At 62.3% G+C, this 60,948-nt stretch overlaps 3 protein-coding genes across 8 annotated transcripts; 1 reads left to right on the forward strand and 2 right to left on the reverse strand.

The window, feature by feature from the left end:
* Positions 1-21,820: 21,820 nt before the first annotated feature.
* On the reverse strand, positions 21,821-26,374 carry Ing1 (inhibitor of growth family member 1). 3 transcript variants are annotated; one of them, XM_048341083.1, is made up of 2 exons: positions 26,051-26,374; positions 21,821-22,912 (listed from the first exon to the last, which is right to left on the reverse strand). In XM_048341083.1, exons 1-2 carry the CDS (start codon positions 26,184-26,186, stop codon positions 22,212-22,214), a joined length of 837 nt encoding a protein of 278 aa, XP_048197040.1. In that variant the 5' UTR covers positions 26,187-26,374; the 3' UTR covers positions 21,821-22,211. The 3 variants fall into 3 exon arrangements, with proteins under 3 accessions (XP_048197040.1, XP_048197043.1, XP_048197041.1); XM_048341086.1 differs by lacking the exon at positions 26,051-26,374 and adding an exon at positions 24,620-24,658; XM_048341084.1 differs by lacking the exon at positions 26,051-26,374 and adding an exon at positions 23,085-23,199 and having other exon boundaries at positions 21,821-22,922.
* A 4,982-nt stretch (positions 26,375-31,356) lies between these two features.
* Cars2 (cysteinyl-tRNA synthetase 2, mitochondrial) lies at positions 31,357-49,004 on the forward strand. 2 transcript variants are annotated; one of them, XM_048341087.1, is made up of 15 exons: positions 31,357-31,593; positions 31,873-31,923; positions 34,521-34,638; positions 38,051-38,122; positions 38,251-38,356; positions 40,895-40,978; positions 41,600-41,732; positions 42,094-42,227; positions 43,306-43,373; positions 45,161-45,227; positions 45,515-45,653; positions 46,035-46,158; positions 46,658-46,762; positions 48,199-48,408; positions 48,535-49,004. In XM_048341087.1, the coding sequence occupies exons 1-15, from the start codon at positions 31,394-31,396 to the stop codon at positions 48,604-48,606; spliced, it is 1,683 nt and encodes a 560-aa protein (XP_048197044.1). In that variant the 5' UTR covers positions 31,357-31,393; the 3' UTR covers positions 48,607-49,004. The 2 variants fall into 2 exon arrangements, with proteins under 2 accessions (XP_048197044.1, XP_048197045.1); XM_048341088.1 differs by having other exon boundaries at positions 46,658-46,750; positions 48,193-48,408.
* A 299-nt stretch (positions 49,005-49,303) lies between these two features.
* On the reverse strand, positions 49,304-59,964 carry Naxd (NAD(P)HX dehydratase). Of its 3 annotated transcripts, none has more exons than XM_048341089.1 (10): positions 59,778-59,900; positions 56,948-57,098; positions 55,887-55,932; positions 55,318-55,406; positions 53,500-53,608; positions 52,819-52,869; positions 52,620-52,724; positions 51,959-52,079; positions 51,348-51,468; positions 49,304-50,413 (listed from the first exon to the last, which is right to left on the reverse strand). In XM_048341089.1, the coding sequence occupies exons 1-10, from the start codon at positions 59,872-59,874 to the stop codon at positions 50,263-50,265; spliced, it is 1,041 nt and encodes a 346-aa protein (XP_048197046.1). In that variant the 5' UTR covers positions 59,875-59,900; the 3' UTR covers positions 49,304-50,262. The 3 variants fall into 3 exon arrangements, with proteins under 3 accessions (XP_048197046.1, XP_048197047.1, XP_048197048.1); XM_048341090.1 differs by lacking the exon at positions 59,778-59,900 and adding an exon at positions 59,906-59,964 and having other exon boundaries at positions 49,305-50,413; XM_048341091.1 differs by lacking the exon at positions 59,778-59,900 and adding an exon at positions 58,937-59,135 and having other exon boundaries at positions 49,305-50,413.
* Between the last annotated feature and the right edge of the window lie 984 nt (positions 59,965-60,948).

A 60,948-nucleotide genomic window follows, 5' to 3' on the forward strand; every position in this document is an offset into this window, starting at 1 on the left:
CAGCGAGGGGCGGGAAGGGAGCGCGGCTCCACTTCTGCTCTTTTCCAGGAAGTCTGGGATCGGGTGAAAATCAGAAGCTGAAGAGGCGCGCGCGGACTGGGCCCTGACCGCCGGGCCCGGGCCATCTGAGCCGCGTCCGCGGGCTCTCAGGCGGTGTCTCAGGGTCGTTTTTATTTGCATTTCCTTTACCGCCAGGGATTTTGAGCATTTCCTCATTGGTTTCTTTGCCATTTTTGTCTCTTCTCTTGTGAAGTCTCTCTTTAGCTCCTTTGCCCATTTCCTAATTTGTTTATTGGGCTTGGAGGGGCTTAGTTTTTTGAGTTCTCTGTAGATAACAGATATCAGGCCTTTGTCTGTTGCTGTGCTGGTAAATATCCTTTCCCATATGGTTGGTTGTCTTTCTATTTTGGTGGCTATGTCCTTAGCTGTGCAGAAACTTTTTAATTTGTAGTAGTCCCATTTGTCGAGTCTCTCCCCTATTTGTTGTGCCCCTGGGACTCTATTCAGGAAGTTCCTTCCTGTGCCTATAAGTTCTAGCTTCTTTCCTACTCTGTCCTTCAGTAGTTTCAGGGATTCAGGTCTGATGTTGAGGTCCTTAGTCCATTTTGAATTGATCTTGGTGATCGGCTAGGGTCCACTTTGAGTTTTCTACATGTGGCTGCCCAGTTTTCCCAGCATCAGTAGTTGAAGAGGCTGTGATTTTCCCATTGTATGTCTTTAGCTCCTTTGTCAAATGTCAGCTGACTGTAAGAGTGCAGATTTATTTCCAGGTCTTCTATCCTATTCCATTGATCTTCAGGTCTGTTTTTACGCCAGTACCAGGCCGTTCTTGTAATGATGGCTCTGTAATACAGCTTGAAGTCTGGTATTGTGAGGCTCCCTGCGCTGCATCTTTTGCCTAGAATTGCTTTGGCCATTCTAGGTCTTTTGTTCACAGACTTTCTTGCACAGAGGCGGCTTTGAATTGTGATCTCAGCCTCCTGAGTAGCTAGGATTGCAGGTGTGAGCCGCCAGCACCTGGCTTTGTTATTTCTTTTTTGTTTGTTTTTGTTTTTTGTGGGTTTTTTTTTGGCCAGTCCTGGGTCTTGGACTCAGGGCCTGAGCACTGTCCCTGGCTTCTTTAGCTCAAGGCTAGCACTCTGCCACTTGAGCCACAGCGCCACTTCTGGCCGTTTTCTGTATATGTGGTGCTGGGGAATTGAACCCAGGGCCTCATATATACGAGGCAAGCTCTCCTGCCACTAGGCCATATCCCCAGCCCTGGCTTTGTTATTTCTTAATACTGCAGTAGGTAACCGGTTTGACCTGGTGTGTCTGCCGGTGTGTGATCCCACGGAGAAAAACCACAAGTGCTCAGGATGGGAGGAAGTAAGCCCTGTGCACCATGGTGCTCGACTTCCACTAAAAATGTCTCCTTCCGACAGAGCTCATGTTTTCACGTTATCAGTTAAGCACATTATGTGCCTTTGTGGCTGGGGAGAATTACCTTAACTTTACGTGTGTGTGTGTGTGTGTGTGTGTGTGTGTGTGTGTGCATTATTTGCTTCTTGGCAGGCGGATTTTCACACAATGAAGGGCAGGAAAACACCCAGCAGGGCACATGACGACTGAAACACAGTTGAACAAGTGTGGGAGCGGCAGGGCTTCTCCACATCAATCCAGCTGCGCAATGCACACTCGGGGATTAAAAATGTTTTTCACATTCGTCTCGATTTCTGTAGTCAGTTCTTGACCATGCTTGGTCAAACCGCATGTATCCGAAGTGTGAAAAGGGAGTCTTACGTAACACACTTGCTTACGTGTAAGAGAAAATGTGTGGCGACAGCACAAGGCCGAGGAGAGAGGACTAAGGGGCGAGCAGGAGGGAGACTCGTGTGCCGCACACGAGGTGGCAGGGACTGCAGGAGGAACCTTTGGGCAACGCCCGGTGTACAGAAGTGGAGGTGCGTGCCTGAGGAGCTGGGGTACAACAGCCTAGGGACGAAAAGGCCCGCTTACCGTGACAGGAGCCAAAGAGAAAGTGAGCAGGAGAAAAGTCCACTGAACAACAGCTGACAATGGTCCAAAGCAAATGACTGGTAGCAGGTTTTATGTCCTGGAATCTCAGGACATGATTTGAAACAACGGCGTCCGTCATGAACTAGTTTTCTCTAAGAGGAGTTAGAGGAGAAGTGAGCAGAGCATGCCAGGACTTACAGCAGACTTTTCATCAAACACCATGAAAGCCAGAGGATAATGAAACAACGCTAAGAGATAAAAAAATATAAAGAGCTGGCAGCTCGTGGCTCCTGCCTATAATCCTAGCTACTTAGGAGGCTGAGATCTGAGGATCGTGGTTCAAAGCCGGCCCAGGCAGGAAAGTCTGTGAGATCCTTATCTTCAACAAACCACCAGAAAACTGGAAATGGAGCTGTAGCTCAAAGTGCTAGAGCACTAGACCTGAGCAAAAAGAACTCAGGGACAGCGCCCAGGCCCTAGATAGATAGATAGATAGATAGGTAGATAGATAGATAGATAGATAGATAGATAGATAGATAGATAGATAGATAGATATGAATATAGATATATGAATTTTATACCCAGGAAAAAAATCCTTCAACATGAAAGCAATGAGCAAGAATCCAGAGAACTCATGACCCACAGTGTCCAGCATGGATATGCAGATGGAGTCCTGGAGACGGGCTCTGACGCCTGTGGTTGACACCACTCTCCACCCGAGTCCTAGAACCTGTGAATATGGCATTGTGCATGGCAGGCGCGAGCTTGCAGCTCACCCACGTCTACGAGGTGGGGCAAATCGCAGAGAGCTCGTTTTGGCTGAAGATCAAGGGTCAGAGCCTCAGAAGTCAGAGTTAGGGCGGGCAAGGAACCTGGCCGCCCACGGCTGCACGGGGTGTGGGCGCCCTCGGGAGCCGAGTCCAGCACGTCCTGTGGCTGCGGGAGCCTCAGCCCCATTGCCCACAGAGCCAGCTGAGCCGTGCGTGCTGGTGCATGGCCATGCGTGCTGCCGCGTGGCCGTGCGTGCTGCCGCGTGGCCGTGCGTGCTGCTGCGTGGCCCTGCGTGCTGCCGTTGGAATTAGACATTCGCGCGCAGTGGCCACGTGGTGACCGTCAGGAACGCCGGCTGTTTTCCTTAGCTGCGGTGGCGCTGTGCTATCTTCAGTTCTCTTGTCTTTAGCGGGTAGGGGTAGAAGGTGTGAACTCTGCACATGGTTTAGAACCGCGCACAACCGCCAGAAGGGAGAGGGGAAGGAGACCAGCCGCCGACACCAGCTGTCCGCGGCTGGCGGGGACGCCTGCAGTGGTGGCTGTGTCTCCGCCGACACCAGCTGTCCGCGGTTGGCTGTGTCTCCTCGGTGTTTGCCTGACCTCCTGCAGCTCGCCGCTTGGAGGCAGCGCAGTGAGCGGTTCACGTTCGTACGTCTTGGCCACTGGTGTGATTAAATCTTCAAAAGCAACTTCTAGAAGGGGAAACGGCAGAGCACGTCCATGTCAGTGTGTGTGTGTGTGTGTGCGTGCGTGTGCGTGTGTGTGTGAAATTACCATCCGTAAGTGAACACAAACACCGGGTCCCGCGTGGCGGGCCTGTGGGAAGGGGACTCTGTGTGGCCAAGCCCCGCACGCCGTCGGGGGTGCCATGGTAAATTCAACACCAACGAGACCGAAACGTTTTCCCCCGATGTGAAGAGGAAACCGACTCCCCGTGTCTTCGTTCGGAGCACGTTCTCCGGGGACCGCGTTACTGCAAGTTCTCGGTCAGGGCTGCCTGCGCCTCTCCACCGCGCCGGCCACGCGCCTTTCTGCTGCTCTTCCAGGTGGCGGAGCAGCCGCGTCTTGCGGGAAGATGAGCGCGGCCGGCGGGCGGGGCGCCGCTGCGGTGTGTGTGGGCTCCTGGCCATGACGCTCGGTCTTCCCAGACGCCGCGCTGATCACAGGCCGCCCGGGCGTGGCGGGGCCCCGGGAGCTCGCGGGGGGGGTGGGAGCCGCCCGCAGCGCCCCGCACCAGCCTGGGCCGCACGCCGCCTGCCCCGGCCTCCGCGCGCGTCTCCTCCGCTTGGGACGGGGCTTGTGGACTGGTGTCTGGTTTTTACTGATGGCGCTCTCGCGTGGGGGACGTGGGGACCGTCCGTGTCGCGCTCTCTCGTGGGGACGTGGCTGACGGTCCATGTGGGCGCTCTCATGTGGGGACGTGGCTGACCATCCGTGTTGCGCCTTCACGTGGGGACGTGGCTGACGGTCCGTGTCGCGCTCTTGCGTGGGGACGCAGCTGACCGTCCTGTCTTGCTCTCTCGTGGGGATGTGGCTGACGGTCCGTGTCGCGCTCTCTCGTGGGGACGCGGCTGACCGTCCGTGTCTTGCCCTCGCGTGGGGACGTGGCTGACCTCCGTGTCTTGCCCTCGCGTGGGGACGCGGCTGACCTCCGTGTCTTGCCCTCGCGTGGGGACGTAGCTGACCGTCCGTGTCGCGCTCTTGCGTGGGGACGTGGCTGACCATCCGTGTCGCACCCTTGCGTGGGGACGTGGCTGACGGTCTGTGTCTCGCTCTTGCGTGGGGATGTGGCTGACCATCCGTGTCGCACCCTTGCGTGGGGACGTGGCTGACGGTCCGTGTCGGTGCTCTCTCGTGGGGACGCGGCTGACCGTCCGTGTCTTGCCCTCGCGTGGGGACGTGGCTGACCGTCCGTGTCGCGCTATTGTGTGGGGACGCGGCTGACCGTCCGTGTCTTGCCCTCGCGTGGGGACACGGCTGACCGTCCGTGTCTCGCTCTCGCGTGGGGACGCGGCTGACCGTCTGTGTCTCGCTCTTGCGTGGGGATGTGGCTGACCATCCGTGTCGCACCCTTGCGTGGGGACGTGGCTGACGGTCCGTGTCGGTGCTCTCGCGTGGGGACGTGGCTGACCGTCCGTGTCTTGCCCTCGCGTGGGGACACGGCTGACCGTCCGTGAAGCTGACAAGCGCGTCTGGTCTCGCGTGGCCTCTGTGGTCAAGTCTTACTTCGCAAGGGGCGATTGCTCTTCCTTTCCTGCACTTTTCCTCCGTCTGTTTCGTAACACAATTGCCTTTGTGAGTGACGCGCACGCATAGCAGATTCCAGCAGGACACGCTTGCCATCGAGGGGTCACACACAGGATGTCTGAGGGCAGGAGGGGTCCCAGGAGCACCCCACCCCGGGGGGCCCCGCAGCCTCCCTGCCCCCCAGCGTGTCCGCACGCAAAGCCGTGACCACGTCCTGTGCGCTCACGGTACACGACAGCTGACCGACCCAGGACTCACGTGCCACACGGTTCGTCATCTCGGGTTGACGCGTGACCGTTCCCGCGTGGATTTACGCCTCCCCGCCCCCATCCCAATCCTCCTTCCCGCCCGGGCCCCGGGGGTCAGGGGCGCAGCCGGTCTGGGCGGCTGGCTGAGCACGTTTTCAGCGAGTCTCACCCGTGGCGCGGGGCACACGCGTGCGGGGGGGATCCGGGGTGGACGGCGGGACGGGGCTGCCGGGCCCCCGCTGCTCCCCGGCTCCCCGGCCTCCCGCGTGCCGGCACTGGCGTCTCCCCTAGCGCTTCTCCTCCTCACGACTGTGCACACGGGGCGGGCGGACCCTCCTCCTTCCTGTTGAGAGAGGGGCCGCGTCCCGCCGCGCGTGCAGTGGGAATGCCATTGCCCCCCCTCCGGTGAACGGGGCGCCGCGCATTCTGCGTTGCTTGCTGACCCCAGGCCCGGGACACGGGTCTGGGTAGAGGTGCAGCTGTTTCAAGGCAGAAAACTGCGCGGGCGCTGCGTGTGCAGTTGTGCGGCGGCTGTCGGTGTCTCCTCGGCTTCTCCCTGCTGTAGGGTTGGGCGCGCTGGCACAATCTCTCCAGTGCTGATCCCGAGAGAGCCCCCAGCTGGCCGGTCCCCCCGTCGGGGCAAACGGTGGCCGGGGCACGGGGACCCAACCGCCCGCCGAGATCAGGGTAATTCCGAACCCCCGGTTCCAGGCGTCATTGTGAAGGACGCGTTTTATTTCCTGTGTTCCATCGCACACTGAGGACGGACGGCAGACGAGCACCGTGGGGCCCAGGAGCCAGGAGCCTCCGCTTCCAGAAGTGCCAAGCCGGGCGGCTGGGCCAGCTCTCCTGGGGAGCCCAAGCGGAAAAGCTGGCCCAGGTGGCAAAGCCTGCCCGTGCCCAGGAGAGAGAACACAGCTCACAGAGCAGCCAGGGAGCGGGGAGGCGGGAAGCAAAACCTCAGAATAAATACAAAGAGGCGAGAGCATAGGAAAGACAACAGCAGAACCGATGCAGCTGTCCACACGCAATGAAGACAGGCCATAAAACCCAACTGGGACCTCGGAGAAGTCCGGCAAAATAAGCGTTTGGCAGGAGGTGAAAGGGAGGTGGGGGCAGGGAGGAAGGGAGAGAGAGATTAAATTCCAAAGCAAGGAAAAGGGTAGGGGCTGGGAAGGTGGCCTAGTGGTAGAGTGCTTGCCTGGCACGCACAAAGCCCTGGGTTCGATTCCCCGGTAGCACATAAACAGAAAAGGCCAGAAGTGGCGCTGTGGCTCAAGTGGTAGAGTGCTAGCCTTGAGCAAAAAGAAGCTCAGGGACAGTGCTCAGGCCCCGAGTTCAAGCCTCGGGACGGGTGCTACTCTAAGTCCCGCAGAATTAAAAATGTCAATAAGATGCAGCACTCTTCACCCTAGCTAAAGTATGGAATCAGCGTAGATGCCCACAGCGGATCAAGATAACGTGGTGCCCGTTAGAAAGAATGACATCGCGCCATGTGCACAGAAACGGAGGGAGGAAGGACTGGGACAAAATAGGATGAGTCCAGGCCCAGACAGACAAGAGTTACCTGGTTTTATTTTCTCATACACAGAAGCTGGAATTTGTTTGTAAATCTGTAAGTAAATACTTCGAGAGGCATGCAAATGTACAGAAACGTGTTGACTGATATTTGGTAGCCTCAGGTGAGCATTCCAACAGTGTAATTCTTTTTTTAATTTAATTTATTAATTGAACACAATTTTTTTGACAAGGTGTTGTGCAGAAAGGGTAGAGTTACATAGTAGGGCAGTGTGTACATTTCTTGTGATACCTTACGTCCTGTTTTTCTTTCCCTTCTCTAGGTCAGGTAGACATATATACAATATACAATGTATCAAGAACATAGACAGTAGCCACGTGGCCACGCCCAAGAAAGATCGCCTAGGGCTTTAAATGTAATGTCGATATTAGACCATATGTCGACAGTAGTCTTATATGAATGTACATACCTAGCTTTTGAGCTACTGTATTCCCCTGAGAGGTCGGTTTTTGACCTTTATGTGTTGAGTAGTTGTTTGGTTTTGGTTACATACTGTTGGGTCACTGCCCCAATCCCCAACAGTGTAGTTCTTGAGAAAGGCTAACTCAAAGGTCAGCAAAATAAACACCGGGAAGGGGGTGCGTGAAAGGGATGGGGTGAGCTCAAGAGTTCCCTGCGCCATTCCGAGGCGTGCGGGGAGAGGTGGGTGAGGAGGCGGAGAGGGGCAGCCCTGATCAGGACACGGCGCACGCGTGGTCATGGACTGCCTGAGAAACGGCGTCTCCTCCGCACACCCCCTTAAAGAGGACAGAACCTCGACGCGGCAGTAAGAGGGCGTTAGGAGAAACGCCCAACGATGATTACAGACTTGGACGAAGCCAGTGGGTTTCTAAAGAAACAGAACGTGCTGGTGGCCGGCTCCAGCGCGCGACTGTCCCCAAACGCCTCGCGAACGCGGGGGGCTGGGCCCGCACCCCGCAGCGAGGCCACCGCGCTCGGGCGTGACTGTGTGTGCACCGCGATCACACCCAGCCCCTGCGGTGCCGGTGTTTGAGGAGGAACCTTCTGGAAGAGATTAGTGGAGGATGCAGAGCCCTTGTGACATAATTAATTCCTCTATAAAAGAGGTTCCCAGACAGCTGGCTCACCTCCAACCCCCCCCCACACACACACGCACACACTCGCGGACTTAGGAGGAGACTGCAAGTCCAACAGTGAGCTGCCTCCAGGCCCCACGCGTGGCAGGGCCCGGCCTTGGACCCCCAGCTTCCAGTGCTGTGAGCAGCCCCTTTCTCACCCTGACCTTCGTCTCCGGCCCCTGGTGAGAAGACCCTGAGGCGACTTAGGAAGCCCCAAACAAGTGTGGGCGAGCCAAACTGGCCAGACCCAGGCTCCTGGTCAGCAGCGAGGGGAAGGAAGGTTCTGGCACCATGAGGGAAAGAAGTCACAGACACAGCAAAGACCTAGGGAGAGTAAAGTAAAACGAAAGAAAGAAAGAAAGAAAACCGAGGGCTGGGAACGTGGCCTAGGGGTAGAGCGCTCGCCTCGCATGCATGAAGCCCTGGGTTCGATTCCCCAGCACCCCATATACAGAAAAATCCAGAAGTGGCGCTGTGGCTCAAGTGGCAGAGTGCTAGCCTTGAGCACAAAGAGCCAGGGACAGTGCTCAGGATAGCTCCAGGACTGGCAAACAAAAACAAAAAGAAAACTGAAAGCCGCTCTCGGAGCAGGGGTGGCGGGCCGGCACACTGGCCCAGTGGTTTGGACCAGGTTCTCTGTGGAGCCGGAAACTCTCGCCAAAGCCACAAAGCTCTGCCTGCGGCACGGGAGATAACACGGCTTGCGGAGAACAGGAATCCGGGAGAGCGATGAGGAGGGGACTCCAACACAGATACAAGGAGGCAGGAGTGAACCTAGGAAAGAAATAGCAGCGGAGCGCTGGCGACATGTCTATAAGCCCAGCTTTTCAGAAGGGCGAGGGTGAAGGATGGCGACTTGAAGTCGGCCTGGGCGTGCGAGTCCGCCATACGTCACAGCCACAAGCAGAAAGCTGGGCTAGAGAAGCGGCTCCATGCGGGGTCATCAGTTGTGCAAGCACGATCCTTGAGTTCAAATCCCAGTACTGGTGAAAGAGGGAGGAGGGAGAGCGAAGGAGGAAGGGGGGCAAGGAAGGAGGGAGGAAAAATTACTGAAATAGTTAATACACCTACACACACCAAAGAATCACTAGAACCAAAGCCTGCGTCTCAAAGAGGTCTTGGCAAGATAATGAAATTCTCAAGTGGCCTTGAACAGCACAGCGATCTTAGAACAAGGCAAGAAAAGGCAGAAAGGAGAAATACAAAAGCCGCAAAATACATATGAATGACTCTGTGATTGCCTCTGGGGGCACAAAAAGGCAAATCGATGGGTACTTCACCTCCATAATATCGCAGGGAATATTGGGAAGATGAAGGTCCAGGATCCAAGAGTCGAGGCAGAACCGTGGCCGCTTGTGCCACGAGTCAGGCGTGGGGGAAGCGCCACCGAGGCAGATGGGCCACCGCGGTCAGCGGAGGGACCGGGCCGTTGGGATCCGCCTGGCCGACGGTTGCTCTTCCCGGCCCCCGTGCTCCCTTCAGACCCAGGGGCCACTTGGAGCCTGGGAGGTTGGGGGGGCCCTGGAGGCACCATGCTCCTTGGAGGGGGGGGACACGCGCCTCACCTCTCTTCCAGCCTCCGGTCTCATGGCCCGGGTCTTCCCGCCTCCGCTTGGTCCCCGCCGCTGAAGACACGGACGGCCAGATCAGCAGCTGCTTCTGAAGGGCCTGGGAGTCCCGCACTCGCTTCTGGAGCGTCCCTAAAACTTCTAGGGCCAAATATCTAACAAAGCGGGTCCCCGTGTTATTAGACATTTTGCGTTTACACACTGTCTTGCTGGGTGTTCTCTCGGTGGGGAGCTTTCGCGGGTGTCTGATGTTGGGTACTGGAGTTTGAACTCGCGGCTTTGCGCTTGCTAGGTAGGCGCGCTCCTACTTGAGCCGCGCCCCCCGCCCAGGAGTCAGTTCTCTGGGGTCACTCACGCCAGCGATGATCACGCCACACGGAACGGCAGGGCCGGAAATGAACGACAATCACGCACAGCCGTGCTCTGAGTGTGGGTGCCCCAGAAAGATCCACGCCCGGGGCCTGGGCACCCGTGGCTCGCCCTGGAGTCCTGGCTACTCGGGAGGCCGGGGAGGGCGGATCGCTGTTCCACGCCGGTGAGGGGGGAGGCGGGGGCTAGCCCAGCGCCGGCCCGGCCGGGTAGTGCATAGGGAACGGGCGCCATCTTGTCTTCATGGTGGGGGAAGGCGGAGTTCCGGCTCCCAGAGGACAGGCGTGCCTGAATCCCTAGGGGGAGGGACGGGGACTTGGACCCTAGGTGACTGGACCTGTCAGTCTTGTGCCTTGAACTTGGGAAACCTCTTATATCCTGTGACCCTGACCCCTGACCCCTGACCCTATTTAGACGCCGCGCCTCGTGTGTCTCCGCAGGTCACCGTGGCGCCCCCGTCAGCTCTCCATTGCCCTTGGTCTTGTTGGAGGCGTCTGTCTGCGCTTTGTTCCCACTCCTGCTCTCGCGGCTCAGTTTCCCCACGGTGCTGGCCTATCGGAGGGGCCGCGGGCCTCCGTGACGAGAGTCCCCCTGCAGTCACCGGCCCGCCACGCAAGACTCCATTCCGCCTCTCAAGACGTGGCCTCTGTGTGTCTCCGGGCCGGGCTCCCTTACAGCACGAGCCCAGGCCGACGCGCGTGACACACCAGGCAGACGCGCGTGGCACACCCACCTCCAGTGAGCCAGCAGCAGGCCGCGAGTGGAACCGTAACTCAGTGGTGGAGAATCGATCTCGAGTGGAAAAGCCGAGACACGGCACCCAGGCCCCGAGTTCAAGTCCCAGTACCGGCGCCTACACAACGCTCCGTCCCGTTCTCTCAGGATGCCCGAGGGTGGGGCTGGGGTGCCCTCCACAGGCAGGGGTACGTGGCTCCCACACTCTAACCCTGCAGGGCAGGGGGGGCAGGGGGGATACACTGACTCGCAGCAGAGTAACCACGCCAGGGGACGAGGGAGGGCTGGCGGGGGAGGAGGGAGGGCTGGCGGGGGACGAGGGAGGGCTGGCAGGGGGGACGAGGGCGGGCTGGCGGGGTACTGGGCTCCCAGCGGACGCCTCGTGGGGCCAGGATGGCGGCGTGCCCCCGGGTGGGGGTGGGGACTCCCGGCACCCTTGGTCCTCCCTCCAGAGGAAGCGGGTGAGCGGGAAGTGGGTGGCAGGACTGGGTGGGAGGCAGCGTTCCTCACCCTGCGGGGGGGGGGGGGGGGGGGCGGGGCCCTGGCCCGCGCAGCCCCGCCCAGACGCAGATGGGGGCTGGAGAGGCGTTGGCTCTGCTGCGTCTACCTGCCTGCGGGTTCTAGAGATGGGGGGGCAGAGCCCCGAGGCGGAGCCGCTCCCTGCGCAGGCCCCCCCCCCCCAGTGCAGAGACTCCAGGCGGGCCGCGGTGTCAGGTTGGGGGGGGGAAGGGCACCAGGGGCTCAGGCCGGCCACCCCAGCTCCTCCGAGGCAGGTGCACCCACCCCAGGGCCCTGTCTGCCTTCTCTAGGGCGGGGTAGGGAGGTGTGACCTGGGGGAGGGGGTGGGTACTGGGTGGAGACTCACACAGGTGGGGGCATCTGAATGGAGCCCCTCCCCCTCCCACCTTACACTCCGAAGGCTGAGATCTGAGGATCGCAGTTCAAAGCCAGCCTGGGCAGGAACGTCCGTGATGCCTCCAATTAACCAGGGAAGCGGAAGCGGCGCTGTGGCTCAAGCGCTAGAGCACTGGCCTCCAGCTGAAGAGCTCAGGGACAGCGCCCAGGCCCAGAGTTCAAGCCCCGCAATCAACCAGAAAAAACAAAAAAAAGGAAGAACAAAAATCCAAATCCAGGTGAGCGGGGCACTGGTGGCTCGTGCTGGCCATCCTAGCTACGGAGAAGCGGGGACCCCAGCCTCTCAGGTCAGACAAGCCCTCTCGTTGACCTCCAGTAAAGACTCTTACCTTCCCTGGACATCATAAAGCCAGAAGGGGCGGTGTGGCTCGGGTGCCAAGTTCCAGCCTTGAGCGGACAAAGCCAAGAGAGACTGTGAGTTCAAGTCTGCAGTCTGGAGTTCAAGGCCCAATACGGGCATGTACACGTACACACTCTCACACACGCACAGACACACACGTGTGCAGACACGTGCATACACACATAAAAAAAAAAACCCAAACCCTAAATCCAGGTGAAGCTGGGTGCCGGTGGCCCGCACCTGACGCCCTAGCGGCTCCGCAGTCAGGAGGCTGAGATGGGACGTCCAGCAGGCAAGTCCGCGACACGCTTGCTTCTCCCCAATCACCCACCAGAGAGCTGCGGCTCAAGTGGCACAGCAACAGCTCTGAGTGAAAAGCTTAGGGACAGCACCCAAGCCCTGAATGGAAGCCCCAGAACCAGCATGCACACACACACACACACACACACACACACACACACACACAGACACAGACACACACACACACACACACACACACACACACACGGCCACAGTAGGAGGTGCTGTCTAGGGCCATGTCACTGGTCTTCATATCTGGGACAGGAAGTGAGGACCTGGAGCACCACAGAGACTGGTGGCATCCAGAACTGAATTGCCCCAGGCCTCCATCTTCCTGCCTGCTGGTGAAGCTGAAGAGACCCACTTCACGAGAGACACACTGCACGAGAGACCCACTTCACGAGAGACCCACTTCACGAGAGACACACTTCACGAGAGACCAAGTACACGAGAGACCCACTTCACGAGAGACCCACTTCACGAGAGACACACTGCACAAGAGACCCACTTCATGAGAGACACACTGCACGAGAGACACACTTCATGAGAGACCAAGTACACGAGAGACCCACTACACGAGACCCACTACATGAGAAACACTACATGAGAGAACACTACACGAGAGGCCCACTTCACGATAGACCCTCTACACAAGAGACCCACTTCACGAGAGACCCTCTACACGAGAGACCCACTACACGAGAGACCCTCTACACGAGAGACCACTACACGAGACCCACTACATGAGAGACCACTACACGAGACCCACTACATGAGAGACCACTACACGAGACCCACTACACGAGACCCACTACATGAGACCCACTACACGAGAGACCCACTTCGCGAGAGACCAAGTACACAAGAGACCCACTTCACGAGAGATCCACTACACGAGAGACCCTCTACACGAGAGACCCACTTCATGAGACCCTCTACACGAGAGGCCACTACACGAGAGACCCTCTACACGAGAGGCCACTACACGAGAGACCCACTTCACGAGACCCACTACACGAGACCCTCTACACGAGACCCACTTCACGAGACCCACTACACGAGAGACCCACTTCACGAGAGACCCACTTCACGAGACCCACTACACGAGACCCACTACACGAGAGACCACTACATGAGAGACCCACTTCACGAGACCCTCTACACGAGAGGCCACTGCACGAGAGACCACTACATGAGACCCACTACATGAGAGACCCACTTCACGAGAGACCAAGTACACGAGACCCACTTCACGTGAGGCCCTCCGCGCGGTTCCCCCATGGACCCCCCCCCTCCGCCCACACTCAGGTGCACCGTGCCCTCCCTTCGCCCGCCCTCCCCTCCCCTCCCCCCTCGTCATCCTCCGGTCGTCGGGCGGGGTGGCTGCAGACACCCCCATCCACCAGCGCGCGAGCCCCCGGCTCCCTGCCACCCCCGGGTGCCCGGCTGGGTGCAGCCGCCCCGTCACCGAGCCCCGGCTCCGACGCGGTCCACACCACACCGCCCTACCCGCGGACAGCCGGCGCCCCGCCGTGTGTCCCCTTCCCCCCGCCCCCCGCGGGCCACCCTCGCCATCGGGTGAGGGGGTCACCCCGTCCCCGGCGCCTCGGCCGCCGCCGGGGCCGCGCAGGGCTCACCCAGGATCCGCTGGCCGGGGGAGCCGGGCTGCCGCGTTCAGAGCCCTCGAGCGCCACGCGGTCCAAGTCCACCGTCTCACGAAAACTCCTTCTTCCCGAGGCGTGTCCACGATCGAGGCTCGGCCCGTCTTCTGGAAAGGCTGAGGAGAAGGATCGTTTGCTCCTCGGGGTTTGGCTGGGGCCATGACAGGTCCTCCCCCCGCCCCACGGAGGACCTTCCCGTGCTCAGAGCTGCTCCGCCCCGCGGGCCGGGCCCCCGGCTCCGCTTCATCACCGATGCGCTTACACGAGGCGAGGGAGACCGAACGCAAGGCGCACGGACGCTCTCTCCCTGCTTACCTTTACCTTGCAGGTTCGCTGAAAAAGAAATAGCACCGATCCCCCTCGATGGAAGTGCGGCCGATGCTGCGCGGTAACATCCCGCGAGAAGACGGAACGGGCAGCGGCACACGTCTCGGAAACACACAGGCAGCCGCCCTAAGAACCGCCAGGACACACACAGGTGACAAACAAGAACGAGTGACAACCATTCTGGAGCTCTGAAGGAAATCTTCTCGGAGAACAATCTGACACTGAATTTTTTTTCTTTCTTCCAGTGCTGGGGCTTGAACTCGGGGCCTGAGCACCGTCCCTGGCTTCCTTTTTGCTCAAGGCTAGCACTCTGCCACTTGAGCCACAGCACCACTTCTGGCCTTTTCTGTGTATCGAACCCAGGGCTTCATGTATACGAGGCAAGCGCTCTACGACTAGGTCACCTTCCCAGCCTCCCAGGACCTGAGTTCAAGCCCCAGCGCTGACGTGCACGTTTGGTTTTGAACCTTTCTCTTTGGGAACCAGTGGACATGGTGTGCGCTCCGCCCGCCTCATCTGCCCCCTCGTGTGCTCCTTATTCCGCTGCCCACGCGGCTTCCGGCCGGAGCTCCCCTTGTCCCTCGCACCCCGGAAGCTCCGCCCGCCCGCCCTCCCCCCCAGCCCACAAGCCCCGGACGGACGGGAACGCAGGGGCGCGGCTGCTGGCTGACCGGCTTTCTCACCCCGCACGGCACCCATCCCCCAGACACCAAGACGGGGCCCCGCGCGGGCCTGCCGCCTCCCTGCGCATCTCCGGGCTCTGCGGCCCGCTTCCCGCCCCCCCCCCCCCCGGCCCCCCATCCCCACGCCAGGGCCTGGGTGCTGTCCCCGCACCTTTCTGCTCCGGGCTGGACCTTTTCCACGTGCGCCACAGCTCCGCTTCCAGCCTGAGGCTCAGGGAGGGGAAGTGTCAGGCTCTTCTGACCAGGCTGACTTTGAACCACGATTCTCAGCTCTCGCTCAGCCCCCAGAGTCACTACGACCGCGGGCACGGGGCAGCCCACGCCCAGCTTGTCCTCGATGACCCCGGTAGAGTGGAACCCAGTTGCTCTCGGGGACCCGAAGGCCGCCGGGGCCATCCCTGCCCCCCGGGGAGCCCGGCCCACGGCCCCGCATCGGGGGGGTGGGGCAGGCCCGGGACCCCTCCTCCCAGGACTGGTGACGCTGGCCCGGGCTGTCACGCTCACGCGTGGCACCGCACGCTCGGCGTCTAGGACGTGGTACGTGGAGACGCGGGTGGACGGGCGTTTCTTGGGTGATGGTCGGCCCTCGCGGGCCTCGCGTGTTTGGACGCTCCCGCCCGCGTGGCGGCAGAGCCCTGGGGACGCTGCTGGGTCCCCCGATGCCCTCCTCCCCGTGGTGCGTCCTCGCTCGCGGGCACGGGTGCCGGGCTCGGCCTGTGCTCTCCACACGCAGCCTCGAGCAGCCCTGGTCCCCTTCGGAGGGGAATGGAGGAACCGGGGGGCACCGGGACCCAGGCGCCGCGGGCACTGAGTCACAGAGGCCGTGACAACAGACACCGCTGGGAAAGACACGTGCCTACACTGTTACATACGACATGTTTAGGGCTGGGATGTGGCTCGGTGGCAAAGCGCTTGCTTAGCAAGTGCAATGTCCTGGGTTCGATCCCCAGGACCCAAAAGGAGCACGCGCACACAGACAGACAGACAGACACAGACACAGTAAGAATGACAAGTTTAGCCAGGTGCCGGGGGCTCATGCCTGTAATCCTCGATACTTAGGAGACTGAGGCCAGAAGCAGAGCTTAGGGACCGTGCCCAGGCCCCGAGTTCAAGCCCAGGGTGGCAATAAATACATACATGCATAGTTATTTTAGTGAAATAATAAAACTTCAAAAATAAATGAACACCGAGTGCCAGTGGCTCACGCCTGTAATCCTAGCTACTCAGGAAGCTGAGATCTGAGGATGGCGGTTCGAAGCCAGCTCGGGCAGGAAAGTCCCTGAGACTCTTATCTCCGGTTAACCACCAGAAAAGTGGAAGTGGCGCTGTGGCTCAAGTGGTAGAGGGCTAGCCTTGAGCTGAAGAGTTCAGGCACAGCACCCAAGCTGAGTTCAAGTCCCAGGACCCACAAAAAAAAAAAAAAAAAAAAAAAAAAGAGCACGTCAAGTACTTGCAGTACTTCCGCACTTCCTGAGTGGAAATGCAGCTAGCTGCAAGGAAGCTCCAACAACACCCCACAGAGCACGGCAAACACAAGCCATGGTCATGGAAACTGACAGCGCCCGCCAGTAATCCCAGCTCCTCCGGAGGTCGATGTCCTCAAAAGGGTCAGATTGAGCATCACAGGTTTGAGTCCAGAGACATTCATGAGACTCGCATCTCAAAAAAACTGGGTGTAGGGTACACACCCGCAACCCCAGCCGAATGGGAGGTATTAAGTAGGAAGACTGAACAGTCCGAGGCCAACAGGCAGAAGTTATTAAAGCCGCCAGGGCTGGAAGCAAAGGTTAACTGGTTGAGCACCCGCCCAGCAAGTTCAGAGCCCCGAGTTTAAACCACAGGGCTGGAGAGGAGGGGGGCGGGCAGAACGGAGCCTTTCCAGCGCTGATCAGGGAGCAATAAAACAGCAGCACAGCAGCATCTGTGGGAACTGCATGGGGGGCAAGAACACTTTCTCTCCCTGGTGGCTGTCTGTGTATAGGCATGTGTGTATATGTGTGCGTGCATGCGTGTGCAGGAGTGCTTGTGTGCCCGTGTGTTTGTATGTATAAGTGTATAAGTACCCACACCTGCATGTTCAATTCCTCCCCACACAGGGCTGTCGTTGGGCCCGGGGCCAGTCTTGCACGTGTCAGGCAAGCACTCGACCTGAGCTGCATCCACAGCCCCTAACTGGTAACTCAGCCCACCCTTCCACCCTGGCCCTCCCCTCGGCCTTGGCGCTTCAACTGCTTTACAAGTCTGTCCTATCCGGTCTGCACCCTTCACTCCTCATGATAAGCAATTAATAACCATGCGAGGGAGGAAGGAGAAAAGGGAAGCAAAAAAACAAGGAGGTTATAGGAGCCATGGTGGTGGTGGTGCATGCCTGTAATTCCAGCATTCGGTGCGCACAAGGAGAAGGATCTTCAAGGTTAGCCTGGGCAACAGGGTGACCCCCTCAGAAATTCAAAGGAGCGGGGGACTGGCAGTTCACGACTGTAGTCCCAACTCCTCAAGAGGCTGGGATCTGAGGATCACCGTTTGAAGCCAGCTCAGGCTAAATAAATAAATAAATAAATAGGCTATTATCTTCAATTAACCCCCCCCCCCCGCAAAGCCAGAAGTGGAGGTGTGGCTCAAGAGGTAGCACACCAGCTAAGGGATAGGGCCAGGTCTTGAGTTCAAGCCCAATAAATGAAGAGAAACTAAATATCAGAAGTCAACTCTCAACTGCCCCGAGCTACTTCCTGCCACAAAGGCAGGGAGAACCACAAGCTTGGAGGGGTGCCGGCTTCCACCGGTAGCCCTCACCGCCCCTGCATGGGGGGGGGGGGAGGGAGAGGAACACCCCTTGGCTGTCCAGCACCATCTGGCTAAACATTCCCCCCACCAGCCTGAGCGTGAACACGCACACTCCATGATCCGCTTCACGAGTGAGAACAGTTCCGTCATCTTCACAAGGATGCTTCACCTTTTACTGCGTTCTACCTGGTGTCCAGCACAAGGATGTGAGATATCAAAGGTGATTTTAAATAACGCTCGGCCAGACGCAGGCGGTGCACGCCTGTCATCCCAGCTACCGAGGAGGCTGAGGTCTGAGGATCGCGGTTCAAAGCCAGCCTGGGCAGGAAAGTCCATGAGACTCTCATCTCCAATGAACCACCAGGAAACCGGAAGTGGTGCTGTGGCTCAAAGTGGTACAGCGCTAGTCTTTTTTTTTTGGGCCAGTCCTGGGCCTTGGACTCAGGGCCTGAGCACTGTCCCTGGCTTCTTCCCGCTCAAGGCTAGCACTCGGCCACTTGAGCCACAGCGCCGCTTCTGGCCGTTTTCTATATATGGGGTGCTAGGGAATCGAACCCAGGGCCTCATGTATACGAGGCAAGCACTCTTGCCACTAGGCCATAGTCCCAGCCCCGGTACAGCGCTAGTCTTGAGCACAAAAGCTCAGGGACAGCGCCCAGGCCCCGAGTTCAAGCCCCACAAACAGAAGACGATGCTAAAACTCTGCATCAACCAGAAATGACCTTTTCCTTCCTTATGGCCGAATTCGATCCCCACGGATTGAATGTCACGGGCATCAAGAGGCCCTGCACGAAGGCCCGGCCGAGGCTCCGGTGCGGGGCCGGCAGCTGCTCCTCCCACGCTCGACTCGCTGGACGGAACACGCCCAAGACTCCCCTGTCCAGTCCAACGCAGAGGGTTAGGTCACCCTTCCGTCGGCATTCACTTCCTCACTTGGATGTTAGGCAACAGACACTGGTCTCTCGGAAGAACTGCGCAGAGAGCTCGGCCCCCCTCCCGCGCCTCCCTCGAACTCAGCCCCCCTCCCACGGCTCCCTCAAACTCAGCCCCCCTCCCGCGCATCCCTCCCCGACGTCTGTACTGCTGCCATCTCACCCTGCCCGTTGGGGGGACTCCCCTGCCATTTTCTTGCTGTCCACTGGAACTGACAGATGGTTTGAGATGAACAGATCCCACCTTTGACTTTGTCATGTGCCACATTAAAAAAGAAAAAACAGAACTGCAGCCGTGCGTGGTACTCACTGGACAGTTTTGAAGATGAACTACGCAACTTCTGGTGGGGAGGGGAGGGAAAAACCGGGAAAGCGGGGGAGGGGAGGGAAATCCGGGAAGGTGGGGGAGGGGTGACATTGTTTAAAAAGAAATGTCCTCTTTACCCGACTCAGATAACTGTAATCCCTCTGTACATCACCTGTAGAGTAACAATAAAAAATAACTTCAAAAGAACACAATGACTGGGGCTGGGACTGTGGCCTTGCGATAGAGAGCTCGCCTCGTATGTATGAAGCCCTGGGTTTCAATTCCCCAGCACCGCATACACAGAAAAAGCCAGATATGGCGCTGTGGCTCAAGTGGCAGAGTGCTAGCCTTGAGCAAAAAGAAGCCAGGGACAGTGCTCAGGCCCTGGGTCCAAGGCCCAGGACTGGCAAAAAAAAAAAAAAAAAATACAATGACTAGCCATTTGGCCTTAATAGGAACGTCACTACAGCTAAGAACACAACTTGACACGCAGCCTCCTAAACACAAAACAGGTGCCAAAGTGAAGACACATGGACTAAGAATGAAGTTGCGTTTCACTAGCAAGCCCCACGGACAAAGACAATCACACGAGACTTCTGGCCCTGGCAGCCCCTCCCTACAGCCCCGTTGACATTAAAGCCAAGAAAGGAGAAGTCCACTATTAGCAATGGTGTTCCACTACTTATTCTCATAACTATTGGCTCCTATAGAAAGTGAGAAGTGATTACAGTAATATTACACCCGCAGATGCCTCATCTTTATTGATATTAGGTCTTTACCAAATATTCCAACTCCCCTATTTTCACCTAACAAATGCTTTCTGGTTCATTATCTGTCTATGCAGAGGTCATCAAATTGAACACCAGACACTGTCAAGGTTCCGGAGCGTCACTAGAGAGTAAACATCTAAGCAGGTGTGGCCACTGAGGGAGAGTTCAGATACCAACATGCGGGGCTGAGATTTCAAGGGCCACTGCCACTGCTCAGTTAATAGACATTCAGCAGCAAACGGGACTTAGGTCTGTAACGATCAAAATAAGTGGTCAACCGGGCACCAGGGACGCACACCTGTGATCTCGCTACTCAGGAGGCTGAGATCTGAGGACCAAGCCTCGAAGCCGGCCCAGGCAGGAAAGTCTGCGAGACTCTTATCTACAATTAACTTCTCAGAAAAAGCCAGAAGTGGGGCTGTGGCTCAAGTGGTAGAGCACTAGCCTTGAGCACAAAGGGGCTGGAGGGAGGGGCAGTACCTAGGCCCTAAGTTCAAGCCCCAGGATTGGAAAAGAAAAAAAAAAATGTGTCTATGTGTGTGTGTGTGTGTGTGTATGTATAGTGATCATGCTGGCTGGTTTCTGTAATCCTAGCTGCTCGGGCAGGTGAGATCTGGGGATCGTGGTTCAAAGCCAGCCCGGGCAGGAAAGTCCATGAGATTCCTATCTGCAATTAACCACCAGAAAACCGTTAAGTGGTGCTGTGGCCCAAAGTGGTAGAGTGCTCCCCTTGAGCAAAAGCAGCTTAGGAACAGCGCTCAGACCCTGAGTTCAAGCCCTACCACCACCACCACCACCACCTCCACCACCAAGAAAGTGACTGATGCCTTTAATTCCGGCTACTCTTGAGGACGAGATTTGAGAACTACAGTTCAAAGCCAGCCTCTTCAGAGACTCACCTAGCTAACCACCAAAAAGCCAGAAGCGCAGCTATGGTCCAAGTGGTAGAGCACCAGCCTTGAACAAAGAAGTTCAGGGACAGCACCCAGCCCCAGAGTTGAAGCCCCAGTGTCGGCACGCGCACGCTCACACGCACAAGCGCACGCACGCACACACAGTTGCCAGCCAACAGCTCATTTTTCCAAAACAGCCTTCTACAGCACAGCCTCCACACGGACCCCGGAGGAGCGTGTTCCGCCGTCAGGCACATCCACGCACGCACGCACACCTGCCGGCACCACGTCTCGAGGCAAAGAAGACCACGCGTCACTCGGGAATGAAAACTCGACTTTAATGTGTGAGCGGGGAAGGAGCCTGGGCTGGCGCAGGGGTCAGGGGTCAGCAAGCGTCCTGCAGAGGGGCCGGGAGAGGAGCGTTTCGGCGCTTAGCTGCCGTACAGTTTGGGTCGTAACCTCTCAACTGTTTCACAAAAGTAGCCACAGACCATCCATGGGGGCCGTGTTCCAGAGAAACTTTATTGTCACACTGAAGCCGGCGTTTCCAATGGCGTTCCTGTCTCACGAAGCGTGACTTTTAAGACCCTATTCACCTTAAGGAACACGCTTGGCACACAGGGCGCGCGCTGGGATGCTGGGCGGCCGGCCGTTCACGGCCTGGCCTCTGGTCCAAACACCTGCTCATCTGCTGGCAATTAGGTAACGCCTACTCGTTAGCGTGAGCACGATACACAATCTGCTTAAGGCTTTGTCTAAGATGCTGGTGTATAAATTTTTTTAAGACAAGACTTTTGAGCGTCGTTGTTGAAATTAAATACACGGCTGGAGAGACAGACCGGCTACCTTTCTTTATTTCCTGCTGTCACGTGTGCAGCGTTTTTTTTCCCTCTCTCTCTCTCACACACATATACAGTGCAACACACCTTAGGCTCCAAACAGCCGCAGGGCTGAGCTTCCAGCAGTTTGGCAAGGGCTCCGGACACGCACATTTACACACTTTCTAGTTAAAGTCAGAGATGGCTACACTCGGAAAGAGCAAACGCATGATCTGAATTCCATGACTAGAACACCTATGTGTGAATTAATAAAAAGGTACCCAATTATTTAAAAATGGCCCTAGGGGGACAGGCCAGTATATAAAATAGCTGTCATGTAAAATTTACCCAGATGCCTTTGTAAAAAATAATTTTCGAACTTTAAACCTTTGTTATTTAAGAGTCGGTTTTGTCGGCATACATTACGGTAGCAAGAAACAAATCACTTATGCTGTACTTTGAGCAACCTGGCTAATTAAAAAGCACAAAACTGTACATAAAGTATAACATTATTTTATAAAATAAAACAGCCGAGTGACATCTTTGCTTTCCACATTTAATTCGTTAGGTTGCCTCCGAGTCCCTCCCCACCCCCGGCGTCCGGCTGAGACTCGATCAAGTCTTTCATTCAAACCTCCGCTTTCAGTTCTACAATGTGGACCCCAGACCGGTCTCCCCGCGGAGACGCGGACTGAGAACCACTCACGCACTGCCGCGCCCGGGAGAGGGGCAGCTCGCCCGTGAGCGCCGCCCACGCCCTCACCTGGCGGCGGCGGCGGCCGGGGCCTGGGCGGGCAGCGGGGCCGGGGACCGCGGGTCCCCCTCCCCTCCCCTCCGCTCCCCTCCTCTCCTGGGGCGCGGCGTGCACGGCTCGGCGGGGCCGCGAGCTACCTGTTGTAGGCCCGCTCCCTCTTGGACTTCTCCAGCGCCTTGTCCATGGTCTTCTCGCTCTCGCCCCGGCACTTGGGGCAGTACCACTTGCCCTTGGGTTTGTGATGCAGGCCCACGCAGGAGAAGTGGAACCACTCGATGGGGCACTCGTCGTTGTCGCAGCCGATCATCTCCCCGTAGGAGACCTGGTTGCACAGGCAGTACGTGGGCTCGTTGGGGTCGATGGGGAGGTCCGCCGGCGAGGCTTCCCGCTCCGCCTTGGCCTTGGAGCGCTTCTTCTTCTTCGAGGTCTTGGCTCTCTTCTCCTTGGGCGTGCCCGTGGACAGGTCCTCGTGGTCGTGGTTGTTGGAGGCGTTCTCCCGGTTCTCGTGGTTGCGCTGCCGCCGGGACCGCTTATTGTTCGGTTTGTCCGTCTGCATGATTGTCTCGCTCTTTGACTTGTCCTGCCCGGCCTTGCCGCTGTTGGTGCTGTCGCCCATCTCCTGGTGGGCCTCGAAGAGCTCCGCGTGGCTGTCCACTTGCCGCGTGCGGTTCTCCACCAGCTCCACCATCTGGCTCACGATCTGGATCTTCTCGTCGCCCAGCTCCTGGCTGCGGATCAGGGCTCTCTGGATGCAGTGCAGCACTCGCCTCTTCTGGGCGCCGTCCGCCTCCCGCTTGAACTTCTCGTAGTAGTCATCCAGCTCCTTCAGGATCTCTGCAAGCGAAAGTAACGCTGTTCGTTACTCATCTGGGCTGCACACACTGCCGAGGAGGACACCCCCCCCCCCCCCGCCCCCTCCACCGGCGTTGACTTCATTTGCTAAAGTAACTGCAAGGGGCAGGAACGACCCAGGGGAACTTGCCCAGTGTAAGCACCGTACTGGCTGTGAAGCTTTACTACAGACGATCATTCCTGAACAAATGTTGAAATGGCTCCCATCAAAAGACTGTCTCCAGGGCACCACGCACAGCCCCCAAACAAGGGGAGGAAAGTCAGAAGAGCTCGATACTAAACCTTGTTCCTCATGAAAACAACCAGGCCTATCTTTCCTGCATATGTAGTGATTAGAAAGAAGGCTTTTGCTCTCTTTAACAATATCAAAATCCAGCTAACCTATGGGAGACTCTGAACAAAAGTAGCCAAGAGCCCCATATGAGTTAAACCAGGGTGAGCAGGCAGAGGCCCAGACCTGGTGACCACCCCAACGTGGGTTTCTCTCCTGTGGGGCTAAAAAATGATGGTATGGTTGCAAGCCAGGCTGCCATGGCCACACCTGTAATAACAGAACCTGGGAGGATAAGGTGCGAGGACCTCCCTTTCAAGGCCAACTCAGACGACACCAGAAACCTGGTCACAAACAACAACACAGAAAAGATGGCCTGGCCATAATAAACCGGATGACAACATAGCCTTGCACTGAAACACAAGTGAGGGCTTGTGGGTATGGCTCAAGCAACAGTGCCTACCTAGCAAACACACAGCCCTGAGTTCAAACCCCAGTACTGCCAAAAAAAAAAAGTGGCAATTTATATTTGTCTCTCCTGTTTATAATTCGTTTCAGAGCTGTAAGTCTGCAGATTAAAACCCTCAACGCTAAACTTAAGCCTTCTTGGGCTAGAGACAGTGTATGTGATTTTAAAACGTAATCTGGCAACAGCCCTTAGACAATTTTTCAAACAACCTAACGTAAATATGCAGAAAACCCCCAAACACCAAACAGTACTCGTCTTTATTCTGAAACCTTTCAGTTCGTTTTACACACTGCAAGCAGATCAGGCTCTCCGGGGGCAACGTCCAGATGTCACCCCGGGTCTCAACTCCAGAAACGAACTTACGCGTCTGTCACACACAGCTTCTTTGACACCACAGGCCAGCCTCCCCCGTGGGGGAAGTTCACACCCCACGGCAACTCCGAGCCAGACACGGGTGGCTCACACCCACCCGTGGCAATTCTAGCTACCGAGGAGGCGGAGATGCCGGGATCCCAGGTGGAAGCCAACCTGGGCCAAACAAAAAAGCCTCCTCTCATCTCCCGTTACCCGGGAAGGAGCTGGGCGCTGAGCTGCGGCTACCGGGAGCCTTGGGCGGGAGAGAGGGGACGGGATCAGCGGAGTGTGCACGCGCACACATAACCCGCAGGGACACGCACAGGCTGCCCACCGGCAGGTCCCCCCACACACCCCGGGCCCAGGCCCAGGCGCAGCCCCGGCAACTCCGGGGGCCCAAGTCTGAGGACAGCGGTTCAAAGCCAGCCAGGGCCAGAAGCTGCGCGAGACTCCCCTCCGGGGAACCAGCAGGGCCTCGAGGCCGAGCTCGGGTTCTGCGCAGGCAGTCCGAGCAGCCGTCCAGGGTGGGAATGACCCGGGGTCCCCCCCCAACTCCCCACCGGCCCCCAAGGGGTCCGCACCCCGGGTCACTCACGTCTTCCGGCCCAGTGCGGCCACACCCTCGGGACGGCAAGAGCGCGGGTGCGCCCCCCCCCCCCCCCCCGCCCGCCCGCCCGCCCCGAGGGCCCCCGCGGCCGGCCGACAGCAGCGGGTTCGAGTCCCTGCGGCCGCCATGGCTGCGGCGGCCAGGGGGCCGGGCGGGGTGCAGATCCTGGCAGGGCGGAGGTGGGACCCGTCGGGGCGGGCCCAGCCAATAGGAAGAGGACAGTCCACCCTCCAGGCGCGGCCTATGGGGGGGTCGAGGAGCCGGAGGGCGGAGGCAGGGAGGGCGCCAATCAGCGCGCAGCACTCGAGAGCGCCGGGAGCCAATGCCGGGGCGGGGGCCGAAGACATTCAAATCAGCTCGACCTCCCTCCGGGCCCCGAGGCGGCGGAAACACTGACGCGCGTCAGTCACCGGGCGAGGCCCGCCCTCATCCGGCCCGGTGACCAGTAGGCGGGCGGCGTCCTGGAAAGGACATTCCGCGGGGACGTCACGGCCAATCAGGAGCGGGCCGGGGCGGAACGTTCCGCGGTATGCTAATGAGCTGCTATAAAAGGCGCTGCGGAGCGGCGTCTCGGACAGAGCGCGCAGGGGCGCTTTCCCGAGCGGGGCTCCGCTGGGCGGGCGGGAGACCCTTCGCCACTCTCCCTCCGACCCGGCCGCCCCGCCGCCCCGCCGCGCAGTCATGTAAACATCAGTAAACTCCGCCGCACCTCGGCACCCGAGCCCGAGCCTCCGTGCCCGGCCCGACCTCGCGGCAAAGTTTCCCAAGCAGTCAACAATCCTCGCCGGGTACGGAGGCCCCACCTCTGGCGGGGCGGGCGGGGGGGGGCATGTCTGCAGGGAGGGGGACCACTGGTTCCCGTGCCCGCTGCGTCGCTCCCTCCCCGAGCCGGGGGGTCCGCCGGCACCCCGCGAGCACCGCGCCCTGACACCCGCCAGCGGCCCTCGCCCCGGGCAGCCCCCACCCCGCCCCCCGGGGGTCGGGCCCCGCGCCCGAGCAGGGCCGGGGCGGGGGGGAGGGCCGGGCAGGGGCGCCGGGCGACCCCGGCCGGACTTTTATGTAACAGACCCGCGGGCGGGGAGCGGCGGCGGCGGCGGCGGTGGGCCGGAGCCGCCCCTCCGGGGCGCCGCGCCCGCGCCCGGCCGCCCCCCGCGCCCCGCGGCCGAGCCCCCGGCCCCCTCCCCCGCGGCCCCCGCCTCGCCGCTCCACTACAAAGAGCGCTTTGGCCGCGCAGCCTTCCCCGCGCGAGCCCGGCCGCCCGCGGCTCCGTCCTCCTCCGGGGGGCCCGGCGCACGCGACCGACCGCGGGCCATCGCGGGCCGCCGGGACCTTTTGTTCCCGCCCCGGCGGGGCCGCCCCGGGTCCGGCGGCACCGGCGCGCGGCCGCGGCCGCCCCCGCCCCGCCGTCGCCCGCCGCACCTTGGTATTTGGCGTCGATCTCCCGCATCAGCGAGACGTTCCGCTGCAGGTCGAACGGCAGCGACTCGATCGAGTCCAGGTAGTCCTCCACGTAGCTCACCAGGCGGATCTGCTCCCCGGTGGCAGGACTCAACATGGCTCAGCCCCGGGGTCCCCGGCGACTCGGCGCGGCTTTCCGTTTCCTCCCCCCGCCACCCCGCCCGCCCCCCTCAACACGGCCCTGCAAAATGCAAAGCGCCGGGCCTCCCGAGCCCCCCCGCCGCGCCGGCCCGGCCGGCCGCCGGCCGCCGCATCGGGCTCCGCCGCACCGCCTCCGGGGCCGCGGCGGCGGCGGAGGCTCGGCCGCGCTGGCCCCCCTTCCCCGGCGGCGAGCGGCGCGGGGGGCCCCCCGCGGGGACGAGCGCGCACACGCCCGCCCGGCAGGCCCGGGCGCCTCGGCCCCCGCCGCCCGCCGGCCCGTGGGGAGGAGGGAGCGGGGAGGACCGCGGGAAGGGCGCGCTCCGCCGCCCGCCCGCCCGCCGCGCCGCACTTGTCCAACGTGGAAAACCCAAATACCAGTTTCAAACACTTGGGAAACATTCAGCTCGCGGCGCACCGCGCATGCGCGCCCCCGCCCCCTCCCCCCCGTTCCGGGAGGCGGCCCCGCCCCCGCCGCGCTCACGCCCCTCACCGTCCCGGGCCGGGGGGCGGCGGGCCGCGGGGCCGCCTCCGAGGGGGCGTGGCCTCGGCTGTCATGTCGCTGGGGGGCGAGGGTCGCGGAGGGGACAGCGGGGCCTCCGGGGGCAGGAGGTGCCGCGAGACACTGGATTACGAGTTGGGCTAGGCTGCTGGGCGGCCGGCCGGGAGCTCCGCCGAGGACCGGCTCCGGGCTCCGAGACGCCGCGAGCCGCAGCCGTCCACGCCTAGACGCCCGGCGGCAGAGCCCCGGCTCGCGCCGCCTTCCGCGGCCTTCCGCCTCCCTCGGCCGCCGCCGCCTCGCGGCGCGGTATAAGTAAGACCTGGCACCGAACTGACAACCCCCGCGTCCAATCCCGTGCGCGCCCTTACCTCGGTGTCCAATCAGAGCGGAGAGGGGGCGTGGCATCCGCGGAGGGAACGTCCTCCAGGCTGCTAGTACTACAGCTGGGGGCGGGGCGAAGGGCGTGGCCGGGCGAGGCGGAAGTGAGGGCGCGTGCGCACTGGGCCGGCAGCGACCGCACACCCGCGCGGGAGGGACCCCGGAGCGCGGCGTCGGGAACCACCGTTCCCGGCAGCCAAGGCGGCTTTCGCGCCTGCGTCGTCCGCCACCCACCCTCCCTTTGTGTCGCCTCCCGAAGCCGGGCTTGGGGACGGGCTGGAGACAAAGGGGCCCGGCGGCGAGCCCTCCCGAGCGAGGGCGGGCCGTCGGGGACGACGCCGCCCCGCGCCCCGCTGCCTTCCCGCCGAGCGCGCCACCCCGCGGCCCGCCCCTCCCTCGCGGGCGGCCCAGCCGGGGCTTCCGGGAGAGCCGGCGCGGAGCCCGCCGTTGCCGTGACGACCGCCCCGCCTCCCTCAGGCCCCGCCCCTTCCGGCTCAGGCCCCGCCCCTCAGGGCGGGCCTCCGCGCCAGCCTTTGTCCCGCGCGGGCGGCGGGCCAGCTCGGCCGGGCGGCCTCGGAGGGCTGCGGGGCTCGTGGCCGCGGGTCCCCGGCTCCCTGCGGCCTGCCAGTGCGTCTCCTCCGCCGGGCGCGACGCGGGGACCGCAGGAGGGCAGCGCGGGAAGCCGTGGACCCCCACCCCGGTCCCCCTCCCCGGGCGCGTGGGACTTGTCCCCGGCCTTCCACCCAGGGCGCAGCGGACCCGAGCCCTGCGGCCGGGCGTCCCGCGCTGGCCGGGCGCCCCTCGGTGGGGATCGCGCCCCCGCCCGAAGCGGCCCGCTTCCCCTTGCGGTGGAAGGCCTCCGATGGGTTGTCTCTCACTCCTGATGGACTTCACAGGGTGGTTTGCCAGACGCGCCTGGAGGACCAGTGGCTGGAACCAGAGCCGTGCGTCTCGGGAAGAGGCGCTTAACTTTGAAGATACCCCGGGGAATCTCATCTCATCGGTGTCACATTTGCTTTCGTGTTTTGCAAAAATAGGAGTTAATTTTTTTTCTTTTTTTGGCCAGTCCTGGGCCTTGGACTCCGTCCCTGGCCTCTTTTTGCTCAAGGCTAGCTAGCACTCTGCCACTTGAGCCACAGCACCACTTCTGGCTTTTTCTATGTATGTGGTGCTGAGGAATCGAACCCAGGGCTTCATGCATGCTAGGCAAGCTCTCTACCACTAGGCCACATTCCCAGCCCCCTAAAACTTTACTTTCTTTCTTTTTTTTTTTTTTTTTTTTGGCCAGTCTTGGGGCTTGGACTCAGGGCCTGAGCACCGTCCCTGGCTTCCTTTTTGCTCAAGGCTAGCACTCTGCCACTTGAGCCACAGCGCCACTTCTGGCCGTTTTCTATATATGTGGTGCTGGAGAATCGAACCCAGGGCTTCATGTATTGGAGGCGAGCTCTCTTGCCACTAGGCCATATTCCCAGCCCCCTAAAACTTTATTTTCAAGAATGGTTTCAGGGCTGGGGATATAGCCTAGGGGCAAGAGTGCCTGCCTCGGATACACGAGGCCCTAGGTTCGATTCCCCAGCACCACATATACAGAAAACGGCCAGAAGCGGCGCTGTGGCTCAAGTGGCAGAGTGCTAGCCTTGAGCAGGAAGAAGCCAGGGACAGTGCTCAGGCCCTGAGTCCAAGGCCCAGGACTGGCCAAAAAAAAAAAAAAAAAAAATGGTTTCAGGCTGGGGGTGTTGCTGAGTGATAGAGCACCTGCCTCTCATGCACAAATACATCTATGCTTGCTTTCCAAACACTGCAGAAAACAAGTCGAAATAATGTCCTAACGGTTGGAGATGTCCCAGCCTATTGAAGATGGACAGGAATGTCTCCCATTTGAACCCAAATGACGGTGGCTCCTACCTGTCATCCTAGTTAACTCAGGGGTCTGAGAGCTGAGGGTCAGTTTGAAGTCAACTTGAGTAGGAAAGCCCCTGAGATTCTTATCTCCAATTACCAGCCAGGAAAACCCGCAGTGGAGCTCTGGGTCAAGTGTACAGCTCTAGTCTAGAGCAAAAAACAAAACAACCCAGGGGCAGTGCCCACTCCTAAACTCAAGTCCCAGGACAGGCACATACAACAAAAACGTAAGATCCTGGAACCACATTCTGTTTTCACTCATGCCTAAGAAATTATATTCATGGTATTCTAGAATATTTTTAATGCACTTTCTTGTTCTGACTTAAATTGGGGAGGGAGGTGATCCAAATGTACAGAATTCTCTCTCTCTCTCTCTCATCTATAGCTACAGAGACCCCTCACCTCTCCTGGGAGTTATGGTCCAGAGACCCCAGTGATAAGTGAAAAAGTTCGAAGTATCAGCGTTCTATTCTTGTTCGTCACTCACTCACTGCTACCTCACGGATTTTCACCCATGGTGTGGGGGTGGGGTGGGGGGGACACAGCTCCCAGGACAGTGAGGTGTCACTATAGGAAGTGACCTGTGATTTAGTGAGGGATGACTATATAGATATAGATGGGTAGATGCAAATTTTTCCAGTCACGTTACCTTAGTTTTCATTATGCAATAATTCAACGTTGCATTTTTATTATATCACACGTGATTATAGTTTTATTATTAAATGTTGGGTTATGGTTATTCTTCTGATGATTTCCAGAAGCCTGAAGAGCGGATTTGCCACCTGTCAAGTGTGGAACACCTTACAAAGCTAGTTTTCTGAACACAGTAGCCCCCCTCTGTTAACTTAGGACAGGATCTTGGGCCTGTCCAAATATGCCTTCTCTCTAGATTCATGTGGGGATTTGGTTTCAGTGTTATTAAATCTCGGTTTAGAAAGTCTACCTTCCTTGAATTCTGAGTGTCCCACTTTCTTTGGGTATTTTACAGCCCAAACTGTCTCCTTGTGCAAGAGAAACATTTCGGCAGTGTTGGACAAGCCATTTTCCAAATGGAATGCAAGGTAGCTTCAGAAATTCAAAATAATTTACTGAGGGAAGGAAATACGCTGCAGCCGTCATAAAAGACAATTGCAAACGCTGGAAGTGGAGCTGTGGCTCAAAGCGGCTGAGCACAGTCGGTGAGCAAAAAACAAAGCAAAAACCTCAGTCACAGTGCCCAGGCTCTGAATTCAGACCCCAGGACTGCCCCACGTGCCTGCCAGGAGCACACAATTAGAACCCGCCATCAAGAGGAGGAGTACTGTATTGGAGTGAAAAGGGGATCTATCGTTCCTGGGGACTTGAGGCGGGATAGGAAGCCTGGGCGGTACCAGACCAGAGGGTCGTCCGTGAGGAAGAAGAGGTTCGGGCACCGTGGCCTTGTCCATTAGAACATCACCGACAGACCACAGCCTGGCGTGAAGCCGAGCTGCAGGAAAAAGCACTCTAGGAACATACCTGTCCGTCTTCCTTAGTCATTTGCCTCTCGAGAGAACAAACTAAAGGAGGAACCTCAGCCCCCCAGTGCTGTTTCGAGGACTGCAGAGGCGACTTTGTTTTGGAGGCACCGGTAGGGGCGCCCGGGTCCAGATAAAGCGAGGGGTGACTGTTTCAATTTCCTGCCACCCGCACCCGATGACTGGCCCATTGTCGTCCCGTTGGCCTTCCATCCGGAGACACCCCCGCCCCGGGGAGTGGCGGGGTGCTCAGCGCCGAGCAGGCGGGCAGGCCGGCTGCGCGCTCCGCTCGTGCGGTGTGGGGACGCAGGCGCGCCGCGCGTCTGGGCACGCACACACTGGGTCGCCGTGCGGACACGCACCGCGGTGCACGGTGGGGCGCGGGCCCGCGGCACTGGGGTGGGGCGCGGGCATCCCGGGCGCGCTCGGGGTGCCGGGGTGCAGCGCGCGTCCCGGTGCGGCGCACACTGGATGCGGCCCGCGTGGCCCTGCAGACACGCTGGGCCGCAGCTGCACCCGCGAGCAAGCCGGCGCCGGTGGCGGGGTGCCGATAGGAGGCGGTCGGCAGGGGGGCCCGGGCCCCGCCCCGTCCTGCCCGTCGCGGGCCCCCCGCCCTTCCGCCCGGGCGGAGAGCCGGGCCCCGCCGCGGAGCCTCCTCCCGCCCGCCGCCGCCTCTTCCGGGAGCCCGCGGCGCTCGGGGGCGCGGCCGGGGCCGGGCTGACCGGACGGAGGCGGGGCCGGGCGGGGCGGGGGCGGGGCCGGAGGGTGGGCGTGGCCACGGCGGGGCGGCCTTCCGGCGGGGCGCGCCGGACGTCGCTCGGGAGGGCGGGGCCTCCGGGGGGCGTGGCCCCGGGGGGCGGGGCGTCGGGCCTCCCGCGGGCCGCTGCCATGCTGCGGACGCGCCGTCCGCGCGCGGGCGCCCCGCTGCTCCGGGCCGCGCTGGGGCTCGGGCGGGGCCGGCCGTCGAGCTCCGGGCGCGGGGACGCCTGGCTGCGGCCCACGGGCCATGACACCGGCGTGCAGGTGTACAACAGCCTCACCGGCCGGAAGGACCCGCTGATCGTGGCCCGCGCGGACGCCGTCTCCTGGTGCGAGGGCGGCGGGGCGCGGGGCGGGGCGGCCGGGCGCGGGGCGGCGGGGCGGCGGGGCGCGGGGCGGGGCGCGGTTGTGGGTCCAGGGTCCTCCAGCCGCGGCCTGGGAGCGGTGTTCCGGGTCCGCGTGCCGGGGTCTCGGGCGCGGGAGGGAGGCGTCAGCCCGGGGCGCACACGCACCTCCCCGGGAGGTGCGGAGGCTCGGGTGTGCGCGGCGGCCGTGCCCGGGCATCGCGGGTCCCGGCATCCTCACGCGCCGCGCCTCCGCTGTTGCAGGTACAGCTGCGGGCCGACCGTGTACGACCACGCGCACCTGGGCCACGCGTGGTGAGTCTCACCTGTGGAGGGGCCGTGACCCGAGCCAGGGTGCGCCTCCCGCAGGCAGATCCGCCCCCCCTCCCCACTGGCCGGGAATCCCGGGAGCCCGAGTGGAGGGAGGCGGGGGAGGGGGGCTCCCCGGAGGGGGGGGGCTCCCACCCAACCCAGCTGATGGGAGGTCGTTTAACTCCTTGGCTCCTGGCTTCATCTTTGAAACGAGGAGGCCCAACTTCCAGCCCCAAGCCGGTGGCTCATGCTAGCTACTCAGGAGGCTGAGATCTGAGCTTATTCCAAGCCAGCCAGGGCAGGAAAGACCGCGAGAACCCTTTTTCTTTCTCTTTCCTCTCTCTCTCTTTCTCTCTCTCTCTTTTTTTTTTTTTTTTTGCCAGTCCTGGGCCTTGGACTCAGGGCCTGAGCACTGTCCCTGGTTTCTTTGTGCTCAAGGCTAGCACTCTGCCACTTGAGCCCCAGCGCCACTTCCGGCTTTTTCTTTTTTTTTTTTTTGCCAGTCCTGGGCCTTGTACTCAGGGCCTGAGCACTGTCCCTGGCTTCTTCCCGCTCAAGGCTAGCACTCTGCCGCTTGAGCCACAGCGCCGCTTCTGGCCGTTTTCTGTATATGTGGTGCTGGGGAATCGAACCTAGGGCCTCGTGTATCCGAGGCAGGCACTCTTGCCACTAGGCTATATCCCCAGCCCACTTCCGGCTTTTTCTATCTATGTGGTGCTGAGGAATCGAACCCAGGGCTTCATGCATGCGAGGCGAGCCCTCTACCACTATGCCATATTCCAAGCCCAAAGGTATAGCCCAGGCTGGTCTTGAACTCGTGACCCTCTTGTCTCACCCTCCTGGTTGATTACCGGCATAAGCCACCACAACAGGCCCATGAGACTCTCATCTCCGATGAACCACCAGAACTCTGGAAGCGGAGCTGTGGCTCAGGTGGTGGAGCACCAGCCTTGAGTTAAGGAGCTCAGGGACAGCGCCCAGGCCCAGAGTTCCAGCCCCACAACCACTCCCCCCCCCCCCCGCCAAAAAAAAAACCCCACAACAGTACAACTTTCTGGCTCTTCATGGAAACTTTAGGAACTAACACCCACCAAGTACAGCCTCCCCAGCCCACAGGCGGGCCTTGTGTGGTACGGTAGTGAGCGGGGCACTGGGGGGAGTGCTGTGTGGCAGGGAAGCGCCTTGGGGGAGCCCCCGGCAGCACTTAGCCGCCGCCCCAGCGAGCACTTCGTTTGGCTACCTGGGGGAACAAGTCCAGGGTCGGAAACCTGGCTGACGCCCTGTGGGTGGAGGGCGGCCACCGGAAGGTGGCCTAGGTCTTTTGGCTTCTCGGCCCCTGTTTCTGACCGGTGGGCGTGCTCTCCTGTGCACGCCTTTACACCCCGGATGGGGCTTAGGACGCGACCTGGGCCCCTCCGGCCGGGCGCGCCACCTGGCTTGATTTCATTCAGCTTGGGTCTGGGTAGAGCCCCCTTGGACGTTGCTCTCCGCGGTCATCCGCGCTCTAGGCGGGTGCAAGCCCTAGCAGGGAGAATGGTAGGCCTGACCTGTGATGTTGGAACCTGTGCTGTGGCGGGGGGCGGGGGGGGGGGATGAGACCCCTCCACAGCAACCCCGAGGGTACCTGGGAGGTGGCCCAATCTGTCAGGTGGTAGACAGGCTCCCAGAGGTTACATACCTGGGCAGGGAGTGTCTGGAAGAGTTTTGTCACTAAGACGGAGGTCCAGCCTCGGCCGTGTTTGGAGTGTGTGTAGAGTTGGGGAGACGGTAGCTATAGAGCGTATGACAATGTGACAAGAGCTTGTTTCTTCAGCGCTGGGTGTCGAGTCCAGTTCTTGCGTAGGGTAAGCGTGCTTCTTCGTTTATTCTCCGAGGGGAAAGGGTTTTGTGAACTCGTGTTAGAGAAGCCATGTGCGTGGCAAAGGTGGACGCGGAACAACTGAGCTGGGGTTGTGGGGTTGCTCTCAGGAGAGCCCACGTCCCTGAGGTTTTCAGCGGATGGGAGACCTTTCGGTTTTGCAGGCCTGGCCCGCCTCAGCGCAGCACATGAAGACGCTGGAATTGAGTCGCAGGGCGGGGGAGCGGTGCTTGCTTCCCCGCCGTGACCTGATGGCTGTCTTTGTCCCGGCGTGGGGCTGTTTGCTTCTGTTCTTGGGCTTCAACTGGGGGCCTGGGTGCTGTTTCTGAGCTTTGTCGCTCAAGGGTAGTGCTCCTCCTTGGCCACAGCTCCACTTTGCGCATTTGGGGGGGTAGTTAGGAGTCTCCAGAACCTTCCTGCTCAGGCCGTCCTGAAGCGCCGGCTCTCGGCCTCCCGGCGAGCTCGGATGTGAGCCGCCGGCCGCCGGCACGCGTGGATGTCGCAGGTGTCGTAGGCGTGAACCCATTCACCGGCTCTAAAGTGAAGAATGCTCATTTTCTGCCTCGCGATCGGTCGCCGTCCCTTTCGCACCCAAGTGGAGCAGCCCAGTCCGCGGAAGCCTGGCCTGGCGAGCTCCCTGAACCTCCCGTCATCGCGCCGGGCCGGCGAGCGGCGTGCTGGGGCGCGGGGAGCCCCTCCGAGGGTCGCACCCCAAGGAAGCGCCCCCCCCCCTTTCTTCCAGCTCCTACGTCCGGTTTGACATCGTTCGGAGGATCCTGACGGAGGTGTTTGGGTGCGGCGTGGTCATGGTGATGGGGATCACGGACGTGGACGACAAGATCATCCGGCGAGCCGGCGAGGTGAGCTCGGAGGGGGACGCGGGTCCCTCGCCGATGACGACGAGGGGCGGCCGCACCTCCTCAACGTGGGCGAGGAGCCCCCGTGTTCTGTCACCACACGGGACCCGCTCCGCGGAGTCGTCCTCTGGTCCCAGGAGAGGAAGCTCTCTCTTTGGAGCTGTGGTCCGGGCTAACCTAGTTCCAGCCCCTCTGCAGACAGTAACTCTCCCTCCCTGCGGGCAGTCAGCGTAGGTGTGCACCGTCATGCCTAGCTTTAACGTGTGTGTGTCTGTGTGTGTGTCTGTGTGTGTGTCTGTGTGTCTATCTGTGCCGATGATCCTGGGGCTTGAACTCAGGGCCTGGGCCATGTCTCTGAGCTCTTTTGCTAAAGGCTAGAGCTCTACCACTTGAGCTCCATTTCTGGATTTTTCTTTTTTTTTTCCTTTATTTTTGGCCCAGTCCTGAGGCCTTGAACTCAGAGCCTGAGCACTGTCCCTGGCTTCTTTTTGCTCAAGGCGAGCACTCTGCCACTTGAGCCCCTTCGGGCTTTTTCTGTCTGTGTGGTGCTGAGGAATCGAACCCAGGGCTTCACGCGTGCCGGGAAAGCACTCTACTTTTAGGGCACATTCCTAGTCCATTTCTGGCTTTTTGATGATCAGTTGGAGCTAAAGAGCCTCACAGACTTAGACTTTCCTGCAGGCTGCCTTTGAACCACAGTCCTCAGATCTCAGTAGCTTAAGTAGCTAGGATTATGCAGGTACGAGACACCAGTGCTCAGCTTAAAAGTTTTTATTAAATTTTTTAAATTAATTAAATTTTTAATTAATTGGGTCTGGCGCTGTCCCTAATCCCCTTTTGCTCAAGGCTAGCCCTCTAACACTTGAGCTACAGCACTACTTCTGGCTTTTTCTGTGACTAATTGGCGATAAGAGTATCACAGACTTTCCTGCCCCGGCTGGCTTTGAACTGTGATCCTCAGACCTCAGCCTCCTGAGTAGCTAGGATGACGGGTGTGAGCCAGCAGCACCTGGCTAGAATGTTTTAAAAAAATAAGTCCTGTGCAGAGCAACGGGAAGTAGAGTTCAGAGGAGCCCTGCCTCCCTTTGCCTGGATTCCATAGCCAGGACTTGTGCCTTGCCCTCTGGGCGCAGGCTGCCGCGGAGGTCCCCGGGCCTGGCTAGCGAGAAGCCGTTGGTCTCCATGTGGACACCTGTGAAGACGGCAGTCGGCCTCGCTCGTGTGTGCGCGTCACAGACCCAGGGTCAGCTACAGTCTGAAAATACTACATGGAAAATTCCAGAAAGAAGTAGAGTATGGCTGAGGGCGGTGTGGACTGGTCACCGACGAGCTGTCTGTCCTGCTGCTGGCTGGCTTCCCTGTCGTTCGAGCTTGGCCTTGAACCGACGCGGTGCCGCCCACCACCTCCAGAGGGCGCACGTTCGTTTAGTTTTGAGGTGCTGGCGCTGACCCTCGCAGAGCCCCCAGGGCCCAGCTTTCCCTGCCACGTTCGGTAGCAGAACAGAGCGTGCCGCCTGTCCGTTCTGAGAGGAACTTGGTCTCGCTGGTGAAGGGCCGCCGGGGTCTCCAGAACCTTCTCCTTGCGCAGTTCTGAACCGATCGCGCCAGCTCCCTGCCCCTGCCCGGCGCCCCGCCCGGCTGTGAACGAGCCGCCCGGCACCGTCCTCCCGTGGCCGGCCGCCCCGGGCCTCCGCGCCCCCCCTTGCCGCCGCCGGGGTCCGATTCCTCTCCCCGGCCCCGCGGCGTCCCGTGGCGTGGGGCGTGGAGCACACGGGCGTGCGCGGCCTGCCTCCCACACGGCCTGCCTCCCACACGGCCTTCCGAGCTCTGCTTGATGATCTCCCGTGACGTCTGTCTTTAAGCATTTTCAGCGATATTGTTCCAGTTTTCCGAACTCCCTTGGCTTGAATTTTTGACACAATTTCATCCTTTGTCAGGGGTGAAAGGCACAGCAGGTGTAAACAGGTGCATTTGCACGGCAGCATTTTACGCCAAGTAAAATAACACTAGTGCTTCCTATGGCGTGACTCAGGCCCCGAATCACTCTTCTGGCCAGTGGCCCGTGTTCCCTGGCTTTCTGACAAGAAGGAATGTTCTGGAAAGGCCGGAGGCTGAGTCTGAGTGGGGAGGGCCCAGTCCACCGGGGTTCCCCGGGAAGAAGAGGGGAAGCTAACTTGACATGGCCGCCTGCGAGACCACTAACGCGGTCTGAGTTGTTTCCTGGCAGAGGATGGCATCTCGCGTCGGTGGGGGGGGGGGGATGGTGTGGACGGTTGGGTCGCCGTCTGGAGAAGGACCTGCAGCCCGGGGTGCTGGGAAAGGGGTTTCTGGGTCTGTGTCCAAGTCAGGAACCATTTATGGGAAGAGATTCAGAAACATGAGAGACGGCAAACTATAAACAGTATTCTGTGTGCCGTGAAGGACCGTGGTGTTGAAACTCTGAAAAGTGAGTCAAAGTTCACCCCAGAGCTGGATGACTGAGTTCTGTCAGGCGCGGGTGGCACTTGCCTGTGGCCCAACAACCCAGCAGGCTGAGGCAGAAGGATCTCGAGTTCAAAGTCAGCCCGGCAGCGAGACCCCCTTTCGAAAGGAAAAACGCCTGACTTCTCGGATATAGAAATAGCTTCTATTATAATAAGAGCTCTACAACTCAGTAGAAAAAAATGGACATGGGGAATGGTAGCTCATTTGTTAAAAACGGATCCTCGCGAGCTGTTCCAGCTCACTCAAAGTAAGAGAGGAAGTGGGTAGCGGGGCTCGCATGAGCCTGTCATCCTAGTGTTGTCACCGACTGTTGGGCGGCGGGGGAGGAGATCTGAGGATTGAGGTTCAAAGCCAGCCTGGGCGGGAAAGTCCGTGAGACTCTTACCTCCAATGAACCACCGGAAAGCCTGAAGTCAAACTATGGCTGCAAGTGGTAGAGCCCTAGCCTCGATCGCAAAAGCTCAGGGACGGCGCCCCGGCACTGGGTTCAAGCCCCATCACCAACAAAAAGAAAAGCCGTTATTGGGGGTTTGAGCTCAGGACCTTGTGTTCTTGCTTGGCCTTTTCAACTTGAGCCCCACCGCCGTCTTGTTGCTAGTTAATTAGAGCCAAGCAGCCCTCAGATTTGTCTGCCTGGCTTGGCTTTGAACCACGATCCTCAGATCACAGCCTCCTGAGTAGGCGGGATTACAGGCGTGAGCCTTGGACCCTTCTGTTTTCCTCTCGGGGGGCGCGGGGGGGCTCAGCGGTGGGGGCTGGCCTCACAGCTTTGGTTTAGAAACGGGGTGGGGGAGGCTTTGCCCTCCATGGTCACTCGTTCTCACCTCCGACGGGCAGGTGGGCGCCGCCCCAGCCGTGGGGGGTGGGGGGTTCAGTCCGCGGCCCGGGGAGCCCCCCAGCGTGCCCACGTGCTCACCCAACCCCTCTGCAGATGAACGTGTCGCCCGCGGCTCTCGCCAGCGTCTATGAGGAAGGTTTTAAGCAAGACATGGCCGCCCTGAAGGTAAGGCATGCTGGGGCCCGGAAGGGTGGAGGTGCCGAGCCGGCTGCTCTAGACCAAGCCAGGCCTGGAGCCCGAGCCCCCGCCGCCCAGGGCCCAGGGCGACGCCGCCGGTGTGGATTCTCTCGCAGGTCCTGCCGCCCACGGTGAGCCTGAGGGTGACCGAGAACATCCCGCAGATAATTGCCTTCATCGAGGGGATCATCGCGCGCGGGCACGCCTACCCCACAGCCAGAGGTGGGGGGGGGGCGGGGGGCGGGGGGCGGGGGGTCTGGGGGGCTGGGGCCGCTGGCGCCCCGCCTGTGTCGGTGGCTCTTGGCGGCGCGTCTGGCGGGAAGGCCCCGGCGTCCGGTCTTCGTGGCCGTGTGGGTGGGGGCGGCGGGGGCGCCCCGTCACCGCCTGCGCGCGGCTTCCTTTAGGAGGGTTTGGGGTTTGTTTATTTCCTGCTGTTGAGCTGCCCCCGGGCTTGAACTCGGAGCCCGGGCGCTAGTCCTTCGTGTTCTCGCTCCGCCTGGCTTCGGGTAGTCCCCGGAAGGCGCGTGTCCCCCGCTCTCCTGCCGGGCCCGCCTTGACTCGGGGTCCTCGGCCTCATCGGCCCGGGCGGTGCACGTTTCAGGCCCGAGCGGCTGACGCCCAGCCCTTTAGAACTTTGGTAACAAAAAGGCGGGAGCAGAGGCAGGAGCTGGGGGGCCCCTGCCTGTGAGGGCTGCCCCCCCCCCCCCGGCCGTTCACGGGAACGGTCCCCAGAGGTTAGCTGCCTCCGCACTCCCTTGCTGGCGTGTGAGCTCGGGGGGCCCCGAGCTGTGGTCACGGCGACCGTGTCCTTCCCGGAAGCGCCCCGTCCTCTCCACGTGGCTTCTTTGTCCCCTCCTCATGGAGTCGGGGGGCCGCCGCACCTGGGTCTTTCTATCTCATTGGCTCCTTTTGGCTGGGGATTGAACCCAGGGCTTCATCTTGCTAGTTAAGTGTTCTTCCACCTGAGCCCTTCAGCACACTTACCCTCTCATCCATCTCCCTTGTTCCCTGCTTAGGACGTTGGGGTGTGTGTGTGTGTGTGTGTGTGTGTGTGTGTGTGTGTCACACGTGTTGGTACCGGGGTTTGAATTCAGGACCCTGCACTCTTGTTGGGCTTTCTTTTTTGCCGTGCCTCCTCTCCCTGCTTTTTGCTGGCTATTTGGAGAGGAGAGTTTCACGGCGTTGTGTCCCTCAGACCCGAGCCTCGTTGGCACGTAGCTCACAGGTGTGAGTCACAGGTGTGAGCCCACACCCACAGCCACAGCTCCGGAGGGGCTTTTTCAAGAGCCGCCAGTGTGCAAGATGCCCTCATCCTGTAAGACTGGCCTGCTGTTCAGGTGGCCTCCTCTGTGGTCGCACACGGGGCCACGCCACCCGTCCCTCCCTCCCTCCTGGTCCCGCCTCCCCCACCCCCCCACTGTCAGCTCCACCAGGCTCTGTGGTGTGGTCTTTCCTCGGTGCTGTCATCTGCCGCTCCCAGTGTGCACGCCCCGTGTACTGCAAGTCCTCAGGCTGGGCCCCCGCCCAGGGCATGGGGGGGGGGGCTGGGTCAGCAGCCGAGTGGCAAGGCCCGCCCTGCCCGCTGTCCCCGAGCCCCACAGCGCAAGGGCAGCCGGGGCCCTGCCCACGAGCCCGGACGGCAGCCGCCGCTTCCACTGGGCTGCTCCGGCACGGGCCCTCCCTGGGCATAGGCGACAAGGGGAAGTGTCTGTCCTTATCGTTTCTTCTCCTCGTGTTAGTGTAGAACTTTAAAGACAGCACGCACATAACTCCAGACGTAAATCCACCTCCTCCCTGTCATCTGGACCTCGGCGACGGCTCCACAAAGGCCGGGCTGGGAGGTGATCCTTGAGCTGCTGGGGGAAAGCAACTGGTTCAGCAGATGGCTACCGGCAGCAGCGGGGGGGATGACCGGGAGGGGGGGGGGGGGGGGATGACCGGGAGGCGCGGCGTGGCTGCTGCTGCCCGAGGCCCGTGCTCTCTGTGTTCAGAGCCTGTCGACCTGGCCGGGCTGAGTGTCTCCCCCCCTCCCCAGGCCCCCGGCTCTGCGCGCCGGCTCGCGGGGTGGGCCCGGGCGAAGGCTCCCTGGGCCACAGGAAGGCTGCCAGGGCGGCTGGCCCGTGTGGGCACCACGGGACTGAAAGTTGAAAGTGTACGCGGGCCGGAGCTGCCTGGGCCTGGCCCCCGCCCCGGTGATTGCCGCCCGGGCGGCTGGCGGGGGCAGGGGCAGCTTTGCCGACCCCAGCTCCCCGGCTCCGCGCCTGGCTTGCCCGGGGAAGTGGCCCCGGGGGCTGTGGCCCGCTGGCTGGCGCGCACGTCGCTTAAGAGACTCTGGGCGTTGGTCGGGACGCGTCGTCCTCATGGCTTGTTGAGTCGAAAGCCCTTTGTGCCACCGCGTTACAATACCGATGGTAGAAGAGCCGGGTGTCCACGCGGGCTCCCGGCAGAACCGGGAGATCTTGTCTAAAAAGTGGCCATGAGCACGGAGGGAGCTGAGGCCCGGTGAGGGCGGCGGGGTCCTGGGTTCAAACCCCAGCATCACCAAAATAAGCTAAAGCAAACAGCGCCTGGCACCCAGCCCAAGGGCCGAGGGGAAGCGAGCCTGTGCCGTCGTGCAGAGTCCTGGCACGGGCCGCACACTCGCGCGTGAGCTTCCGGGTCCCCCCCCCCCCCCCCCCGGCTCCTCCTGTGTGCGCTGCGGTCCTGTCGGCCCGAGGCCTGCCGGGGTGCGGCAGTGACGCTGTCCTGTCTGTGCGCCAGGCAACGTCTACTTCGACCTGCGCTCGCGAGGGGACAAGTATGGCAAGCTGGTGGGCGTGGCCCCCGCGGCGGCCGCGGAGCCAGGTGAGTGCCGGCCGAGGGGAGGGAGGGGCCTGCGGCTGAGGCCACGCGTGCGCACACAGCCGAGGGGGGGCGGGGGGGGGGCTGGGGTAACACCGGCCCATCGGATCGGCTGCGCGGTAGCGTCAATTCATCTCTTGGAGGAGATGAAACTTGGGGCGTCTCAATTCGTTTCTTGGAGGAGATGAAACTTGGGGCGTCAGGCGTCTAGTGCCGCCCCTTCCCGTCTCCCCCTGCGGCTGCCACCCCCAAGCCCCCGCCCTGCTGCTCTCGTGCCCGTGAGCCGTCCCCTGAGCCCTCAGGACCGTGCCTGTGACCGCCCTCGGGCTGGTGCTCCTTTCTGGTCTCTCTGACTTGCCGTGGGTCCTCCCCTGGCTCAAGGCCATCTTGGTGGCTTCCACGCTGGGACACTGTGACCAAAGCTGCTGCAGACACCGTGGGGGTCGCGCTGCCCACTCCTGACAGACAGGCCGGGAGCGCGGTGGCGGGATTGTGGGCCAGTCTGTGTTGGGGAGCACACACCATCTTGCGCGGTGGCTGCCGCCCCGGCACTTCCCCCGTCCCGCCCCGCTCCCCACAGCCTGGAGGTGACTGCTTTCTTGTACACCATTGTTCCCCCTGCAGCCACCGATTCGGACAAGCGCCACGCCAACGACTTTGCCCTGTGGAAAGCCGCGAGGCCCCGGGAGGTGTTCTGGGGCTCCCCGTGGGGGGAGGGAAGGCCCGGCTGGCACATCGAGTGCTCCGCCATGGCCAGGTAAGTCCCCCGTGTGGAGCATCGTCCACGGCAGCTTTGTGCGGAGACCGACCTGGGGGGCCCGGAGCCCGGTGTTGGGGTGCTCGCACCTGCCTCCGCCCTGCTCCCACAGGCAGGGGGACGTGGCTGTCCTGGTGGCTTTGTCCTACCAGGGCTATCGTAGTGCGCTAGCTCAGGCACTGGGCAGAACAGCGGATGGGGGTCTCCACGCGGAGTCCTTACTCAGCTGGAGTGGTGTGTGGAGCTCCGCTGGGATGGAGCACTGGGCAGGACATCTGGTTCCTTAGAGGATCATGGGAAGGGGCCTGGGGGCGGGGCCTGGGGCGGGGGCGGAGTCACCGCTCGGCTCCTTGCCTCCCAGCCTGGTGTTTGGAAGTCAGCTGGACATCCACTCGGGCGGGGTGGACCTGGCATTTCCGCACCACGAGAACGAGATCGCGCAGAGCGAGGTCTTCCACCAGAGCCGGCAGTGGGGGAACTACTTCCTGCACTCGGGTGAGTCTCCACGGGCCGGGCCGGGCCTGGCTCCCGTCGCTTGGGAGTGGGTGCTTGCCTCAGTGGCCAGGCCGGGGGCGGGGCTTGTGAAATGACTGGCATCTGAGTGGCTTGGACCGGAACGTCTTTGGACGCTACGAGAAGGGTGACTTTTTGGAATTACCCAGAGCATGCAAAGCCCGTAACAATGCTGTTTTATGTATGTTTGTTTCAGATTAGCAGAGGGTTTTTTTTTGTCGCTCTCTCTCTGTGGGCCAGTATCAGGGCTTGAACTCAGTGTTGTTAGCTTCTCTGCTCATGGCTGTCACGCTACCCACGTGAGCCGCCGCTCCACTTCCAGCTTTTCTTTATTTCTCCCCGTCCACTTTGTGCTGAGAGTTTCGCAGACTTTCCTGCCCCGGCTGGCTTCAAACCTCCACCCTCTGATCTCAGCCTCTTGAGTGGCTGGGATTACTTGTGTGAGCCACTGGTTGGTACCTGACTTCTTTTGTACTGCGACTGGATCGTCTACAAAGGGCACACATCTTTGGCGGGTGAAGTATCCCGCTTCTGGTGCTTTGTTGTAGTGACACGGCACTGATCTCACTCATTGGGGCTCCACCCTCACGAACGCCACGTTGCCAAAGACTCCACCGTTGCCACCATCCCCTTGGGAGGGTGTCAGCAAGGGGGTTTGGGGGACACCCGCCTCAGACCCCAGAAGGGATGTTTTTGCTCCACAGATGTGTCTGTTTGTAAACATTTTTACGGTGCGTGGCGTGTAACCAGTTCTGTAGAATTCCCCGCACCGGCTACGCGCTGTGCGCTGTGGAATTGCACGGGTGCGGTTTCATGCGCTGGGAACTCCACAGAGTTATTAGACCGATGGGTTGGGTGGAACCGCACGGGTGTCCCTGGTGGCGCATGTCAGGTGACACGTTTCTGCCCCGTCTCCCTGGTGACTCTCCCGGCCCCTCAGCTGGCGGTGCCGCGCCCTGGGTTGCAGGTCCGGAAGTTGGAGCCTGCACCTGTCCCCTCTGATTACAGCAGGGTCTCAGGCTAACCCAGCTCAGGAGGAATTCTTTTGTTTTCTCTGCAGGACATTTGCATGTCAAAGGCACAGCAGAAAAAATGTCCAAGTCTTTAAACAACTACATCACCATTAAGGTAATGTGTTGTGTGGGTGTGGACGGCTCCCTGCGGGGACGAGAGCCCCTCCCCTCCTCTCTCACTCTCCACCCCGCCACCCCCGGCTCTAGCTTTTGTGTCAGCTTCCTGGGAGGACTTGGCTTGCAAGTGTTTGTCTCTCTCCATCGATTGGGGAGAGGCTGCTGTATCCACTGCCCCGGGGCGGGGACCTGGGGATGGGGCCCGGAGCTAGAGTGTAGAATGCGTTCATCCCCCCTCCCTCCCTCCCTCCCTCCTTTCCTTCCCTCATACTGGGGCTTGCGCTCAAGGCTTCACACTCTGGATTGGCTTTTCCGCTTAAGGCTGCTTCAGCTGTTGGCTGGCTAATCGGATGTAAGAGTCTAGCAGATTTTTCTGCCGGGGCTAGTTTTAAAGTCGACCTCGGCCTCAGGCTATAAGATGTGCCCCCCCCCCCCCCCCCCCCGCGCAAACTTAGTTTTACTTGGGAGTTGACAGGACTAGCAAGCGAAGTGTCACCCCTCACAGAACAATACAATACAGGTGTGCCGTCCTTAAAGTCTTCAAGTGTGTCAAAGTTTCACGCTTGCAGAGCAGTTGGAAGAAATTGAGCACAAGACCAGCGCCGGGACAGGCCGCGCGTGGTCAGCGGGCGGCGGGCTCCCGGCCGGCACAGCCCGGCGTCTCCTCCAGCCTTGCTTGCGGTGCTGGGCTGCTGGAACGGCCGTGGTCAGCGTGGCACCTGCGGGGCTGGCGTGGGGCGCTCTCCCGGGTGCCCCGTGGTGTAGCTGCTTTCTGCCAGCACCACTGTTTCACTGTGAGCTCCCGAGTTGTCGGGGGGGGGGGGGGGGCAGCGAGGGGCTCCTCATGACCCGACGACCCGCCCTGGCGGTCATGTCAGCCGTGTCGCGTTTCCTCTTGGTGAATGCATTTTACCTCGCACGGGTGTTGCGCAGTCGGCGTGGTTGTTTTTGCTTCTGCAGTACTCGAGTCTCGTTTCCGGTCCAGGCCCGAGCCTGCTCTGCCACCTGCCCATTCCTCTCGTCCTGCGGTAGCTAGGACGGTGGCGTCCTCCGTGTCCCCAGCAGGACACACGGGGGCCTCGGTGCCCGCCTGGCGCTGCTCTCGGCGACCGCGTGGCGGCTCCGGTGCCGCGTTGTGCTCCCTCCCGTTAGACCCTAGAGGTTGGCTTGGCCAAGGGCGCCTGGGGGGGCAGGGCAGCCAGCGCCGGATCCCCACCGATGCCAACGTCAACGCTGCGCCCCTAAAGGGCACCGGGCGGGCCACGTCCCCCTCACGCTTCACCCTCCGCCGTGGCCAGGTGGGGTGGAGAGCAAGCATGGAGGGGAGCCCACAGGGGCTGGAGGAAGCTTCGCTCTGGGGTTCTGGTTAAACTGCCTGCCTGTAATGACGGCACCCCGAAGGCTCGGGGAGATAGACAGGGTAACCCCGAGCCCCGCTCAGCCCGAGGTCCAGTGAGTTGCGAGGCGGAGGGTAGAGAAGGGAGAACCCGCCATCGGGGCCGGCCAGCCTCACCCGAGCAGGCCGGGCCGGGGCGCGGCTCCCCAGCGCGCAGCGCCGCCCCATCCTGCGCCCCGCCAGACGGGCGTCCCAGAGGCCCCCGGGCCCCGCAGCTGCTCAGCACCCTGGGCGCCGGGCTCCCCTCTGCCCCCAGGCCGCCGCGGGGAGGCGGGAGCCCGTGTGCTCTGGGCACCGCGGGCGGGCGGGCGGGCGGGTCCGGCAGGGCTTCCCGCCGCGAGGGCCTGGCCGGCCCGTGCTGGGGTGACGCTCCCCGCGGCCCCTTCCAGGACTTCCTGCAGACCTTCTCCCCCGACGTCTTCCGGCTCTTCTGCATGCGCAGCAGCTACCGGTCGGGTGAGTGGGGCGGCGCGGGGACCCCGGTGGGTGGGGGGGGCGGCGCGGCCGCTGCCACCCTTCAGGCTCTGGCTGTGACTTTGGCCCCGCACTGTGGGTGTCCCAGTGCCCCCCCCATCGGAGCCCCCCGTCCCGCCCGCCGTCTTGGAACCCAGCTCTGAGCGTCCCAGGCCCCTTGCCCATGCGTGCTCCCGGGAGGGGGGGAGGATGCTGGCGTCGGGTCCCGCGGGGGTGGACGTCCGCCCGGCACGCCGCCCCTCCGCATCGCCCGCCCTCCCTCTCCGCAGCCGTCGACTACAGCGACAGCTCCATGCAGGAAGCCCGGGGCCTGCTGCTGGGGCTGGCGTCGTTCGCGGGGGACGCGCGCGCCTACATGAGGGGGCAGCTGGCGGGCGGCGCGGTCAGCGAGGGCGCGCTCTGGGAGAGGTGAGGCCCGCGCCCCGCGGCCCCCGGGGGCCCCTCTCCTGACAGTCCCCGCGGGGTCGGAGAGGAGGGAGGGGTCTTCCTCAGTGACCTCCAAACGCGTAGCTCTGGGGCCCTGGGGCCGGGGCGGACGGGGGTCGGGCACCCCATCTTCCCCCCAGGATGGGGGGGGGCGGGCGTCCACACCGTTCCCACGGTTCGTGGTGATCGTGGTGATTTCCCGGGCTCCCCACGCCTTTCCTCCGGGGCCCGCGTGAGCCGCGGGCTTCTGGCTTTGGAGCTGGGGTTCCACGCGCGAAGGTCGGGCACGTGGGGACGCGGGTTTGGGGGGGCGGGCGGGCGGGGCGGCTGCTGACCCGGCGGCTCGCGTCCGTCCTTCCCCAGGCTCGCCCGCACGAAGAGGGCCGTGAAGGCCGCGCTGGCCGACGACTTTGACACCCCCCGGGCGGTGGACGCCATCCTGGACCTCGTGCACCACGGGAACCGGCAGCTCCGGGCCGGCCCTCAGGCAAGGATCCTTCTGGAACAAGGGCTTTCTGGAACAGCCCAGTCTTCTGCCTCACCCCGGGCCCTGCTCCCCCGGGCCACCCTTGCCCCAGGGGCTCCTCGTGGGGTGTGGGGCAGGTGTGGGGGGAGCCCGTGCCGTCTCCTCCTCCAGCCTCTGCCACCCCAGGGCACCCGGAGACGAGCCACCCCCATGGGCGAGCTCACCCCCATCTGTGCCCGACCTCTGACGTCCGCCACAGGACTTGTTTTCATTCCGACCCAGAACCCCACCCGCTGCACCCCACGCCACGCCTAACCCGCAGGCTCCTGGTGCGTGAGCAGTGTCCTCGCCGTCCCCGTGTGACAGACGGGGGCACTGAGGCACAGAGGCGCAAGGCTGGCCCTGCCAGAGGGAGCCCGGGGCCTTAGCCCGCCCGCCCCACGGCCGAGCGCCTGCCGCGGTCCGCATGGCGCTTCCCGCTGCGCGCCGGGCCGCTCAGCTCCACGCTCCCCCCCTCCAGGAACCCGGCGGCCCCCGGAGCCCTGCGGTGTTCGGCGCCATCGTGTCCTTCGTCGAGCGGTTCTTTGACATGGCCGGGATCTCCCTGGGACAGCAGCAGGGACAGGTGCGTCCTCCGCAGGGCCAGCCCGGCCCTTGGCACTGCACACACCTGGGGGGGGGCCTTACTCCTGGGACATCGGCCCCCAGTCCTCCGCGTCCGCCGGCCGCGCGCCTGGATCGGCAGAGCTGGGTCTCCCACTCCGCCCAGCGGGTCCCGTCTCCCTCCGTCCTCCATGCGCGGGCATGGCTGGTGGCCCCGTGGAGCCGGCCGCGTCCCCTCGGGGTGCCCTCGGGGATTCCACGGCAAGGCTGTGGTCAGCTGGGCCACTCCTCAAGAGGCTGGTTCTTTCTGGGGGCCATCCTGGGGCTTGAACTCGGGGCCTGGGCACTGTCCCTTCGCTGTATCTCTCAGGGCCGCTGCTCTACCCCTTGAGCCACAGCGCCACTTCCGGCCCTTTGCTGGTCAGTCGGTGTCAAGAGTCTCCTGGACTTCACTGTCCCATCCAGGTTTGACTTGTAATCCTCAGAGCTCAGCCTCCTAGGTACCCAGGAGGCTGCTGCTTTTCAGTACGCAAAGGCGTTCAGATGTACTGACCACGTGCGGGTGAGCGGGTAGTGTGGACCCAGTGTGCAGAGCCGAGGCACACACGCGTCGATCGACCTTGTCACTCAGCGTGCACACCACCGCCCACTAACCATAACCGCAGGGCCCTCCCGCCCCAACCTCCCTCCCCAACCTCCCTCCCGACCTCCCCGGGCTCTGCAGACAGCATTTGCCCGGCTGCCCTGGTCGATCCCTGCGGCTCCTCTGGATCAGTTTGTAGGCTCCGGAGTCCAAGTGCAGTCCCTGTCCCGTCCCCCCCAACCCCGCTTCGCCCTGCAGACTTACACGGGTCAGAGGGGAAGGAGAGGGCCCGGAGCCACTTAGAGAACCATGTGGTCACTTTCTCGAGTTCGTGCCCTGCAGAGGAGGCTGGAGCCCCCCCCCCCCCCCCGCCCAGCCACGGTAGCCTAGCCCGCCCGTGCGGACCTGTCCCCGCCGGTCATCTGCCCGCTTCGGGCTGGAGCTGCACTCGTGGCTCCTTGTCAGGCGATCGGGGTGGCACGGCAGGGCGAGGCCTCGGCCCCCCCCCCCCCCCCCCGCCTGGCTGCGTCCCCGCAGGTGACACGCGTGGCTCCGAGCCTTGGGTGGGCCTGTGCACGGGGCTGCCGGCGTGGCCTGGAGGAGAACGACACCGCACGCCCGCCCGCTTCGCCCGTCCACACGAGGGCCCAGCAGGAACGAGCTCGGGGAACGGGAAGGACAGGCCCCGGTGCTGAGGAGGATTGGGACCCGAGAGCGAGGCCCAAAGCCAGCCCAGGCAGCATCATCCCGGAGCCGTGGCTCCTGTGGTAGAGCGCCCAGGCCCCGAGTTCAAGTCCCAGCACGCACGCACGCTGGGCTGGGCTCCCCCCGCCCCGGCAGGTGCCCGCCCGTGCTGAGGCGCGGCGTGCCGTCAGTGTGTTGCAGGAGACGGCGGCAGCGCAGCCGCGCTGGCCGGCGTGGTGGACGAGCTGGTGCGCTTCCGGCTGAAGGTCCGGCAGTTCGCGCTGGCCACCCCGGAGGCGGCGGGGGAGCCCGGGCGACGGCAGCTCCGGGAGAGGCGCCCCCTGCTGGACGCGTGCGATGCGCTGCGCCAGAACCTGGCCGCCCACGGCGTCAGCATTAAGGTGAGCGGAGAAGCCCGCCCCAAGGGCAGGCGGGTCCCGGGTCCCCCCTACCCCCCCCCCCCCCCCCGCTGTGCCCCTCTGCTCCCGAGCGAGGCGATGGCATCGCAGCCTCTCTCCTTCCTCCAGGACAGGGGCAGCGCGACCACCACCTGGGAACTGCTGGACCCCAGGATAAAATGCCAGAAGCCGGGGGGCTGAGGCCGAAGCCCCCCCCCCAGGCAGCTCTGTGTGTTCTCCACGGGAAAGCTTTACATTAAAGTTCCACGTGTGGCGGTTCACCCATCGTCCCAGTCCACCAGTCCCGACCCGCCGGCTTCTTTCCAGAAGCGCCCGAGGGCAGCCAGACTCGACGCCCTGGGGTGGACGCCACGGGGCCGGTGAGGGAGCACGGCTCACCACAGCGCGCCTGCCCTCCGCGCCCTGGCCCTGCCTGGCCGCTGCTGAAGGAGCGGGGAGCTGGCGCCGCCTCCCGGCTTCCCCAGACGGCAGATCCGGAGCCGCCAGCTTGGGCTGCTCCCCGCCTCCTTCGTGGTGGAGGGGCAGCCGTGTTCCGCCACACAGGGAGGGACCTGGGCGCAGTGACGCGGCCCACCCACCCTGGAGACGGCCAGGCGGGGGGGGGGGGGGGGGGAGGCTGCCTCCTGGGCCTGCTTCACCAGACGGCCTGAGCGAGCCTGGGGCGCCGCGCGGGCAGGGCTGAGACTGGAGTGCCTGGCCCCAGCTGCCCGCCCGCTCACCCCTCCTCGAGGGGGCGCGAGCTTGGGAGACTTGTGCCGAGCACACTGCCGAGAACTGCACCAATGACAGGCACGGTGGATCTGGCTGCGATACCCGACACCGTCCCTCAGGAAAACCAAAACCACTCAACATCTCCTCCAAACATTTATTTTCCCAGGACTGGCAACAAACAAAACAACATATTGAGGAGGAAATCACAGAAATAAAGTCTCATTTTCAAAGTGGTAGACGGCTAGTCTCGAGCAAAAGAGCTCAGGGACAGCGAACCCGGGCCGACTGGAGAAAAACAAAAACCACGTTTATGTTTTGCAGTGTGGGTGACGGGAACCGAGAGCCTCACCCAGCCCAGCCCAGCACTTGAGCACGGGCTCCAGTCTGCACCGTCCTTGCTGCCGAGGCGGGGTCGGGGTGGCCAGGCTGGCCGTACACCTGCGTCCCAGGTGCCCAGAGCCAGCCCGCCTGGGGCTCCGCAGAGCGGAGAACCCGTGGCAGCTCCGGGAGACAGTCCACGTGGACAACAGCTTCTAAATTACATGTGAAGTGGCAGCCCGTCTGTGTGACAGGCCAAGTCCACCGCAGCTCCGCCTCCCCCGAGGGAGGGGGCGAGCGAGGAACTCGCTCTCCAGTAGGCCACGGCCGGCCCCTTCCCCGGCACACACGGGGCCACATCAGGAGCCCCCCCACCCCCGGCCTCCTGGTCACAAGGCGGCTTTGTCCTGCATTCCTTACCGCCCTGGTCTCCTGGTCTTCTGGAAGGCTCCAGAGTTCCAAGTGACCCTCTCACCCACAAATTCTAAACAGACCCCCTCCAGTGCCCCCATGTCACACAGGGAGGCCCTGTGGCGGCCCTGGGTAAGCAGACGTCTGAGCACATCCCTGGGAGCCCAGGTGGTCATGAGGACAGGCAGATGCGGGTGCACGGCGTCTCTGGCCGAGCGAGCCCTGGACGGCCGCGCTGTGGGAGTTGTGGCGCCCAGATCCCCCCCCCCCAGCCGCTGCTGAGACGCGGGGCGAGCGAGGGGAGAGTTCTGACGCTGCCAGCTGTACGTCAGTGTAGACAGAAGCGGCGTCACCGTGTCCGGCCTTGACATCCGTGGTGGCGGACGCGCCCTGACCTTAGGTCTCGAAGAGCTGGCGGAAGGCGGCCCCCACCTCGGCGACCATGTCGGTGGTGGTGGTGGAGCGGCCGTGCTTCTGGAAGGCCTGCTGATTGCACTGCCGCGTCAGGGTGCACGCCCCCCAGGCGGCCACCAGGAGCGGGCTGGAGCTGCGGGGGGGGGGGGGGGGGCAGAGGGGAGAGCGGGTCAGGGAGGGGGGGAGGCAGCTCTGCCGCCCAAACCCAGCGGCCGGAGCCGCAGTGTCTGCTGCATGGGAACAGCCTTCCTTCCTCGCGCTGAGGGCCAAGCATGCCGGGTGCTGGCACATGCCGGGACCTGGGTTCTCCCGTGTGTGTGTGTGTGTGTGTGTGTGTGTGTGTGTGTGTGTGTGTGTGTGTGTGTGTGTGTGTGTGTGTGTGTGTGTGTGTGTGTGTGTGTGTGTGTGTGTGTGTGTGTGTGTACGTACACACACAGGCAAGGCAGCAGCTGCCCCAGGGAGGACCCAGAAGCTTCAAGGCTGCTCCGTGTCCTCCCAGGCCGTGGCTGAGGACGGCACACGCACCTGTTGCACCGGGCATGGGGCAGGCAGAGCCGGCCTGCGCCCCGGCCTGCAGGGCCCCGCGGCCCCCGGGCGGGCCCCGGTGTGTCACCACGTGGCAGGTAAGGCCCCCCAGAAGCGTGGCCAGCCGCCCTGTGTTGCGGGCACAGGCCCCGAGTTCGAGGCTGGGGCAGGTGTGAGGTGCGGGAACTGCCCGTCTCCTTCGGCTGCCTCGTAAATCAGCACGCGTCTGGAGTGCAGCGGGGGCGGCGAGCGCGAGGCCCGCGTGGGCTGTGGAGACCAGCCTCAAAAGGCTAAATACAGAGGCAGCACGGTGAGCCAAGACGGCAGAAGAGCGGATGCGGGGGGCCGTGAGCGGCTTCACAGGGCTCCCCCCTGACCGACCCCCCCCCCAAAAAAACCAGCCAGAGCTGGGAAGCCACCGGCGACCGGCCACACCCGCAGCCATTGGCAGGCCCCCGTGGAAGCTTCCGGAGAAGGGTCGGCCGTGCCCGGTGTCCAGAGCTGCGGGAGAGTGAGGGCGGGGAAGCGGGGCGCAGCCATACCCGTTCGTCTTCTCGGGTCCGGCCAGGAGGGCCCAGTGCGCCATGACGCCCAGGGAGCCCGCCAGGAGGTCGCCCTGGCCCCCGCACCTGCGGCTGCTGCCGGCGTGGCCGCACGCGAGCACTGCGGAGGACAGAGCGCGTGAGCGCGGGAGGCCCCGGGGCTGGGGGGAGCCTGGGGGGGGCAGGCAGGACACGGGCGGGCCCCGGCTCCAGTCCAGAGCCCCACCCCGCCGGCAGCCCCCACCTGGCGCGGACGTCTCCACCGCCTTTAACCCGCACCTGAGCTCAGGCTGCCGCGCCGCTCTCCCCCCCGCGGGCCTTCCTCACCAGCACTGCGCGTGCAGACGCGTGCCCACCACGCCCACCATTCCCACGCGCGCCACCGCCACACCGCCACGCGCAGAATGAGCTGAGCGCACCCCACGCGCAGGCTGGGGCCCCGGCAGCACCCCGGGGCCCCGCGGGACAGCCTGCAGGCCCCGAGGACAGAGCCGCAGGAAAAGACTCGAGCAACTGGTGGACGGCCGGGTGTCGGCCGGGGTGCTGTGCGGGGCTCCTGCAGCCAAGGTGCCTCTGTGTTAACAAGGCGGGGGGGGGGGAGCCCCACTCACCCTGCTGGCCGTTGGAGATCAGGTCCTGCTCGCCTTTCTGGACCACCGTCACGTTTCCCAGGGCCTGGCTGAGCCGCAGGACAGACCCACGGCGATCGGTGTCATCCGCGGGGCCGCCAATCTACAAGGGACGATGACGAGCAGGGACACACAGTAAGGCCCCGCACAGCAAGAAGGGCCCTGCGAGCCCACCCGGCGGGCGCCTGGCTCGTGAACGCCCTAAGCAAGGCCGAGCCGAGGAGGAAGCGCAGCTGTGTGGACACCTGAGGCCAGCTGGCACCTGAGCTCGCTCTCGCCTGTCCTCTGCCCTCAGACGGGGGGCACACAAGTGATGCCAACTTGAATAACGACGAGCTAGCACCCACGGGACCCACGTCACGTGAGCACCCGGAGCTCCACGCGCTGCTTCACGCAGAGCACCCACGGGACCCACGTCACGTGAGCACCCGGAGCTCCACGCGCTGCTTCGCACCGAGCAGGGGCGGCGGCTGGCGCAGGCCTGGGAGATGCCCGGCCCTGGGGCCTTTCTGTCCTGCGCGCCCATCGGGGCACGTGCGCATCCCCGAACCCAGGAGGCACGTGGGACCTGCCGGGCTGAGCTGGGCAGAACCTCAGAGCCCGTCTCGGCGGAGGCCAGGGGTGCCCGAGCCCCCCAACTCACCACGGCCTCCCACAGCCTGCTGAACTCCATGCGGTTGGGCGTGAGGACGGCTTTCTGGTAGCCCTGGACGAGGGCCGGCCGCTGCGCGACCAGCCACAGGCCGTCCTGGGGAGAGGGGGGTGGAGGGGGGCTCACTGTGCGGCCCGTGGGACCGCCATCCCGCGCCCCCTCGCTGCGGGCGGAGGAGCAGCCCACTCACCGCATCCACGACCACAGGGATGTCCCTGGCCTTGGAGGCCTCCAGGATGCCCTGCCGGGAAGGAGCGCGCGCTGACCGCCGCGGGCCCGCACAGCAGCCACAGACCCGGTGTGTGCGTTCCCGCGGGCCCAGCACACGCTCACCCCCAGAACCCAGCCCCTCCTGTGACGGGTCACAGCCCCTCATTCCGCGTCTCAGAACAGGAAGAGGCCACAGCGTAATACACAGCGGCGCGGGGGTCATTTTGCTCTCCAAGGACCGTGCTTCTTACAGCGTTCAGTCGCTGTCGGTCTCTTCTGGATTTTCGACTACAGCACGCACAACACCGCAGCAATCCAAGGCGGACAGACACTCGAGCACGGCGCGTGCAAGCCCTGGCACACCCAACTTCCGGACTCCGGGAGCTGCACCCGCAAGGGGTCCTGCGGGTGGGCGAGGCAGGGTGGCCGGGCCGGGGTGGGGGCGGGCGTGAGACCCCACTCCACGAGGGAGCGCCCAGAGCCGCACCCAAAGAAGTGCTCACGAGTGAACACACGCGCACACACAGACTACTCGAGAGAGCACAAACAGGCAAACTCCTGGAAAAGCCGGAGAACCTAGTGGAAGACACGGGAGGAGCCCCCGAGGCCGCCTGCTTACAGGCAGCCCCCCCAGGCCGTGCCCCGCGGCGACGCCACTCACCCCGACGTTCCTGAGCAGCAGGTCGTCTCTGCCGAGGCCCGGCCCGACGACGAGGGCGTGCAGCCTGGGCAGCCACCTCCGCACCTCCTCCACGGCGCCCGCGCCGTCCCTGGGGAGGAGCAGGGGGGCGTCTCCGCGGGCTCCCGGGTGCCGGAGCCCCGTCCCCCGTCCCGGAGCGTCACTCACACTCACAGAGGCTTGCAGACCGCGGCCCGCTCCTCCCCCGCACCGGCTCCGTGCTCTAACGCACACCCCCCCCACCGCCCTCCACACCCCCGCCGCAGCCCACCTGCCCCTCCTCCCCGAGCTCCCGGGGCAAGGCGGCGGATGGAGGGCTCCAGCTCGGCCCAGCCGCCCGCACCGAGTGGCGGTGCAGCACTGAGGCCGGGCCCCCGGCAACCCTCGCTACTCCAAAGGCTCGGGTCGGAGGGCCGGGGTCTGAAGCCACCATTTCAAAATGACCTGGCCCCGTCCCTGGCCACCGTGGCATCCGTGGCCGCACGATGCACCTAGCTGGAGACGCCCCCCGCCCCGCCCCGCACCGCCGTCCCCCGCAGAGGGTTCTACCGTCTAGTCCACACCTTCCTGCCGTGCCCAGCCCTGAGATCGTGGGGGCCGCTGTGCCCTCTGAACCCACAGGCTCACGGGGAGACGCTGCCCCCATTCCCAGCCCTCGCCAGCTGACCCCATCACCTGCCGGTGGACGCACTCCCGCCCCCCTTCTCCCGCAGATCCGCTCCTTCCCCTCGTCCTCGCCTCCTGGTACAAGCCCGGCCCCGCGTGCACCGCCGCCGGCCCCAGGCCGCCTCTGCGCACCCCACTCCTGCCCGTGCCTTCCACTCACATCCACCAGGCTGTCCCGCAGGGTGGCCAGAACACCCCAGGGCCAACGCCGGCCTCTCGGTCACACCCGCAGCTCAGGACTTGCACTCAGCCCGCTAGCAGGTCCTGGGGCAGGACCCTCACAGCAGCTCCCCCGCCCCCACCCGAGCCTGGGCTCTGGCGCGGCAGACAGGCCCAGCCTCCCCTGGGGCTGTGTGGCAGGGCCCCCTCCCCCCGTGGGGGCCACAGGAAGGTCGCCCGCTGCCGCTGCCTTGGCCCCGCCGAGCCCCTGCCCAGGCCTCTGCCATCCTTGCCCCTGATGCTTTCCCACTCGTGTATTCCAAGAGCGGAGGGGCCCACGCACCAATGGGATTCAGACAGAGCCAAGGCGGGATTCGCTCTCAGAACCCGGCAGCCGGCCAGCACCAAGGGGCACTGTGCACTGCAGAGGCGCCGCACAGCCCGCCGGCTCGGAGCTCCACGCGCAGGTGCCGACTGCAGGGGCCTAACTGCCCGGTCCCCTTCCACAGCGGCCCTGCCCACAGGCTCAGACTCCCCCAGACGCCGGACTCCCCAGCCACCTCTGCCCGGGAGGGCGCTGGGCCGGTGGCTACGGCAGCGGCTGTCCCTGGAGCCCCAGGACGCTCCCTCACTGCCACAGAGCTCTTACACGCTGTTCCGGCTGGCTCCGAACCTGCCATCCGCTCACCTCCACCCTCCTGGAGCAGCCGGGAGACAGGTGTTCACTACGGTGTTCTTACTCCAGGCCGCACCTGCCGCGGACTCGGCACAGCGGCCGGCCGCGCTCGCCCGGGGTGGGGGGTGGATGGCAGCGGCCGGCCGCGCTCGCCCGGGGTGGGGGGTGGATGGCAGCGGCTGGCCGCGCTCGCCCGGGGTGGGGGTGGATGGCAGCGGCTGGCCGCGCTCGCCCGGGGTGGGGGTGGATGGCAGCGGCCAGCGGGGGGGGGGGAGGGGAGGCGGCGTGGGTCTACTCACAGCACGGGGTGCACAATCAGCTCCGGGCTGTAGGACTTGATCACAGGCGCGGCCTCCCTGGCACAGAACACGTGGGACAGGTCTGCGCCCTGCGGAACGAGGCAAGGTGCCAGCTCAGAGCAGGACGCGCGGCCGGGGCCCGCGGGCGGCAGGGACGAGCCGGGCGCCCTGGCGGGTGAGGTCCAACCGCGCCCGTCGCCCAGCCCTCGAGCCACGGAGACCAACACCACCGGGGTAAGACAATGCCGGGGACTTCCACGGCGCCCCCGGGGCAGGGACAGAGCCGCCCTCCCCGGCCCAGGGTGTGGGCAACGCCAGTTCAAAGGCATTGGCTGCTTATGCGAGGCGGAGGCATCCCAAGAGTATTTTGGTGAAGAATAATAGGAACAAAGCCTTAGTTTATTAAAAAAGCAGATTGCAATTTATGTTACTAGGTTGCCAGAACGGGTGTAGAGGTGTTTCTATCGCTCGCAATTACCCTAAGATGTTCTTCGGGTTTCTATCAGAATATATTTAAATAACCCGCCCTGCGGTGGAGAGGCTCCGGCAAGGGATTTGGGGGAACTTACGGCCTTGAGAGCTGAGATCGCTGCAAAATACGGGGCTCCCGTGTACCTGAAAACGTTAGATGCTGGAGTCAGGAACTTGTGAGCAAGGCAGGCGCACCTTTACCCACAACCAACAGGAGATCAGTAAGAGGCAGACAGAAATGCCAGGTGAGCAGGTCAGCGGTGCAGAGGGACACGAGGCCACAGCAGGAACGTTCAGCCCGGGAGAGGACTGGGAGAGCCTCTTCCTCCCACGCCGCGGCCGCGAGGGCCCACGGCCTCCACACCGGGCAGGACAAAGCAGCGTGGGAGGGAGAGGCTTCTGCTGGAGAGCGGAGCGCAGGTGGTCAGGGGGCCGGGGAGCAGAAGAACCGATCCTCCCCGACTGATGGCAGAGCCACCCGGGCCACCACGCACCTCGCTGCGCCCTCCCCCCCCCCCCGTGGCGTGGCACCCTGCCTCTGAGCACGGCAGGCGCCTCTGTGGCGCCCCTGGCGTCGGTGGGGACCTGGAACACGAGTGGCGGTGCTGAGCACCACTTCCGGCCCCGAGGGAAGGTGCGAGCCTCGGCCATCGGGTGAGCACCCGCACACCCACTCCCAGGAGGCAAACGCTCCCCGAGCGGCCCTCCGCAGCGGCCCCCAGGATGCCCTCACCAGAAGGACCCACAGACCACAGCCCCGCTACCCCACGGCGCACCGCGGGCAGGCCGAGCCGGCGCCTGGGGGGGGAGCTGCGCGCCACCGCGCCAGTGCCTCGTGCGAAACCTGCGCTCCGAACAGCAGCGCTCACCAGGAACCGCGAGAGCCAGATCGATGGCAACACAGACAAGCCCAACCAAACCCACTCGCTTGCACAGGGGCGGGGGGACGTGGAACTTGAAAGCTCAAGCGAGATGACGCGGGTTGGAGCCGAAAGCAAGCGGACCGGCAGCAGGCTGTGACCACGTCATCCGTCTGGTGCCCGCTCCCCAGGGCTGCGGCTCCCGCGGCCGGCGCCACGGCCCTACCACCCCCACTCGGGATGACGGAGGGGTGAAGGAACGGCCTTCCTAAACACCAACCGTTTAAAGCGACACTCACTCTTGACAGCCCCCAACGATGCCTATTCGCCCATCTTGCCCTTTGTGTTTCTTCAGAGTTGGGGCTGGTACAATGTTCCTCACCAACTGGAACAAATCCTCCATATCCTCTCCCGACTGCGCTTTGTATAGCGAAAATGTTCTTTGTAAAACTGAAAAACAGGAAAATGACGTGAATCAGAGCGGTGAACCCCCAATTCACATTATAACAGAGACTTAAACTATCCCACTTTCCAAAGCTGACTCCATAGGAACGTCAGTTTTCCCCAATGGAAAAGGTACAACACTGGTACTGTAGATGATACAGTGTTTCTAGTTTATTTGTAAAATATACCAGGCTACTCGTCTTCACAACGAACTACTTAAATCTTCTTAATAAACAGTGGTTAATCACTTATTCAACTCTTATTTCAATTTCCTTCTATTAGGTCTTGTCTCTCTTCAAAAGTGGAAGGTAAGCCTCCATTTGTGAGGTTCTATTGTTACACTCAAAGTCTGACAGATTCGTTGTATTATTCCCAATAACACTTCCAACACTCAACTGGATACTAATTAAATTACCCCCAAAATGGCATTCTAAATATAGCACCCCCTAATGGGGTAAAAGTGACACGGAAGAATAATCTCATCATCTCGACTTGCCCATAAGTAGCTGGGTTTCAAAGGCTGTTCTAGATTCCTCTCAGTGTATAATTTCACTCTACGCGGCCACGCCTACAATAGGCTTAAGACCCTAGTGAGTTCTTTTGTGTTGTAGATGCCAGACATGCTGGTTTCAAAAAGTCTACAGTGTTAGACTTATTGAAATGCTAGCTTGAAAAGAATTTCCAGGCCAGCTGAGGCAAAAAGAAAGACCCCACCACAAAGGTAACAAGAAAAAAGGGCTTGGGGGGTGCCTCAGTGGTAGAACGCCTGCCTAGCAAGTAGAAGGTTCTGAGTTCAAACCCTAGGACCACTTCCCCCCAGAAGCATATGTAGCTGGTAGCAGCATTCTGTAAGGGCAACTGCCATCCCTGTGGGGTTGTGCCATTCCCCCCAACACCCTAACCCCACAGGAGCGAAGGCAGGAATGGCCACGGTCACCACCCTCCTCTCCTCTGCCCACACCACACCGCAGGCGGCTCCACTTCTCCACTGGGTGGGGGAGGGGTCAGTACCTCCGCACAAGAGACCGACCCTCAGTTACTGCAACAAACTGGCACACGGGCCGAGAATATGGCCTAGTGGCAAGAGTGCTCGCCTCGTATACATGAAACCCTGGGTTCAATTCCTCAGCACCACATATATAGAAAAAGGCCAGAAGTGGCGCTGTGGCTCAAGTGGTAGAGTGCTAGCCTTGAGCAAAAAGAAGCCAGGGACAGTGCTCAGGCCCTGAGTCCAAGGCCCAGGACTGGGAAAGAAAGAAAGAAAGAAAGGAAGAAAGAAAGAAAGAAAGAAAGAAAGAAAGAAAGAAAGAAAGAAAGAAAGAAAGAAAGAAAGCTCCATGTTTGATGACGTTCACAGCAGAGGGAGGTATGAAGATAGTGCAGTTCTTAAGTGGCAAACCAGGCCTCATACCTGCCATCCTAGTAGGAGGCTGAGAGCCAGAGGATCAGAGATCAAGGCCAGCCAGAGCAAACAAGTTTGCTCGACTGTGTCTCCAAAATAAGTAGGGATAGAGGTGTGGCTCATGAGGTCGAGTGCCAGGACCTGATCTTAGCCCCTTACTAGGTAGGATTACAAGAGCCACGGGTGCCAGGCAGACAAATTATTTTTCCTTAACCAAGTCTTTAACCTCCACCTACCAAAACAAAACTCACATCTTCCACAGTCTTTAAAACCATTTTGGAGAAAAAGATCCTGTCAAGAAGTACAACAGCTTTTCGCTTTTTACCTACACAAGAGGCCTTCTAGATTTCCTGTGGCCTAGATTACCTGATGCCCTCCCCTGATGTGACGCTGAGTGTACTGATATAAGACCTCTGTTCTGTGTCTGCAAACTTCACATCACCTCTTCCATGGGGGAACATGTCGCCCAAGGAACAGGAGGGCTCCTGAGGCCACAGTCACCCAACAAAACGAACCGCTTTTGTTAGCAAATGGTCTGAAGGAGGCCAAGTACATTTCCCAACGCTTCCTGGCGGATCAAACTTCAGAGCTGGCTTCTGGCCACCCGCCACTTGGCTTTATCAACATCGCCCCGTTAAGGCCAGAGTACACGGGATAAAGGGCTTCGCCAAGAGGACACCCGGAAATGCAAACGCGACTTACATAACACCCCCCCCCCAGCCCAGGGTCTCCATGGCGATTCTGAGTCTGGACAAGCAAGTCAAGTCTGTTTGGGTCTTGCAGAAATGAGGCTGAGGAGGACCACCACCGTTCTGCTGTGCCACGGTGGTGCTCTGAACTGACGCCCACTACGAGTTGGGGGGGCACGTGACCGTGTGTCCCAAATTAACGGACAGGCGCCCCACGGGACAGACCGCTTCAAGGGTCCGAAGCCCGGGACGCTCGCACTCGGGTGAAGGCTTGGCAAATCGAGCTAGCGATGGGTCCCGGGTGTAGGACAGCGCCAATCCCAACACGTTCGAGACAAGTAGCGGGGGACGAGGTGAGGGGCGATCGGGAGCCCGCCTCGCTGTCATCCGGGGGCCCTCGGGGCGCGGAGACCCGGTGGGCCGCGGGCGCCCGAGTCCCCGCTCCCCCCACGGCCGAGCCCTGCGGGGGCCTCTGCAGGAATCGGTGCGTGTCAGCCCGGGGCCGGGCCCACCCGGCAGCCGCCCGCCCCACCCCCGGGGCCACCCGGGAGCCGCCAGGCCCGGCCTCGGCGCCCGCAGCCCGCAGCCCGGCACCTGAGCGCAGCGGCGGCCCGTACGAGGCGATCAGGGCCGAGAGCAGCGCCACGCCGGCTGCCGCGGCGACCGCGGCCCCAGCCGCGCGCCCGGCCATCCGCGCGAGCCAAGGAAAGCCGCCGACTCACCTCGCGCGCAGGCCCGGGCCGCCCCACGGCCGAGTCCCATCGCGTCCGGCGCACTTCCGGGTTCCCGGCGGCCCCCGCGCGCCCTCCCGGAAGTTCCGGCTTTCCCCGGCCGCCGCGCCATTCCGCCGGAAGCGCGGCCGCGGGACGCTCCTTCCGCCGGAAGCGAGGTCACGAACCTCGCTCGCTCTCTCTCCTCCCGTCGGAAACGCGTAGGCCGGACTCTTTCCGCCGCCCCGACGCCAGCCCGCCCCGCCTCCCGAGGCCGCCCGCACCTCCCTGCACCCTCGCCGCCCTCGCCTGAGCCGAAGCCAGGGCCGCTGGATGGACCTGCGTGGCTGCCGGAAGCGCAGCCATTGGGTCCGCGTCCCGCATCCCGGCAACCCCCGCGCCGCGGTCGGCCCCACAGGCATTGGGTCCCCTTCCGGTTTCCCGTGGGCGGGCCAGCCCCGGCTCCGGAAGTGGGCTCCTAACTTTCAGTAGGCCCCAGTCCGGCGTTCGCCCCGCCCCCGTCCGGTGTTGACCAATCAGGGGCAGCCGCACAGATCGACAACCACGAAGGCCAATCAGTTCTTGAGCCGGCTCTGCCCCCGGAAGTAACTGGACCGAGGCGGGCTTTCGGGGCGGCCGGGGTGGCCTGGGCCGCCGCCGTGTGAACTTGAGTGGGGTGACGCCGTGCAGTCCCCCCTCGCGTATGGCGGTGCGCACTGATAAAGTGCGGCTGTGTCCGCGATGGCCCTGCCGGGTGGGCCGCGCCCGTCCATCCCGACCCCCGCCACTCAGCTGGCTGAGCTCCTCCGGGGATGGGGGTTCGAGGCCGGCTCTGGCGGTCACGTCCGCGAGGCCCCGCTCCAGCTAGCCCGCGGAAAGCCGGAGGCGCGGTCCAGGTTGTGGCATCCGAACTTGTGTATCGCTTCATCAGTTCATCCATCAGGTTTTGAACTCAGGACGCCCGTTTGCAGTGTGCTCCTCCTCCTCACTGACTGGTCGGCCCTAGGGCTTGAACTCGAGGCCTCGTCAGTGCTGGACCGGCTTGGTTCTGCCGA

The sequence above is a fragment of the Perognathus longimembris genome, chromosome 3 (assembly GCF_023159225.1).
Source record: "Perognathus longimembris pacificus isolate PPM17 chromosome 3, ASM2315922v1, whole genome shotgun sequence".
Lineage (NCBI taxonomy): Eukaryota > Metazoa > Chordata > Mammalia > Rodentia > Heteromyidae > Perognathus > Perognathus longimembris.

What these genes read in the sequence shown, in the direction of transcription:
- Cars2 (XM_048341087.1), top strand. Translation starts at nt 31,394, where the DNA reads ATGCTGCGGACGCGCCGTCCGCGCGCGGGCGCCCCGCTGCTCCGGGCC. An exon ending in TCATCCGGCGAGCCGGCGAG is followed by an intron (nt 34,639 to 38,050) that starts GTGAGCTCGGAG and finishes ACCCCTCTGCAG; the next exon opens with ATGAACGTGTCGCCCGCGGC. An exon ending in AGCTCCGGGCCGGCCCTCAG is followed by an intron (nt 46,159 to 46,657) that starts GCAAGGATCCTT and finishes CCCCCCCTCCAG; the next exon opens with GAACCCGGCGGCCCCCGGAG.
- Ing1 (XM_048341083.1), bottom strand. Translation starts at nt 26,186, where the DNA reads ATGTTGAGTCCTGCCACCGGGGAGCAGATCCGCCTGGTGAGCTACGTG. An exon ending in GATCGACGCCAAATACCAAG is followed by an intron (nt 22,913 to 26,050) that starts GTGCGGCGGGCG and finishes TTTCGCTTGCAG; the next exon opens with AGATCCTGAAGGAGCTGGAT.
- Naxd (XM_048341089.1), bottom strand. Translation starts at nt 59,874, where the DNA reads ATGGCCGGGCGCGCGGCTGGGGCCGCGGTCGCCGCGGCAGCCGGCGTG. An exon ending in CGATCTCAGCTCTCAAGGCC is followed by an intron (nt 55,407 to 55,886) that starts GTAAGTTCCCCC and finishes CTCGTTCCGCAG; the next exon opens with GGCGCAGACCTGTCCCACGT. An exon ending in GCAGGCTGTGGGAGGCCGTG is followed by an intron (nt 52,080 to 52,619) that starts GTGAGTTGGGGG and finishes CGTCCCTTGTAG; the next exon opens with ATTGGCGGCCCCGCGGATGA.